At 42.5% G+C, this 60,948-nt stretch overlaps 1 protein-coding gene and 1 pseudogene across 1 annotated transcript; one reads left to right on the plus strand and one right to left on the minus strand.

The window, feature by feature from the left end:
* Nucleotides 1-26,231: 26,231 nt before the first annotated feature.
* On the minus strand, nt 26,232-29,161 carry LOC147422437 (uncharacterized; annotated as a pseudogene).
* A 4,843-nt stretch (nt 29,162-34,004) lies between these two features.
* On the plus strand, nt 34,005-37,118 carry LOC147422438 (uncharacterized). The gene is made up of 3 exons (XM_086502749.1): nt 34,005-34,217; nt 35,813-35,947; nt 36,060-37,118. The coding sequence occupies exons 1-3, from the start codon at nt 34,077-34,079 to the stop codon at nt 36,183-36,185; spliced, it is 402 nt and encodes a 133-aa protein (XP_086358875.1). The 5' UTR covers nt 34,005-34,076; the 3' UTR covers nt 36,186-37,118.
* Nucleotides 37,119-60,948: the final 23,830 nt, after the last annotated feature.

The following is a 60,948-nucleotide window of genomic DNA, read 5'->3' on the forward strand; positions in this document are numbered from 1 at the left end:
TAGTAGTTTTGATTGGCAGCCTTGAGAGAATCAAATGGTGACAAAGGCCATGCGAGTTAAAGTGGGCAATGAAGGCTCTCAATGAAGTGTCGCGGCTCGACCATTAGGGATGGGAGCAGAAAATGGTAGGGGTTTAAAGGAAAGAGGGTAGAAAAGGGTGGCTTTATGAAATTTTGTGATTGCTTTTTAACTCCCAAGGGTGGTCCTTGAATGTGCCACGTGGCAGTGTAGATAACACCATATGCAAAGCTTCAAGGCCAAATGGCGGGGTATTTCCTAGGGCGTGAGCCCCTTACTGGTACACAAATGGGGAGAGAGGGGAGCTCCTTCACCCCGTGGCTATGGCGCGTGGATGTGGTGGCACCTGTGGCGCTGCGAGATGGTGCATTGGGCGCGCGCGGTGGAGTTTTGGCCAGTAGAGGCAGCATGCAAGAGTGGCCAGTGGCCGATGGCGCGAGTGGGCAACTCGGGTTGAGAGATGACATGGCAGTCCGGTAGTGGTCCCGTTCCCTCAAGGGGAAAAAGTTTTGAAGGGAAGGAAACCAACCCCCCCCCCCCCCCCCCCCCCCCAACACACACACACTAGCGAGGTTGCTAGTGCTTGGGGCCTGGGGGTAGGGGATGATTTGCATGGAGAGAAAGAGAGAAAGGAGAAGGAATGTGAGGAGGCGGATGGTCGAAGGGGCTCCAAAGGAAGCTGAACAAAGCGAGTGCAAGGGAGCAAGCATATGAGAGAGAGAAAGGGAGGGAGCCCAAAGGGCGGCCAAGAGAGCTAGTCAAAGGCAAGTAGAAGGGGTCAGAGAGAGAGAGAGAGAGAGAGAGAGAGAGAGAGAGAGAGAGAGAGAGAGAGAGAGAGAGAGAGAGAGAGAGAGAGAGAGAGAGAGAGGGAGGGAGAGAGAGAGAGAGAGAGAGAGAGAGAGATAATTCAAAGAATCCAAGTTTAAGGGGGCAGCTAAGAGTCGACCAAAGTGGGTAGATGGGGCAAATTCAAAGTAAAAGGCGAAGTCGCGGCTATACTCATTGGCAGCAAAGATCTTCCCATGTACTTTAAGTAGCAAGGGACTTTTAGGTCTTCCCTCTATGATCTCAAAAGGTGCCTTTTTCATAGTAGTATGGATAGTATTATTGTACGCATACTCTACAAGGGGTAAGTACTTCTCCCATTGTGAGCGTTAATCTACTTCTATAAGATAAGTCTTTAGGAGATAGAGAATTGTAAGATTGGCTATGTCACTTTGGCCATTCGTTTGTGGGTGATAGGCCAAAGAGAAATTCAATCTTGTACCTAAATTTTCAAAGAGACCTTTCTAGAAAAATTACTAGTCATTTTAGGATCTCTATCTGACACGATGAATGTTGGCAATCCATGGTGTTTGAAAATCTGAGGTATGAAGAGGGTTGCCAGTTGGTGTGCTTTAATACTCTTTTTGATAGGAATAAAGTGTGCTTGCTTGCTAAACCTGTTGACTATTGTCCATATTCACATATTCCCATGGATAGACTTGGGTAATCCAAAGATAAAATCCATGGATATACTCTCCCATGACAAATTAGGGATTGGCAATGGCTCGAGTAATCCAAGTTGTTTCCTTCTATCATACTTTGTCTTTTGGCATATCACACATTTAAATTTTATGGTAGGCCAATAAAAGTATGTTAACTCCTCAAAGAGTAGGTTGAATCCCTCAATGCCATGCATAGGGAGGAGCATGGGATTCATACATGACTTTCTCACAAAGGGAGTGAGTAACACATAACATGTTGCCATAGAGAAGACAACCAGCTGTAAGGTGAATGGTTCCTCTTTCTTCTCGAAGGCAAGGGTTGACATTATTTCTTTAAAATAAGGGTCAATAGCATACTCATCTATCATGGAAGATAGACCATTGTTAGTTGCTATAGACAGTGCATTTACCCTTGGTCATCGTGATAGTGCATTAGTCACTTGATTATGTTTACCAGCAATGTGAGGAATATGAAAATTAAATTGCGAAAGAAAATTTGTCCACCTCATTTGCTTGTTGGAAAGCTTCGTTTGTGTCATGAAGTACTTAAGACTTTGGTGGTTCATTTGCAAAATAAATTGATTTCCCAATAGATAGTGCTTCCATGTGTCTAGGGCATGTAGAATAACTAAAAGCTCTTTTTCATATATGCCCAAGACCCGTTCATTGGCATTGAGCCTTCGGCTCTCATATGCTATGGCATGGCCTTCTTGAAGAAAAATGGCTCCAAGGCAGTCACCACAAGCATCACTTTGGACCTCAAATGGCTTTGAGAGATCCAAAATTTATAAGCATTGGTTGGGAGGCAAGCTTCTCTTTGAGCTTGTCAAAAGCATTTTTCGCTTTAGCAGCCCATGAGTACTTAACGTTCTTCTTTGTTAAGTCATGTAATGGTCCTGCTATTTGAGAGAATTTTGCTATGAAGCATCTATAGTATGCACACATACCAATAAAGCTTTGTAGCTCATGTAGATTCCTTGGATTAGGCTAGGTTTATATTACCTCCAAATTTGATGGATCCATATGGATACCATCTTGAGAGATAATATGACCTAGGTATTGAATCTCTTGAAGGAAAAAACTCTCTCTTATTTTGATTGATAAAAAGCTTGTTCTCCCTCAAAGCTTGAAAAACTACCTAGAGATGTTGCTTGTGCTCCTCCAAGAACTTGGAATAGATGATGGTATCATCGACCAGTGAACTTGCGGTGGGGTCACAAAAATTTCTTCATTGGACGGTTGAGCGTGGCTAGAGCTTGAATGCCTAACTTGGTGGCCAACTCCGTTGATATGAAATTGTGAGTAGAGCTAGGGTCAAACGGGATAAATGCATCATGCTCCCTTACCTTTCCCTAAGCATATAAGAGAGTTGATCCTTTGCAATAAGTATCCTCTTTAGGATCTTCGATCATAGAAGCTCTAGGAATCTCATTGCAGGTATTTCTTCTGGGGCAAGAACGGTAGCCATGTCCTTGCTTCCCACGCTTGAAGCATTTGTGGTCTATGAAAAGTTTCTAGCTCTTCATGAGAGAGTTTATTTTTACCTTTGTAAACTCCCTTCTCCTTGGACCGATTGTTGTTGTTGTTGTTGTTGGAATTTCTTTGGAAAGAGTTTTTGGCATTGCTCTTTCCCTTTGCATCATTTTGATCTTTGTTTTCCATGGGCTTGGCATTCCTTTTAGCCCCTTGTTGGAAATTGATGCGTGAAGCAACCATAGTGTGGTGGATTACTTTGATGATAGTAGCAAGCCTTTGCGCGTTGACATACTCGGCCATTTCTTCAGGTAATCCCAAAAAAAATTGTTGCTTTTGCTCAGTGAAGTCTATTTTTTATAGTAGCCTTGAGATATAAATCCCAAAACTTGTTAACATATTTATGGATAGACTCGTTGGAGAGCAGCTTCAAACTCCGCCATTTGGTAAGCACTTTGTTCTTTGCATGGCTTGCAAGGAATTTCTTCATGATGGAAACTCGTAGAGTTTTCCATGTCTTTGGGGATTCCCTGTTGCCATGAAGGCTAGCCCACCATTGATGAGCAAAATTTTGGAAGTGCATAGCTACATGGTGTAGCTTGGAGGACTCTGTGAAGCCCTCATCTCCAAAGGTCTCATTAAATTGTTGTATAAAGGACAAGACTTTGTGGTAGCACCAAAGGTGCCATCATAGGTGAGAAAAGAGATACTCTTTCCTCCCCCTTTGAACTTCTTTAGCTTTTGGGACCTTTTCCAAGCAGGGTAGGAATTGTGATGTCCTTTCTTCTTGTATTCTCTAGGAGAATAACCGCTGCTTTCATAAAAAAAAGGAGGAAGGTGAAGAAGAAGGAGAACAGGGTGACCTCTTTCTTGCCTTTTTCTTCCTTTGTTTCCTCTCTTCCCTTTCGAAGTGACGAGAAGAAGGACTATAGGATGATCTTTTCCTCTTGGGAGGAGTTGGGGATTGTCGAGACCACCATCTTCATAAAGCTACATCTTCATAGTGAGGGCGAACTTTTTGAAATGGGGCCTCTAAACCCAAACCAATGGGCCTACCCTCACAAAATGTTCGTAAAGAGGTACGCACACTACTTGGGGCACCACCTTCTTTTGGGAGTGGAGAAGGAAACCAATCAAAATAAAACTTGCACTCACCCACTCAAGCAACACACTTTGAAAACCCCCTTACTCTATATACACTTTGGACACTTGAACACCATCAACGATTATGCAACCCAATGCCGTGCATCAAAATGAAATATGCAATTTGTGGAATAGCATTCACCTTCTCCCCATAAGAATACCCATAATACATCCAAACTCTTCCTCTCTCAAGCACTCATCAAAAAATCATGCGCACAAGACTTGCCTCTCAAACACACAAGAGAATCACTTACATAAAACTAACACGCTTTGCATAGAGAGCTCATCTCCATCTATGCAATGCCGTGACACAAATAAAATCACCATGAGAGGTAGCCACATGCATATGTAATGAAGCAAAAGAGAGTTGGAGTGAGAAATTTCTTTAGACCAATTGAATAAGTGTGGAGAAACAAACCAATGGTAAATTGAGAATAGAACACTTACTTGATTCCTCGCACACCTTTTAAGGGGAGGACAGACGCTGGCTAACCATCACGAATTGCGACACTTGAAAGTTTTGAAGATGATTTCATGATCATTAACATAACCATGAGAGAGATCATGATGTATTTACAAGTTATTGAGGTGCTACAAATGATTTATTGGGTTGATGGAGTAAGAGATTGTAGAATGGAAAGAGTGGAGAATAGAGTTGCACTTCCTCCAAAGAGGAGGGTTAGGAGGGAGGATGTGAAAGAGGGAGAGTTGGGGTTTTCTCTACTATTGATCAAGAAAACAACATGAAGTTGAAAATATAGGTGTGTGTCCTTGAGTCTCTCCAAGGGGGGCTATTTATAGTTGTGTAGGAGTGGGATTATGCTACACTTAATTAGAGTAAGTGATTAGCCCTAATTAAGTGTCCTTTGACCACTCATTGAATATTGGACATAAAAGGGACTATTTATTCACCAAAAATATCATTTTAGACCGTGAAGGCTCCATAGGGGTGCATAATGTAGGTGGGCCCCACCATGAGGCCCTACGGGTGGCTCCTGCAGGGTATCTCAACTTGTCTGTCTTGGCATTTAGAAAGCATCTTTAGGTTGGTCCCATCACATGCAAGTGACCTTGAACACTCATTGCTCTTCTAGAAGATGAGTAGGGGAAAAATAAGATCTCACCCTCTTGATTTACTTGATTTACAGTTCCCTTTTGCTGCGAATCTGACAGATTTACACTATTTTGACCATAACTTTTTACCTGTAGCTCGGAATGACATGCTTCAAAAGGCAAAATTGACCTTCTCAACATGTTTGATATGAATTTGGACTATTATTCACGCCCATGCACCAAGGAATTCGGTTTGGAAGGTCCACACTAGGCTAGGGAACCTTTTGCTTCCAAGTCTTCTTGTATGGGCCCTTTGCTTGTATGCATCCAAGGGGAATCATGCTTTTTCAAAAGGCTATGATGCTTAAACAAATAGAGGAGGGCCCAATATTATTTCTTGTGAAAAGAATATACAATTGGAGTCTTTTTTGAAAGGAGAGAAACTATATGTATATTCTTAAGAGATATTGGGCCACCTATGTAGGGGGCATAGAAGACTTGTAGAGATGTACCGTAATCTTTGGTAAAGACAAGTGGAGAGCTGATTTCCATGGTAATTTATCTATATGGGATGGAAGATGGATATATTATTTTTCTACGACTAATTCACAAGAGGTAAGAAAGTTTGGGAGTAGATAGTTGGTTATTGTATGCTTACTTTTATTTACAAAGCAAAAAAGAAAAGGGTGGTAATATAAATATATGACTAAGGTGACATTTTTGGGAAGAGTACAATGTATGTGTCGCCACAAAGGTTAAATGAAGAGGGGGAATTTACTCTAGATAACTTAATAGCGTAGAAAAATATATACACATATGAGGAGGAGGACGTTGAGTAGGCTGAAAATGTTGCAAAAAGATGGTTACCATTTTATGCCACTCATATTAGCCCTCCCCCAAGCCTAGAGATATTCATATCTTTAGGAGGACGGTGTTGCTTCTTTTTCTTTCTTTCTTTCTTTCTCTTTTTTTTTGTCATTTTTCCTTTTCTACTTTTTTTTTTTTTCAATAGGAGGAGTGTCATGCACTCTTTTACTCCATTAGACCTGCTTTTCATTACCTCAATCCCATAAATCGGAGATGGGAGGGTTGCCTTGGGTATGTTCAGATTCCAAGGCTGGTTCTTCTTTGCACATCAAAGCTTTAAAAATAGGTGAAGCATTTGCCAATCCGAAGGGAGCCATGCCAATTTGGAGCTTAGACGACGTAGGCAGATGACTACCTATCATCGGATTGATACGTTGAAAGTAGGGCTTTAATCTCCATCCATTGACTCTGGTCTTGTGGAGTTTTCCTGATAAATCTACTAATCTGTAACTACCATTCCCAAACTTTGTTTTTATCATGAAAGGTCCCTCCCATCTTTGCAAAAACTTTTTTTCAAGTCGAGTATCAAGTCAGTTATCATAGCGAAGAACCAACATACCTTCCTTCAATCCTTTCCCCTTGAGCTTCTTGTTGATTTTGTCCCTTTGGCTTGTCGCTTTGGTGATGTAGTGATCAATGGACTCTTCTCTATCTAGCTCAAGTCGTTGGAGATCTAAGATCCTTTCATGTAGAACCTCTTTTGGTTTTTTTGCCACTCTTGCAAGAACGCGCAAGCTTGAGAGCTCTACCTCAATGGGGAGAAGTGCCTCCTATCCATAAACTAGATGAAAAGGGGTGAATTGGGTAGATACCTTGAAAGATGTCCTATACGCCCAAAGAGCAGCCGTCAAATGGCGATCCCAATCATTAGGCCGGTCCACAACCTGCTTAGAAATGATCTTACATATCATTCCATTCACTTTTTCCACCAATCCATTGCATTGAGGGTAGTAGGGTGTGGAATGCAGGTGTTTCACTTTTAACCTCCCCAAGAGATCATTCAGAAGGTCAGCCCTAAAACCCGGGCCTCGATCTGATAAGATTTCTAGGGGTGTTCCAAACCTACTACAAATATGATCAAAAATAAACTTTGATACCTCGATCTTCAGCTGTGATTCGGGTTGTGCTTGTTGCTTCCGCCCATCATGTCATGTAGTCAACACCCATGATGATGAAAACCTTCCCTGTAGAAGTACGAGGTAGGAGACCTATTGCATCCACACCCCACTTTTCAAAAGGGCCATAAGATATTATTGGGACTCGAGGCTCATATGTTAGTCGTCTATCCCCAGCAATTTGGCATGGCTTACATGCCTTACACCAATATTGGACATCACGATGTAAGCTCGGCCAAATAAACCCTGCTTGTAAAATCTTCCTACTTGTAATATCTTGAGAAAAGTGACCACCACAGACATCATCATGACATGAAAGAAGAATTTTCTCTATCTCCTGCACACCTTGTACTCTCCTCAAGACCAAATCTTTCCCTTTGTGATATAAATCATCCCCGATCAACTGGTAAGGTGTGGCCTTCTTAACTAGTCTATGTCTTTGCACCTTGTCTAAGTGTTTGGGACACTCACCTGCTTGTAGAAAGAAGATAATGTCTTTTAGCTCCTCTTGACCTTGATATTTGGGTTCATATAGTTTCACACCTCCTACCGCCATTTGAAGCTTTTCAATTGCGAGTAAGTCTGCTTCCTTGTTATGAGTTCTCACAATGTGTTGTACCTGTGTTGCTTTAAAACCCTTCATCAAAGCTCTTACACTACTAAGCCACTCAAACAATGTACGATTCTTGCACCTCCAAGTCCCTTGGATTTGTCTGACCACTAGCAAAGAATCACCTTTTATAATAAGTCTTTGTATGCCTAATTCTTTGCATTCTTCTAACCCAAGGGTTAGAGCAGCATACTCACCCTCATTGTTAGAGTGAACACTGGGTAGAGTGATACCTTTTCTAACCATTACCTCCTTTTGTGGGTTCAAAATGATGATTCCCCCTGTTGCTTTGTCTTGTTGGCGTTGATAAGCTCCGTCAAAGTATAAAGTATGGGCATTATCAATCTCCTTCACTTTGAACTGTTTTGAGCCTTCCTCTCTTTGTAGTCGTGATCCTTCCCTTTCTCTCACTTTGTAGGTGAGAATGTCTGCAAGTCCTGCTCTTGTGCTATCTTCTACAAGGAAAGTGTATTCAAATTCTTGGAGTTCAAGCACCCACTTTGCTATTCTAGATGAGAGGCTCATGTGTTGTACTACATATGGTAGATTGTGCTCTAAGGTGAGAAAACAAATGGCACAGGGAGAAGATACGATCGAAACTTCCTTACCGCAAACAAAATTGCAAAGACCACTTTCTCCATTTCAGTGTATCCCTTCTCGGCCGGAGTCATCACCTTGCTTGCAAAATAGATCGGCCTCATGTATGATGTTTTAGGATCTTTTTGCATCAAAACAACACCAATTGCTTCGAAACCTACACTTGGAGTGACATAGTAGGTCTCCTTTGGATCTTGTGGCATTAGGATTGGGAGAGAGCTAAGAATGCCCTTCACTTCCTCAAAACATTTTGCATGTTCCCTCCCCCATTCAAATGTAGATTGGCTTTGCCAACCTATGCAAAGGGGCGATGGCTTCTGCTAGGAGATGGATGAAGCGAGACATGTACCTCACTTTGTGGTTGAAGGTCATTAGCTCCTTAGTTGTTGTTGGTGGAGATAATGACAAAAGGGCCTCTACTTTAGAGGGATCCACTTGAATTCCTTGTGAAGAAACCACATGGCCTAGCAAAACCACCTGAGATTCACCGATATGACACTTCTCTGGGTTGAGTTGTCCCCCAAATTGATGGAGCCTCTTAAGCCCCTCTTCAACCTTTTGGCAATGAAGTGATCTACAACTATAAATACAGAAATCATCCATAAAGACTCTTATGGATTTTCCAAAGAATGGCTGAAATACAAATATTGTGAATCTCATGAAGGTTGTAGGAGCATTGGTGAGCCCAAAAGGCATTACTCTGAATGCAAAACATCCCCAAGGTGTGATGAAGGTGGTTTTTGGTTGGTCCTCTTCTGCTATTCTAATTTGAAAATATCGTGAATACCCATCACACACAATGTAGCATTCGTGACCTGCTACTTCATTCAAAATTTCATCTTGGAAAGGGAGAGGGAAGTGGTCCCTCTTTGTCGGAGCGTTAAGGGGTTTGTAATCCACGCAGACCCTCCACTTACCATTCTTCTTGGGAGTGACTACAATAGGTGATACCCATTCGGAGTTGGATACTGGATAGATGAAGCCAGCCTTCAAGAGTCGATTCACTTCTTGTAGGAGAGCCTTTTGTTGCACAGATCCTAGTCACCTTAACTTTTGAGCCACGGGTTTGGTCCCTGGTTTCAATTCAATTCGATGCTCTATTACATCTACACCTCTTATTTGTGAGTAGTCAGTGATAAACAAATTGGGATACCTCCTTAACATATTGATGTAGGACCTCTTCTCCTCACAAGTAAGATCTTTTGCAAGCATCTTCTCAAATCCTTCTTCAAGGTGGTGGCATCTTTCATCCCCTCGTGTGTGATTGTCTATTGGCTTTTCTTCTACTGGAACATCTTGAGTGTTGGCGTTGAATACAATTCCCATTACCTCCAAAGAAGACTCCTCTTCACTGGTTGATGCACTGGTTGATGCTTCCTCATCACTTGAGTAAGGACTCTCCTCCTCGCTCTCTTCATCTGCCGTGGTTTCATAGTTGATATCTAGTTGCTTTCCTTCTCGCCAATCATACACCACCGGTTGACCCTTCTTAAGAATCAAACGACCACTTCCCCATTTTTGATCTGCATTCACAGCAATGAGCCAAGGCCTCCCTAGGATGATGGGATAGCCCTCCCCCTTAGCTAGCATGACATACATATCCACTCGTGCATCTATGTTACATACAGAGACTTTTACATTTTCAATGATTCCCAAACACTTCACACTTGAGTTGTTGGCTAGCCTAGCTTGACAATTAGAGGACTTTGTAATTTCAAGCCCTAACCTGTTCATTGATTTTTCCGTGATCACACACATTTGAGCTCCACCATCAACATATACATTAGACACCTTTTTACCCCTTATGTAAGCATCAACAATGGGTTCCACATCTTTTTGTAGCTTTGAGGCCACAACCTTAATGGAAAGATTTGCTTTCTTTTTTGGAATTCTTGTACTTACCAACTTTGGCCATTGCCTTCTTACTTTGGCTGATAGGTGTAGAAGTTGAGGCCATGAAATGTTTGGCTTTTGGGTTTGTAAATCCTCGAGGATGTTGTAGGGCTCTAGCTCCTTTCCCAATGGGAAGTCGTTGATACCAATTTCCCTTCGCCTTGATCTTTTCTTCCTGCTACTTTCAGCTTCTTCCATCTTTGACTTCTTCTTCTTGTCCCTTTTGGCTGAATTTGTTCCTTCACTTCTCATGTCTTCATCCTTATCATGTGCTCTTGTGCATTTTTCTGCCGGCATAACATCAAAGTTTAGAGTATGCTCATCTATTACCTCTTCTAGCTTGATGATGTTGACTTCTCTTTCTTCCTCCTCATGTGGGACGGGAGGTATATTTGCTGGTGGTGGTGGTCGACGAAGGATTTGTGGGCCTTGAGCTTGTTCTTGCTGCACAGTGAGAGGAGGCGGTCTGGGGGGATATATATCTCCCGGAAGTCGCCTTGGATGTGGACAATTGTACATGCCATGGCCCATTTCATTGCAATTCCAACATCGCAACTCTTGAGCTTGTCTTCGTTGATTGCGATTCCCTTCTCTTGGTTGTCGTTTTTGAGGTAGGCCTTGTACTAGATTCAGAGTGAGGTTCTCAAGCTGTTGAGTTAGCCTTTGTAAAACCTCTTGTTGAGAGTTATCTCCTATTTGTGAAGATTGTACAAGAGGGGCCCTAATTGGTGCTTCCATGGTTTGTGAAGACTCCCTCTCACTCACTTCATTCAAACCCCTTGCTCTATGTGCTTGGAAGTGTAGTTTTCTAAACTTGATGATGGCTACCTCAGGTGCTTCTTCGAAGGTGGATGGGAATTTTAGCTCTACTTTAGCCTTTAAAAGTGGATACAAGCCAACCATGAATCTCTCTTTTCTTAGAAATTTAGGTGCACCACCATGATTTTCTAATGTAGCCTCCCACCTACCCCATAGATTGACAAAGGTTGCTTCATAAGAGGGATAGTCTTCAAGTGATACCTGCTTATGTCCAATAAGACATTTCCATAGTCCTTCAGAAGTATCACCTTGCCCGAACTTGGAGAGGAAGCTTGCTCGCAGTCTCTCCCAATTGGACTTGATTTGGGGTTGCAAGGTCTCATACCATGCTTTAGCTTCTGCTTTTAGAACCAACGAAAAGGCTCGTAGCTTTACTTCCTCTTCATCTCTCCCGGATATGAGATGTGCCATCTCCAAGTTGTCAAGAAACTCTTGCGCATCTTCCCCACTTCTTGCATAGAACGTGGGAAAAGAACTTGACATTTTGTTTAGACTTTTTGAAATTTCTTTTTTTTAAAGAAACTTTTCTCTTACGGGCCGTACAAGATTGTTGACACTATAAATCTGATTACATTAAAATGAAGATGTACACATCCATTGTTAATTCGTACTTTATCATAGGTAGAATAAATGGATTAATTGAAGCATTTATTTCATTGAGGCGAGTGGATCCAAATATCCTCCTTATGATAGATTGAAACCTAAACTTAGTTGCAATGATTATATGAATGGATTGCCGAGCAATAGGCCTAAAAGGTTCATTGTTTTGATCGTGATTCATGTGCTACTCCTCGTTGCTGGTTTGAAGACCTCGTTCCTTCATATGGCCCTTGAGCACCCCTTCACCACTCCTTGTTCCTGCCTTTAAAACAAAATGAAAACGTGAACATCAAAAGAAGTTTCATAATTGATGATTGGAAGTATAATTGGATTGGGTGATGCCAGTATTTCTCTAAGTCTTTCTGCACCAAACATAAAAACAATGCGTTGCTGGAAAAAGACTTTTCTATCTATGTGAACATTTACTCTAATGTGTTGTGCAAAATGAAATGGATAGATGGGAACTCCATTGTTCATCACTAAAAAATTTGAAGGTAACTTGGAAATATGTTCCTCAGTAGGGGCACCACTTTATGAGGGCGAACTTTTTGAAATGGGGCCTCTAAACCCAAACCAATGGGCCTACCCTCACAAAATGTTCGTAAAGAGGTACGCACACTACTTGGGGCACCACCTTCTTTTGGGAGTGGAGAAGGAAACCAATCAAAATAAAACTTGCACTCACCCACTCAAGCAACACACTTTGAAAACCCCCTTACTCTATATACACTTTGGACACTTGAACACCATCAACGATTATGCAACCCAATGCCGTGCATCAAAATGAAATATGCAATTTGTGGAATAGCATTCACCTTCTCCCCATAAGAATACCCATAATACATCCAAACTCTTCCTCTCTCAAGCACTCATCAAAAAATCATGCGCACAAGACTTGCCTCTCAAACACACAAGAGAATCACTTACATAAAACTAACACGCTTTGCATAGAGAGCTCATCTCCATCTATGCAATGCCGTGACACAAATAAAATCACCATGAGAGGTAGCCACATGCATATGTAATGAAGCAAAAGAGAGTTGGAGTGAGAAATTTCTTTAGACCAATTGAATAAGTGTGGAGAAACAAACCAATGGTAAATTGAGAATAGAACACTTACTTGATTTTTCGCACACCTTTTAAGGGGAGGACAGACGCTGGCTAACCATCACGAATTGCGACACTTGAAAGTTTTGAAGATGATTTCATGATCATTAACATAACCATGAGAGAGATCATGATGTATTTACAAGTTATTGAGGTGCTACAAATGATTTATTGGGTTGATGGAGTAAGCGATTGTAGAATGGAAAGAGTGGAGAATAGAGTTGCACTTCCTCCAAAGAGGAGGGTTAGGAGGGAGGATGTGAAAGAGGGAGAGTTGGGGTTTTCTCTACTATTGATCAAGAAAACAACATGAAGTTGAAAATATAGGTGTGTGTCCTTGAGTCTCTCCAAGGGGGGCTATTTATAGTTGTGTAGGAGTGGGATTATGCTACACTTAATTAGAGTAAGTGATTAGCCCTAATTAAGTGTCCTTTGACCACTCATTGAATATTGGACATAAAAGGGACTATTTATTCACCAAAAATATCATTTTAGACCGTGAAGGCTCCATAGGGGTGCATAATGTAGGTGGGCCCCACCATGAGGCCCTACGGGTGGCTCCTGCAGGGTATCTCAACTTGTCTGTCTTGGCATTTAGAAAGCATCTTTAGGTTGGTCCCATCACATGCAAGTGACCTTGAACACTCATTGCTCTTCTAGAATATGAGTAGGGGAAAAATAAGATCTCACCCTCTTGATTTACTTGATTTACAGTTCCCTTTTGCTGCGAATCTGACAGATTTACACTATTTTGACCATAACTTTTTACCTGTAGCTCGGAATGACATGCTTCAAAAGGCAAAATTGACCTCCTCAACATGTTTGATATGAATTTGGACTATTCTTCACGCCCATGCACCAAGGAATTCGGTTTGGAAGGTCCACACTAGGCTAGGGAACCTTTTGCTTCCAAGTCTTCTTGTATGGGCCCTTTGCTTGTATGCATCCAAGGGGAATCATGCTTTTTCAAAAGGCTATGATGCTTAAACAAATAGAGGAGAGCCCAATATTATTTTCTTGTGAAAAGAATATACAATTGGAGTCTTTTTTGAAAGGAGAGAAACTATATGTATATTCTTAAGAGATATTGGGCCACCTATGTAGGGGGCATAGAAGACTTGTAGAGATGGACCATAATCTTTGGTAAAGACAAGTGGAGAGCTGATTTCCATGGTAATTTATCTATATGGGATGGAAGATGGATATATTATTTTTCTACTACTAATTCACAAGAGGTAAGAAAGTTTGGGGGTAGATAGTTGGTTATTATATGCTTACTTTTATTTACAAAGCAAAAAAGAAAAGGGTGGTAATATAAATATATGACTAAGGTGACATTTTTGGGAAGAGTACAATGTATGTGTAGCCACAAAGGTTAAATGAAGAGGGGGAATTTACTCTAGATAACTTAATAGCGTAGAAAAATATATACACATATGAGGAAGAGGACGTTGAGTAGGCTGAAAATGTTGCAAAAAGATGGTTACCATTTTATGCCACTCAATAGGAGTTCAGAGATTCACTTATTTCTCGTTCATTGGATTCCTCCTCTTATCTTATTCGAGAGAGTCTTCTTTTGGGAGTCTCAAAAAGAGGCTTCCTAAGCTCTCTTCTTGGAGAGGAAGGGAAATCCCATAAGCACGGAGTTGTTGCGAAACTTAGCCTTGCAAAGTAGGGTTGCCCATAGCTTATTGCAACCTAGTAACAAGATAGTTGACAAACATTGGGGCATCATCAGTAGCAGCTTCATGTGCAAAATCAAAGTTGTCAATATTCATTCTACTCTCTTGATTATTGTCAGCCATGCTAATTAAACTTATGTATGTGCTTTGGTATGTCAAAAACCTTAGTTTCTACTCTTCTTTACATTTGAAGATTGGTTCTCAAGTAGCCACACTCGTGGTTTAGAGATTGTTGATTGCAAAGAATAGTGGAGAGGGTCTAACATTGCTCGGTTCGTTATGGTTCCTGTTGAGCTTGCTAGTAGCTCAATAATGGTTAAGCCAAAGGCAAGCCCCGAGAGACTCCATTATTAAGACTATAGTTCCCAATGGTGTACCTCGAACTAAGCCCTTTTTAACCAAAATACTAGATCCATGTTCCACTTACCCTATTGCAATGAACTTAATCCAACTTTTCTTGGACAACTTAAGGGCCTCTCTTCTTAAGCAAGAAAAGAGAAACCAATAGCTCTGATACCAATGTAATGAAAATGGTGACTAGCCCAAGCACAAAATGGACCTCAATAGCCTCTACGCCAGGCCCGTGCACGCAGAACTCGTCACAAGAAGTGAACAGGGGGCACCACCTAGCTTCGAGCGGCTAGGACACGAACAACAGCGATTCGAATGACAACAACATGGCGCACCCCACACACACACACACACACACACAGAGAGATGGAGGAGATGAAGACCCTTCAGAATGTGCGGGTAAACTTGATTCAAGATGGTATTTACAAGACCCCTCGTCTTGAAGAGAGAGAGAGAGAGAGAGAGAGAGAGAGAGAGCCTATAGTGCATTCTCTAGGGAGATCTCATATGGACGGAGATCCTACTCCTGTGCATAGTAACCATTGGAGTCACCATGTGTGCATGACTTCTCTTTCAAGTGCTCCCCCCCTGATAGTGACCTCTTAGGACTCTTTTATAGGTGCAAGCTCCTTAGCTTAGTACAAAAAACTGATTAGGTTTAGGGCCCTAAGCTGGAGAAACAAAGCAAATAGCCAGGTCTCGGATGGTTGACTGGTGATTTGTTTTGGGAGAAATAAGAAACGATATTCTCCTAGGTGGGCCTTTGTGACCATCACCTAGAGAGAGGTGGAAAATACAAAAGGTTTTTTTTTACAAAGTTTTGGCTTGGAAAACAGAAAATGAATTACCCTACGGATGTTTACTGTGGAAATGCATCGTGGATGAGATGCCGACAAATTGCAGGCTTCACTGGTGCGTTGGTGTAGTGCGCTCGTCAACTTCGGTGTCGGCTGGGGCATGCCTTCGGCATCATTCTTTGAATTGTTGTTGCCATCATGTGTTTTGGGTCCTTCGTCGTTTGTCAATGTGTCAATATCCATTACTTTGCTTTTTTTGCTTCCTATGTGTGCCGTGTGTGCGCGCTATTGGTGCGTATGTGACTGTGTGCGTGTGCTTATGCATGTAGTGTATGTATGTGTGTGTACATATATGTGCTTGTGTGTGTGTGTGTGTGTATGGAAAGAGAGAGAGAGAGAGAGAGAGAGAGAGAGAGAGAGAGAGAGAGAGAGAGAGAGAGAGGACTGCATTTACTGAACGAGAGAGAGATGGTGAGAGAGCGAGAGATTGGAGAGCCTATGTGAGGGTGAGTGTGTGTGTGTATGTGGGTTTGTGTGTGTGTGTGTGTGTGGGGGGGGGGGGGGAGAGAGAGAGAGAGAGAGAGAGAGAGAGAGAGAGAGAGAGAGATGAACGAGAGAGAGCCTATTTGAGAGGGGTGTGTGTGTGTGTATGAGGGTTTGTGAGTGTGTGTGTGTGTGTGTGTGTGTGTGTGTGGAAAGAGAGAGAGAGAGAGAGAGAGAGAGAGAGAGAGAGAGAGAGAGAGAGGTGAGAGAGGTGTGTGTGTGTGTGTATGTACCAAGAGAGAGGGAGAGAGAGCTGAGCATGGCCATAATGGAGAGAGAGAGAGAGAGAGAGAGAGAGAGAGAGATTATGGCCACCTGGCTGATGACGCACGAGAGAGAGAGGGGGGGTTGTTTTTCTTCATAATCGAGGAGATAGAGAGAGGGAGGGTGGTGCCAAGTTGGGGAAGAGAGAGAGAGAGGGTGAGCCAAGGGTCTTTGTGAGCGCAAGGACAAAGGGGGGGAGGGGGGATGTGGCGGCACCCTGCAGCAACAAATTTTTTTTTTTTTTTTTATTTCTTAAGCTCCCCCTCTTTGGGGTTAGTTCCCATGGCCAAGGCTTTTGAAAGCCGGCCACCATTAGCCCTCCCCTTCTAGCTAGAGGCATTCATGCCTCTAGCTCTGCTTCTGATTCTCTAGCAGCAAATTTTGGAGGGTTCTCCCTCCTCTGGAATATATATCATGAACTCTGGATCAAACCTTAAAAGTTACCTTTTGAGGCTCCATCCGTTGACTCTGGTCTTGTGAATTCGACCATCTGCCTCCATCAATTTGTAGCTACCATTGGCGTATCGCCTTTTGAAAAACGAATGGCCCTTCCCATCTGGGCTGAAGCTTCTTATCTTTCCTAGTGTCAAATTTATTGTCATATCTCAATACTAACATGCCTTTATTCATACCCTTTTCCTTAAGCCCTTGATTGAATGTGAGTCGGCATCGTTCTGCTTGCATCGTATAGTAGTTGATCGCATCTTCCCTGTCTAGCTGGAGCCTTTCTAGATTCAAGATGTGGTTGCGGAGATGGGCAATTGGGCACTATATTTGACTAGCCATGATTTGCAAGCTGGCTATCTGCACCTTGATGGGTAGAATGGCCTCTTTCCATATACCAGACAGAAAGGGGTGAAACCTAGTGATGTTTGAAACGTCGTTCGGTAGGCCCAAAGAGCGTCCATGAGATGCTTATCCCAATCACTTGTGTGGTTATTCACCTTCTTTGTGATGATCATACAGATCATTCCGTTTACCTTTTCCACTAGATTGTTGCACTGCGGATAGTATGGAGTGGAGTGTCGGCGTGTGATGCCTAGCTTTTTCATCAGTTCTCCCACTAAGTCGCCTCTGAAACCTAGCCCTCTATCAGATATTATCTCCAGAGGTGTGCCAAAGTAGCAAAATATGTGTCAAATATGAAGTTCGCCACTTCTTGGGCTGTAATGCGTGTGGTGGATGTTGCTTCAGCCCATCGGGTCATGTAGTCTACACCAACTAGAATGTAAAGTTTACCAGACTGGGCCCTTGGTAAAGGACCAATTGCATATATCCCCCACTTCTCAAATGGGCCATATGAGATGATAGGAGTCTGTGGCTCATAGGTTAGTGTCCAATTTCCTACTAGTAATATCTGGAGCAAAGTGGCTGCTACAAATACCATCATGGCAGCTTGAGATTACCTCTGTGATTTCGCTGGAGGTTGGCACTTGCCTGAGGATCTGGTCTTTGCCCTTGCAGTACAAGGTGTTGTTTATAAGACGATATCTTGTTGCCTTTCGGACAAGCCATTGTTTTTGGCCCTTTGTATACCCTTCAAGACATTCTCCTATATCTAAGAAGCTGATGATATCCGACATAACATTGCTACCTTGTAAGAGGGGCAGCTTCAGTTTGATTGCTCCTATGGGAACATCTTGTATTCTTTCCTTGGCTAGAGTATCTACTTCTTGATTTTCTATCCTAGGGACATGAAATAGCTGCACCGCTTCAAAATTTCTTAAAAGATCCTTAACTTGGTGTAATTGGCCAAGCAAAACCTGATTTTTACAAACCCAAGTGCCATTTATCTGCTTTATCAAGAGCATGGCATCGCCAAACACATTTAAGCGTTGAACCCCTTGTAAAACACATTGTTCTAATCCAGAAATTAGGGCCACGTACTCTGCTTCGTTGTTGGAGTGCGAGTGTAGTAGCTTCCCAATAGAGAAAACCTTTTCCTTTTGCTCATTGAAAATGACGATGCCAGCTGCAGCCTGGTCCACTGTCCTTTTGTAAGCTCCATCAAAGAAAAGAGAGTGAGCTCCTTCTAGCTTAGGAACTTCTACCATTGGTGTCATTCCTTTGCCTCCTTTGTTGACCTTTAACTTCTTCTCATAGTGACAATGAGTAAGAATACTTGGTAGAGTAGCTCTGGTGGAGTTCTCCACTTGCATAGTGTAATCAAACTCTTGTAATATAATGATCCACTTGGAGATTCTAGATGAAACATCCATGTGTTGCATTACATACGGAAAAACTTCTTCCATTGTTAGAATTACAAAGGGTCTAACCAATTGATAAGAGCGGCACCATGTGCTCTACCGTGGTGAATCCTTTTTTTGATGCGGTCATGACACGACTAGAGAAGTAAATAGGACGCATGAAAGAGGTTTAGGGATCATTTTGCATTAGTATGGCCCCAAGTGTATCACTTCCTACACTGGGGTTAACATAAAATGGTTCGTCCCATCTAGGGGGTGCAATGGTGGGATGTGAAGCCACGATCTATTTCACTTCGCTAAACTGTTGCTATTTTTCTTTGCTCCATAGAAACACATGTCTATGGGTGACTTGTTGTAAAGGGAGAACCACTTGAGAGAGCAAGTGAATGAACCTACTCAAGTACCTTACCTTCTGAAGGAAAGTGACCAATTGCTTAGTTGTTGTGGGTGATGACAAAGATACTAAAGCTTGAACCTTGCTTGGGTCAGCTTCAATTCTTTGGCTGAAATGACATGGCCAAGAAGAGTGACCTTGCTTTCACCAATGTGACACTTATCTACATTAAGCTGGCTACCCAAGGTTTGCAGCCTAGCTAGGCCATCATAGACCTTGCTCAAATCTCGGGGGGTTCACTATGTGTTAAAGTACCATATCACGTGCGTTCAAGACACGTTTGTAAAACCCCTTATCTGTGAATTTTGTTAAGAATATAATGTACCCTTTTCTTTTAAAATTTGTAAGTTTTTTTCACATTTAAAAAATAATGCCCTTCTGTATATATATTTCTGTAAGTTTCAAGAACTTTAAATACCCTTCTGTTGAACTCATGTGATAGGTTACATTTTTATTAGGTGACCTTCCCGGGGCTCAAATGGAGGGAGTGAGAGATATAGATGCAGAAATCATCTATGAAAACCCGTATAAACTTACCAAAGTATGGTGGAATACAAAAGTTACGTAGCGTTGGAATGTGGACGGAGCGTTGGTGAGGCCAAAAGGCATCACTCTGTAAGCAAAACAACCCCATGGTGTTATGAAGGTTGTCTTTTTTTGGTCTACTTCTGCAATTCTAATCTGGAAGTGGCTTGAGTAGCCACCACATACCGTGTAGCGCTCATGACCTGCTACCTCGTTGAGAATCTCGTCTTGGAATGGGAGGGGAAAATGATCCCCCTTTGTTGTTGCATTGAGAGGTTTGTAGTCTACACAAACTCTCCACTTTCCGTTCTTCTTTGGCATGACCACCCCTGGAGAGACCCACTATGAGTCTTCAAGGGGGTAAATGAAACCTGCATGTAAGAGATGTATTCTTCTCTCTCTTCACTAGCTAACTCACTGGAGAGCATGCAATGTAGCTTACTTGTATCCACCAAGGGTTGCGTACCCTCTTGGTTCTCTGGTCGTGCTTCAGATTGTGTCATAATTTTTGGATCTCTAAGGATGACTCCCATCACTTCGATGCTACTGTCGCTCTCTTCTGTTGTTGTTGTCTCTTCTCCCGAGGTGGTCAAAGAGTCACTACTGAATTCATCTTGCAATGCCTCCAAGATCATGTTGTGTTGCTTCCCAGTCTTCATGTCATAGAATATGGGTTTCCCTTATCATCCTTCATCTGGATCATTCCGGTACTCCAGTCCTGCTTAGCCTCCATAGCCATGAGCCATGGTCTTTTGAGAATGATAGGGTAGCCCTCCCCTTTGTGTGGCATGACAAAAATGTCTACCTCCACTTCTGTGTTGAATGCCTTCACCTTGACTGAATTCACAATGCCTACGCACTTCACTTTGACGTTATTTGTCATTTTAGCTCGGCAAAGTGCCGGCCTACTTACCTCTAGGCCTAGATGGTGCATCATTTTTTCACTCATGACACATATTATTGTGCCATCATCTATGTAGATGTTTGAAATGCATTGCCCCTTGATGTGGGCATCCATGATAGGTAGGATGTCGTCTAAATTCCTCCCAGTGATAGCCCCAGCTATCCTTGGTCTTGACTTTCTAGTACTTAACATCTTCGTCCATTGTCTCCTCATCCTAGGTGCAAGATGGAGTAATTCAGGCCAGGTTATTTTTGGACCCTGCATCAAAACATCTTGAACTAGGTCATATGGTTTAGCATACTCGCCCATCGAAAAATCCACGATGTCGATCTTTCGTCGAGTCTTAGATGCATGCTTGCTAGACTCTCCTTTTCCTTTCATCTTTTCCTCCCTTTGAGAGGCCTCTTCGTGCCTGGAACGCTTCACTCCCATGGCATCCACTTATTCTACTTTTCCTTTTCCATTGTCCTTCTCTTTGACACGCTCTTCTACCTTCGCCTTTCCCTTAGCTTCAAGACTGATGACACTCACTGCTTGGTTTCCAGCAGCTGGTGGAGGTAGCGGTGGAATGAGAGGTTGCATTGGTGGTGGTAGTTGTATGGGCAGTTGAAGGATTTGGACTGGTGGAATCGGCTCTGGTTGCCTAGGAGTTGGTGGCCTCACCCTTGGTGGAGAAATCTGATTCTGCCTTACGTCTCTATTGAAGTTATGCCTTATTGGATGAGGTAGTAGTACATGCCATGGCCGTCCTCTCTACAGTTGTAACAATGATAGTCCTAATTCTGTCTTCGTTGCCCTCTTCCTTGCTCTGGATTTCTGGCAGGTGCATGCACTTGATACACCATATGTACTGAGAGATTTTCTAACTGGTTGGTGATCTGTTGAGAAGGTCTTGTTGATCTTCATCCGGTTCCTGTGATTGATTCCTCTAGATGGCTGCTGTAGGTGCGGCTAGGTGTGGTCGGGCCCTACCTGGTTCGTCTTCCTCGGTATTTTTGGCTTGTAGATGCAATTTCTTATCTTTCAGACGGGCTACTTCAACTACTACCTCATACGTAGCAAGAAACCTTCCCTTCACCTTCTCTTCAAGAATTGGCCATAAACCAGCCACAAACTGATCTCTCTTTAGGAAATCGGGTGCCCGTACGCCCTCCCTCAGCGATGTGACCTATCGTTCCCATAGATCCACGAACTTCGATTTGTATGCTGCATATTCAACCATACTTCCTTGCTTCAACCCCATCAGCAATTGCCACAATTTTTTCGATGTGGTGCCTTCTCCAAAGCGCCTTAGAAATGCTGCTCTTAGCAGGTCCCACCTCTCCGTGGTGGCTTGCACCAAGGCGTTGTACTATGATCTTACTTCCACTTTCATTAACAATGGAAAAATGCGCAGACGTGAAGCATTGGCATCCCTTCCAGAGACACACATGCTATGTCAAGATTATCTAAGAGATCCGAAGCATCTTTTCCCACCTTACCTGTGAAGCTTGGGAAGGAAACATTTGCCATTGCAAAACACGATTTTCAAACTCTTTTTTTTTCTTTTCTTGAAAAAAAAAAAACATAAGTAGCTTAGCGGCTTATAGCGGGTTCTTACAAGGTTGGCTGGATAGATCAAAACAGGATAAAAATTGAAACATTAAAGTAGTGATGGTAATCCAACACGGGGAGGATAATGGGATTTGCGGAGCTAAAGATCTCTCCTAGCACCGCATCACCAAAAAAAAACATAATCTTCTGCTGATAGAAGATCTTTATATCTACATATATATGTATGTGCATGTGTTGCAAAAATTTAAACGCAAAAGCCGTTGGTCCGTTATCCATTATGCCTAGAGTATAGAGTACTCGGTGTTGACAAGTCGGCACATCTACCACAGGAGGTCATCGCCATTCATAGGCTGCACCTTACCTTCATTATTCAGCACATACGGAGTGATGGCGACGTGTTTGACCACTCCTAGCCTTTTAGCTAGCAACAATTACAAGTAGTTACCGTAATCGGCTTGCTGCATGAATTCCACACCTTGTAATTGTAGCTCATCTCCGGCCCACTGGGTTTCACCCGTGGTAGACAGTTTCTGCAGGATGAGTTGTACAGGGAGCGGAGGAAGGCCCTCTACCCGCCTTCCAAAACAGCAAAGACAATAGCCAAACCACTCCTCTCTAGGGCATGTGAACCTCCTTATCTCCTCCGCTTCGGGGTTGTCTAAGTGAGCTGCCAGCACTCGCATGCGTGCCGCAAATTGATAGGGGAAAGTAAACAGGGGGCACCACCTGGTTGCTTGATTAGCCATGAAAAGTAATGCGAACCCAACTCGACCCGTCACTGCTAAAAACTAATCTCAGGGTCTCGAGATTAGATTTACCTCCCGAGTTTAGTTTGGTAGGTGGTGCCGTCACATTTATGATGACATTAACTCCCACTTTTGTAACTTTATGGGAAAGATCTTTTCTTTTGGAGAATAATATCCTTAAATTTCTATCACATCATTCAAATCATTAAGAGCGCCACCATCCGTAATTCCTCTTGCCAAAACTAAACTCGGAAAAAAAACTAAACTCAGGATCCGGAGATCCCGAGATCCTGAGATCCCAAGTTTAGTTTTTAAAGATCGACGGGCCAGATTGCACGCACCCTTCTTTTTAAACGATCGTCGTTGATCCCATGCTTTATATGACCCCATGGCACTTACAGGGGAGGCCCTTTTGAGTGTCGGCACAAGCATTGTATTTGATTCTCCCTTTTGTTTCTTTTTTTAAAGGGAAAATTCTAACATAAAAACGTAAGAAAGCGCGCGAAATGACTCCAAGTATAGAGAGACAAAAAACCGGTGGGAAGGTTAAGGGATGCTTAAGGTAAAAAAAGATGGGACACCAAACGCGTTTCTCTCATAATGAGCTCATCAGTGGTGTTGGTTTAGCTACAAATGGAGGGGGTGAGCGAGGTTTTATAGAGGGGCAATTTGAGGTGGGATGTTTTGTGGGGGGGAAAGGGAAGTTAATGGCAATGTACTCAAGTACATAGGGAAAGTGTTAGGGTAGAAAGGGTGGTACTTGCTTTAATGGTGAGAGGTAGACAAGTTGTACCACAAAAAGGAGTTTAATTTCTCTATAGAGAATGGTGAGGGTGTGATTTGATGCCAAAAAATTAAAGGGGGGGGGGGGGGGGGGGGGTGATTTGGCACCAAAAATTGTAGGGGGGAGAATTTGTTCTCATTTAAGCGAGCAAGCAAACGATGTATTTGGTAAGCGAGGCTTTGCAAGAAGGGAGGAAGACAGGGGTTTATTGGATACGAGTTAATAAGGGTATGCCAAAACTTTGCGGAGTATAGAGAGCTATACTAGGGAGGGGAAAGAAATTTGTGAGGATTTGATGGAGAAAGGCAAAATTAGGTGGGAAGAAGTTAAGAGATAGAGTGGAAGATAGGTACCAACCACTACTTCTCCTATGAGAAAGACCATCATAGAGAGCCCCTACATCAAAGGTTAGGGTGTTCTCCGGGGTGGTGTAAGGTATGAACAAGGAGTTTATGGATGCTGGGCCCCGAGGTCCAACAAATGGTGGGTCTTGGTAGGTGTGAGAGTGTGGGGTTGCACTGGCAAGCCCGAGCAATGGGGTTACTGATACAGTGAGAGGGTGATAGCCTTCGTGTGGAAGGTGTAAAAGGTAGCTTGAAGGTTATGGGGGGTGTTTTCTTAAGTCGGAGTGATGGTTCCAAGAGGGAGGTACGGTTCTGATAGGTGACTTTGTTGAACACATTATGCAAAAACCCTTGTGGGTAGCCTTTTGTCCTAAGGTGTTTGTAGAAGAGACTGCGGATAATGAGGAAGCCATCCAAGGAGCTTTCTCTAATGATATATCTTTTGAGTTCATTGATGATGAAGGACACTTTTTGATGTGTAGGGTGCCAAGAGATCCAAGGGATGTAGTTATAAGCGTTTAAGGGTTTTTGGTGGCAATGGGAGTCCAACAGGCTTGAGGAGGCAAACTTGGTACCTTTATAAAATTCTATGTCGAGGATAGTGGCATGGTAGGGAGAGATGTGTCTTGAGATTCTAATGTATTCTTGAAGCGGTTTCCCATAATCATTCAAAAGAGAGGTGAGGGAAGTCAAAGAGCCAACCCATAACCCAAAAGCATCGTCTACATAGCGCTTGAAGTAAAGAAGGTTGGGATTGTGTAAAAGAGAGAAAGAGGCTTCTAAATGGCAAAGAAAAAGGCATGCCTACACTACGGCAAATTGGAACCCATAGCCGTACCCTTAACTTGCTTCCAAAACTTTCCTTTAAAGGTAATGTAATGGTTTGGATAAGATGAGAGCCACAAGAGAGAGGATAAAGCGAGTTTTAGGAGGGTCAAAATGGGTAGCTATGCAGGCTTTGAGGGCTAAGAGTCCTTGGTTGATAGGGATACTGGGATATAGGGCCTCAACATCAAAAGTCAAAAGGAGGGTATTGGGTGGGAGGGGGAGATTGTTAAGGTCTTGGATGAGGGTGAGAGAGTTTTTAAGATTTTGCTTATACGTGAGGAGGATAGGGAAAAGTACAAAGTGAAGCCATATGGAGGCTGTTTCAAAAATATAGCCTTTGTAGGAGCAAATAGGCCATGTGACAAGGGAGGGTTTGTGGAGTTTTGGGATGAAGTAGATGGGGCAAGGTTTAGGCTGCTTGTCAAGGGGTGAGAGGATGAAGTTACGCTCTAATGCCGGTAATGCCAAAAATTGGATGGGAAGGGAGGAGAGGAGGGAGGCAATGAAGGGAAAGGGGATGGTAGAGCAAGGGTCATAAGTGGAGGTATCATTGAGGTGGGTGAGGAAATTACTTTCATACCAATCCAAGGGTAAGATGGCCAAGCCTAAGTTCTTGTCCGCGGGTTTTATCACAAGGGTCCAATTTGAGGCTACATAAGGCTTGTGCGACAAAACGGGGAGGCTTTGAAGGTGGGAAGAAATTAGAGTAGAGCATGTGGCTAAGGTTATGAAAGTTATTGAGTAAGATTAGATTAAGAGCGGGGTTTTCCAAGGGGGGTTTCCAAAAAGGATTTGGTATCTTGAAAGGGGAAGGTAGAGGGGTTGGATGATTCTTGAAAAAAAGTTTTAGGTTGAGAATTCTTGCCATGATGCTATGTGCATTAAGAAGTGAAGAGGGTGAAGGATTAGGAGGGGGGGGGGGGGGGGGGGGGATGTATTTTAAACCTAAAGCTAGGCACCGCTTTTCCGGCAGAGAGAGTATCTTAGGCGTAAGGTTGTGCACTTTAAAATTAGAAACCCCATTATCAAATGAGAAGTCTTTAAGATTGCCAAAAAGGAGAAGTTTGTAGCCATGAGGGTTTGTGAGGGGTAACCAAAACTTTCTTCTTACTCGTCCTTTGAAGGTTGGGAGCTCGAGGTATTCTTTGTCAAAAGGCCTTGTAGAGGCAGTGTTGGAGGTCCAAAGGTTAGGGAGGAGGGGGGCCTTGGAGAAGGAAAGATGAACCCATGTAGTGGGGTGTTGTAGCCCTAGTCCCTCCTCCCTTTCACTTTTCCCGAGTGCTTTGAATTGTAGTGGGAGGTGTGATTTTGAACTGAGGCTTTCTTGAGGGAGGAGGAGGGAACCGACGGTAGAGCGGGGCGGGAAATGGTAGGGTGTTGGGGGCTACGGGGTTTAAGGGGGTAGGCAGGATTGATAGGTGTGTTGAGGTTGTGGATGTAGTTGGGTTTTTTCTTGTAAGGAGGAGAGTCTTTGTGGGGAGATTCTAAAGGTCGTTTAATGGCTGAGGATTGAGATGGTTTAGAAGCTATGGATTGATGTTTTGATGGGGAGGGGTGGGGGTGGGTATAGGGTCTAGGGATTGGAAGGGTTTTTTGGGAGGGGGGTAGAAGGTTCTATGTGGAGATAAGAAAGCTTTTTTGGGAGGGGAATAAGGCTTGCTTGGTAAAGAGGGGGAGGGAAAGCGTGGTTTAGTGTGACTTGAACTTAAGTGATCCATCACCACTTGCTCCACAAGCTCTTTTATAGTTTGCTCTTTAGGGAGAGAAAGGACTTCCTCTTCCAAAATATTGATGGATCTTTTACGTGCATGTACGGCATCTTCCTCCTTGGTAGCATTAAGATGGGCATTCAAAATGTAAGTTTGGATTTCGAAGAGGAAGAGGTTGAGAGAGTAGGTTTTCCATTCTGTAAGCTTGAGACTCAAATCTTGTTTTGACAATAGGGGGATGGAAATCAAGAGCAATCTATTGTTGAGATCATTGAAGCACTCTTCAACAAGAGAGTGGTACCCATCCAAATAAGATTGGAGGTTATTTATGAGTATAGTTTGTGCTTGGAAGAGCTTGCGTGGAATTAAGTTGAAATTGTATGGTGAGTGAGGCGAGCTTGGCATTGAGAAGAGCTTGGGCTTGGGAATCATCTATGGTAAGCTTTGGAGGTTTAATACAAAGGCTTTTGGGAGCTTTTTGATTACGAATTAACTCATTGAGTTGTGCAAGGAAGCCTTTAGCTCTTCCTAACTTGCCATGTAGTTTCTTGAATTCTAAGATGGAATTGGAGAGAATTACCTCGAAATCCACAGGTTTCTTGAGTTGTGGTGGTGTTGCCGAAATGGTGGGGAGGTAGGATGAAGTAGCATCCTTCTTGCGGTTGTCCATTGGTTTTCGACAACCCAGGGAATGGCAGGGGTGGTGGACGAAGTCGCATTCAAAAGGTTGTGGTCCAAGCCATTTTTGGCCAAGACTGAAGAGAAGTCAAAGGAATCTTCGGGGAGCTTTTCCAACTCCTCCGTGATGTGCTCGTAATGATCCAAAGCATGAGGATTTCCGGGTAGCAGGGCCATGTTACTGGTGGGAGAGTGCGTTGGAGGCACAAGTGTTGATGAGGATTCTGCCAAGAGGATGGTGGTGGCCGAGACGAAGCCAGGGAGAGGTGGTGCCGCTACGACGATTGAAGTCGTAAAGAGCAAAAGTGCGAAGGGGCTGCCTTGGTAAAAATCAACAATCTAACTGATTCACCATCAAAGTTCATGAAGTAGGGCTTACTTGCTGGAGTAGGGTGCCTGAGAGACGCGGAGAAGAAAGATGTGCCCCAACGGGAGCAAGGTTTTAGAGTAATGATAGGTGAAGAGCTGTTGGTGGTGCTACATTACTCGACCAGGGGCGCCCGTTTACAATGTAGTGGAGTCTTCAGTTGATCATGCAATTGCAACATTGCATTTGGTGGTGTTGTTAAGCCAACAGCAGAGGAGTTCCAACGTCCAAGTTGCTAAAATAGTTGGTGTTAGACGTTTGGTGATGAAGTTGCAACCAGTAACATCACCCATTGAAGCGAATGGATGGAAACAGAAATTGCGCGAGGTTTTTAAGTGGTGGATCCAAGAGGAGAAGGTGGCTTGAAGTAGCTAATCAAAGCTGAAAACTCCAAAGGTATTGCAAGGTGTGCAGTGCAGGCAGGCCCGTCGGGTATGGCTGGAATTTTTTTTACTGCAGAGTGCTGGTGGTATCCAGAGGCATATTGGGTGAAAAGGAAGAAGTGCTAATGAATTTGATGGGAAGAAATGTGCTAATGAAACTGATGAAAAAAAAGGGGGTAGATACGAGCAGAAAACGACAAGGTGCAAGCAGAGCGATAGGCTATGGAGAGTGGGATCGCCATATCCGCTGCCTGTCAGACGGGGAACACCATAGAGGGTAGTTGAGGGGCACTACTCATTAAGAGGGAAATTGAGGGGTAATTCTTTGCAGGCAGTTGAGGGGCGAGCTAGGCAAGAGAGCAAGGGGCTGAGTAGCGCGAGGAGGAAGCATGAACATTAGTGTTGAAGGAGGGTGGAAAAGGAGTTGATCAGATGGCGCGAGGCAGAAGGAGGTTGAGCAAGTCGTTAAAGACGACTGAGGGTAAGAAACGGGCCATGGCGGGGGGCTCTGATGCAAAGAACAGAGAGGCCAGAAAAGAGTAAAGGTAAGGGTGTACTAAGAAATTGACGAGAAAGCTTTTAGTTATTAGAGGTGCCTCCAAAGCATGGTTTTTTTTTAGTTTTTTAAGGAGCCTTCAAAACGAAGGGTCATAGTGAAGACTTGAAATGGGTGTCAAAGTGTTTGACCGTAAGTAATAAAGGACGCCAGGAGCAAGGAGGGAAAGAAAGCAGGTAATTTTTGAAAAAGAGTTTTATGTTGAAAAATATTCTTGTATGGCATCTTAGAGGGGGAGGGAGAGGGAGAGCGGGAGATATATATGCGGAGTGTGCATCGCTTATGCATTCAGGAAAAAATTCTAACATAAAAACCTAACGACTCCAAGTATAGAGAGACAAAAAAGCGTGCGAAACGACTCCAAGTATAGAGAGACAAAAAACCGGTGGGAAGGTTAAGGGATGCTTAAGCTAAAAAAAGGTGGGACACCAAACGTGTTTTGCTCATAATGAGCTCATCAGTGGTGTTGGTTTAGCTACAAATGGAGGGGGTGAGCGAGGTTTTATAGAGGGGAAATTTGAGGTGGGATGTTTTTTGGGGGGAAAAGGGAAGTTAATGGCAATGTACTCAAGTACATAGGGAAAGAGTTAGGGAAAGAAGTTACCCACATGGAGATGTATTCTTCTCTCTCTTCACTAGCTAACTCACTGGAGAGCATGCAATGTAGCTTACTTATATCCACCAAGGGTTGCGTACCCTCTTGGTTCTCTGGTCGTGCTTCAGATTGTGTCATAATTTTTGGATCTCTAAGGATGACTCCCATCACTTCGATGCTACTGTCGCTCTCTTCTGTTGTTGTTGTCTCTTCTCCCGAGGTGGTCAAAGAGTCACTAGTGAATTCATCTTGCGATGCCTCCAAGATCATGTTGTGTTGCTTCCCAGTCTTCATGTCATAGAATATGGGCTTCCCTTATCATCCTTCATCTGGATCATTCCGGTACTCCAGTCGTGCTTAGCCTCCATAGCCATGAGCCATGGTCTTTTGAGAATGATAGGGTAGCCCTCCCCTTTGTGTGGCATGAAAAAAATGTCTATCTCCACTTCTGTGTTGAATGCCTTCGCCTTGACTGAATTCACAATGCCTACGCACTTCACTTTGACGTTATTTGTCATTTTAGCTCGGCAAAGTGCCGGCCTACTTACCTCTAGGCCTAGATGGTGCATCATTTTTTCACTCATGACACATATTTTTGTGCCACCATCTATGTAGATGTTTGAAATGCATTGCCCCTTGATGTGGGCATCCATGATAGGTAGGATGTCGTCTAGATTCCTCCCAGTGATAGCCCCAGCTATCCTTGGTCTTGACTTTCTAGTACTTACCATCTTCGTCCATTGTCTCCTCATCCTAGGTGCAAGATGGAGTAATTCGGGCCAAGTTATTTTTGGACCCTGCATCAAAACATCTTGAACTAGGTCATATGGTTTAGCATACTCGCCCATCGAAAAATCCACGATGTCGATCTTTCGTCGAGTCTTAGATGCATGCTTGCTAGACTCTCCTTTTCCTTTCATCTTTTCCTCCCTTTGAGAGGCCTCTTCGTGCCTGGAACGCTTCACTCCCATGGCATCCACTTATTCTACTTTTCCTTTTCCATTGTCCTTCTCTTTGACACGCTCTTCTACCTTCGCCTTTCCCTTAGCTTCAAGACTGATGACACTCACTGCTTGGTTTCCAGCAGCTGGTGGAGGTAGCGGTGGAATGAGAGGTTGCATTGGTGGTGGTAGTTGTATGGGCGGTCGAAGGATTTGGACTGGTGGAATCGGCTCTGGTTGCCTAGGAGTTGGTGGCCTCACCCTTGGTGGAGAAATCTGATTCTGCCTTACGTCTCTATTGAAGTTATGCCTTATTGGATGAGGTAGTAGTACATGCCATGGCCGTCCTCTCTACAGTTGTAACAATGATAGTCCTAATTCTGTCTTCGTTGCCCTCTTCCTTGCTCTGGATTTCTGGCAGGTGCATGCACTTGCTACACCAGATGTACTGAGAGATTTTCTAACTGGTTGGTGATCTGTTGAGAAGGTCTTGTTGATCTTCATCCGGTTCCTGTGATTGATTCCTCTAGATGGCTGCTGTAGGTGCGGCTAGGTGTGGTCGGGCCCTACCTGGTTCGTCTTCCTCGGTATTTTTGACTTGTAGATGCAATTTCTTATCTTTCAGACGGGCTACTTCAACTACTACCTCATACGTAGCAAGAAACCTTCCCTTCACCTTCTCTTCAAGAATTGGCCATAAACCAGCCACAAACTGATCTCTCTTTAGGAAATCGGGTGCCCGTACGCCCTCCCTCAGCGATGTGACCTATCGTTCCCATAGATCCACGAACTTCGATTTGTATGCTGCATATTCAACCATACTTCCTTGCTTCAACCCCATCAGCAATTGCCACAATTTTTTCGATGTGGTGCCTTCTCCAAAGCGCCTTAGAAATGCTGCTCTTGGCAGGTCCCACCTCTCCGTGGTGGCTTGCACCAAGGCGTTGTACTATGATCTTACTTCCACTTTCATTAACAATGGAAAAATGCGCAGACGTGAAGCATTGGCATCCCTTCCAGAGACACACATGCTATGTCAAGATTATCTAAGAGATCCGAAGCATCTTTTCCCACCTTACCCGTGAAGCTTGGGAAGGAAACATTTGCCATTGCAAAACACGATTTTCAAACTTTTTTTTTTCTTTTCTTGAAAAAAAAAAACATAAGTAGCTTAGCGGCTTATAGCGGGTTCTTACAAGGTTGGCTGGATAGATCAAAACAGGATGAAAATTGAAACATTAAAGTAGTGATGGTAATCCAACACGGGGAGGATAATGGGATTTGCGGAGCTAAAGATCTCTCCTAGCACCGCATCACCAAAAAAAAACATAATCTTCTGCTGATAGAAGATCTTTCTAGCAGGTCCCACCTCTCCTTGGTGCAAGCCACCAAGGCGTTGTACTATGATCTTGCTTCCGCTTTCATTAACACTGGAAAAATGCGCAGACGTGAAGCATTGGCATCCCTTCCAGAGACACACATGCTATGTCAAGATTATCTAAGAGATCCGAAGCATCTTTCCCCACCTTACCCGTGAAGCTTGGGAAGGAAACATTTGCCATTGCAAAACACGATTTTCAAACTCTTCTTTTTTCTTTTCTTTAAAAAAAAAAAAAAACATAAGTAGCTTAGCGGCTTATAGTGGGTTCTTAAAAGGTTGGCTGGATAGATCAAAACAAGATGAAAATTGAAACATTAAAGTAGTGATGGTAATCTAACAAGGGGAGGATAATGGGATTTGCGGAGCTAAAGATCTCTCCTAGCACCGTATCCCCAAACAAAAACATAATCTTCTGCTGATAGAAGATCTTTCTATCTACATATATATGTATGTGCATGTGTTGCAAAAATTTAAACGCAAAAGCGGTTGGTCCGTTATCCATTATGCCTAGAGTATAGAGTACTCGGTGTTGACAAGTCGGCACATCCACAGGAGGTCATCGCCATTCATAGGCTCCACCTTACCTTCATTATTCAGCACATACGGAGTGATGGCGACGTGTTTGACCACTCCTAGCCTTTTAGCTAGCAACAATTACAAGTAGTTACCGTAATTGGCTTGCTGCATGAATTCCACACCATGTAATTGTAGCTCATCTCCGGCCCACTGGGTTTCACCCGTGGTAGACAGTTTCTTCAGGATGAGTTGTACGGGGAGTGGAGGAAGGCCCTCTACCCGCCTTCCAAAACAGCAAGGACAATAGCCAAACTACTCCTCTCTAGGGCATGTGAACCTCCTTATCACCTCCGCTTCGGGGTTGTCCAAGTGAGCTGCCAACACTCGCATGCGTGCCGCAAATTGATAGGCGATCCTCCATCGCTTTGCATTCAATGAATTTCTTTCTGGCAACCTAGGCACAATTCTGCTTTCCAGAGCCGAACTCAAAGCACTCGCATGGCCAGGTGTTTCTCCTTCCTTGGGGCTCATGTGATTTAGAATTGGCCTAGCCCTCCTTTTCCCTTGGCACGAGTAGCCCCTTTGGGCCACTTAGGAGCAGAGGCTACACTTCTATTTTCAGATTCCTTGGGGAAGAGAGGCTTTACTAATCTCTTTCCTTCCTTAATGTGGATGATTTCTTTGTGGTGGACGTCGATATAGAGGATTTCCGCTTCTCCTTTACTTCCGTTGACGGCACTCACTGATAGAGTGTGGTGGGTGACGGCAATGAGAGCAGCCTGCAGCCCTCCCTTGGGTGGCTCTTGATTCACGGTTAGAATGAGAGATGCGAGATGGAGAACTTACTTCCTAGATGTTGACGGCGGTGTATTCCGGCAGCAGCACTTCGATGAAGGCTCTTAGTGATTCTTCAATTTCTTCCTCCTCCATTCTCCAATTGGAGAATTCCCTTAGTCACTCGTCCATGGTCGACGACATGCATCGTTTTTAGCATTGTAAACTGAAGGATTTCCAGAAGCCCTCCTCAATGGGGGCACCAAATGACTAGCGCAAGCGCAAAACGCACCTCAACGGCCTCTACACCAGTTCCATGCACACAAAACACGTCACGGGAAGTAAACAGGGGGCACCACCTGGTTGCTTGATTAGCCATGAAAAGTAATGCGAACCCGACTCAACCCGTCACTGCTAAAAACTAATCTCGGGGTCCCGAGATTAGATTTACCTCCCGAGTTTAGTTTGGTAGGTGGTGCCGTCACATTTATGATGACATTAACTCCCACTTTTGTAACTTTATGGGAAAGATCTTTTCTTTTGGAGAATAATATCCTTAAATTTCTGTCACATCATTCAAATCATTAAGAGCGCCGCCATCCGTAATTCCTCTTGCCAAAACTAAACTCGAAAAAAAAACTAAACTCGGGATCCCGAGATCCCGAGTTTAGTTCTTAAAGATCAACGGGCCAGATTGCACGCGTCCTTCTTTTTAAATGAGCGCCGTTGATGCCATGCTTTATATGACCCCACGGCACTTAAAGGGGAGGCCCTTTTGAGTGTCGGCGCAAGCATTGTATTTGATTCTCCCTTTTGTTTCTTTTTTTAAAGGGAAAATTACCATAATACCCCTCTAATTTGTGGAAATTCCCAAAATACCCCTCAAATTTCAAAAATTCCCAAAATACCCTTTGTATCTATTTTGGTTGGATTGTTCAATATTTTTTAATCTTTATTCCTTTTTTATAGCGGAGATCAGTTTTTGCATGCTTAACATGTAATTTGCCACAAATTACCTTGCAAAAAAAGGCAATTATGTCTAAATATAATGAAGCAATTCATCTCCAAAGCCTACATAATCGACTCAAATTCTAGATTTAGCGTCTTATATTGATAAGCAATGAAAAAGCTACAAATTTTTTAATCTTCGAAGAAATTTAATTTCACAACCAAGGGTATTTTGGGAATTTTGGAAAATTTGAAGGGCATTTTGGGAATTTCAAACAAAATATTAAGGGTGTTTTGGGAATTTTTGAAATTTGAGGGGTATTTTGGGGGGTATTTCGGCAATTTTCCCTTTTTTAAAATAGTAGGGACACGACCTCAATTGGCATATTGCATTGATTCGCCTTTTACCCGATTTTTTGAAGATTGAACAGACATGCTCTCTTCGTCACCAAGCTTGTTATACCTAAACGTTTTAACTTAGAAGTTAGAACTAGTGTTATGGTATTTGGCGACGGGGAGGTCTATGGCAGACGAGAGCACAGCGAGATCTACCCTCGAGAGCGGCTTCTCTGCTTCTTCATCTTTGACGGCGTCGAACGTGGGGTTCCGCTTGTTACAGAAAGCTGGCTGGAGAGAAGGGTCCGGCTTGGGCGTAGCAGAGCAGGTGCGTTTCATCCTGATGAAAGTTTCTGATGATTGTGACGCAGAAAGCTTGATTTCAATTGCTGTGCGCTTAATGAGTCTTCATGCATCGCTTGTTTTCCCTACGGTTGGAGCGTCGAGAGCATTGCCTTTTGTGAAAGCACTTCTGATGCTAAAGTCTTGTGTGCATAAGAATTTATTTCAATGCACCGTTCCATCCTTACCCTTTACATTACTATGAGGGTTGGACAGCCTAGAAGATCATCGTTTGAAGAAAGTACAAACGTCCATTTTGAGGCTTTACAAATGAAAAGCATAAGATCATAGGGAGCTGCGGTAACATTGTTTGATGAAGCCTGAGGGTTTTAGATGAGCTGATTTCATTTTGTAGTGTGTGTATGGACCCTGGAATGTGTGAGGGACTGTGATTATTGGCAAGGGTGGCTGAGCTTCATTTGATTAGAAGCTGTTGGCTTGCATGCTGCATTGTGGATGAATATTCACCCCCTGCACCAATAGCACAATGCCGAAAAGCAGGAGGCGCCCAAAACGAGTCCTTCCTCTGCTTTTTTGTTCACTTTTTGCTTGCAATTCGTTGCTCTGTTATATGTGTGTGTGTGTGTGTGTGATTTTTTTTTATTTGTTTTTTTTTTGGGGGGGGGGGGGGGGGTTGGTTTGCGTGGGACTTGGGTGTGGGTGAAGTTTGTCTTTAGAGCATGTTTTCTTTGGTTTCCTTTGTTTTTTCTGTTTTCTTTCATGTGTCCCTCGTCTTCCCTTACTTGTTCTTGTGTTGTTTGCCTTGGTTTGTTCATTTGTGAGCTTGCGCCTCTGCTTTGCTCTCTCTACCGGGATTCTACAACTGGTTTTTCACATGGTTTTTGTCATTAGAGCCTCCTTCACTATTGTCTTGGAGTTCCCTCTCCAGCTTTGATTTTTAGGAACCAGATCTCTATATTGGCTGACAGCTTCTCTAGTGCAACGCTTTGCTAGTCATCTCCTCCTACAGTCTGTTGGTGATGTCAGTTATTTCTTCTCCATCAGCTTTGTCATAGAGTGCTCTCTCTCCCTTTTGTTTGTCTATAGCCTTTTTCTATTAGAGGATACCAATTGGTGGGCATATGCCCGACGTCGAGCTCTTGCCATTCCAAATGTTCCTTGTCCTCTTCACTGTTGGTGGCTTTTGGTGGTTCAGGTTTTTGATGTACAGTTGCATAGTGTGCTTTTGATAGAAGTGCCTATCTTTCAGAGGCTGCTCTCAGCCTCTCTGCATTTAGCTTGCCAGGGCACATTTTACTCTCTTTAGGAGGTTTATTCCCTTGGGTTTTTTGTCCTTTCAGTTTGCCCATGTGGCTAGTTGTATATAGTACCAGTTTGTTGCCTTCAGGCTGGCTACCTTCAGGCTGTGCTTTGTAACGAGTGATGTACTTGCCCTCACAATCGGCACCATTTGGGGTTCTTTGGGATTTTTCAGTAACACACACACACACACACACACACACACACAGGCTATCCATCATGTGTCATGTCACCAAGTCGTCACAGCGTGCGAGTGAGTTGTCCTTTATTTGGTTGGTGTAGCCTACATGTGTTTAAAACAGTGTTGGTTTCTTATCGCAGGGAAGATTGGAACCGGTGGATGTACTTATCAAGAACGACAAGCGTGGGATAGGATCAAAGGTGATCAGTCAAAAAATGGCCACTGGACTAAGGGGATCACCTGAAATGCTCAAGGTGAAAGGAACAGAAAGCAATGTAAGTATCTGAACTTCTTCAACGTGCTTCTAGGTTGGTTTTGGGGTGCTTGGGGTTTTGCTTGTTTTCTCCCAATGTCGCCTACTGACCAAGGTCTCATTGTTGTTAACAGGGCAAACGGGTCATTTCCAAGAAGGCATTGAGAAAATTAAAGAAAGAGTCGGAAGCTGAGAGAAAATTGCAGGAACAGCTACTCCAACGTGACTTGTTCATGGCGTTTTGGCCTGAAAATGTCTGATGTATCAGTGTGAAGGTGGTGCTGGAGAGCGTGCATTTTTCTCGTCGGCCAGGAAAGCTGCAACTTGTACACAATCTTCATTACAAGGAATTTGCCAGGCTTGTCTACATTTATGCCCATGGTGGTGTGAAAAGGGAGACCCAAGAAGGAATGCAATGGCTGGCAGGTGGCTTGAAGCAAGGATTCACAATCTTTGGTATCCGCAGGCCTGGGTAAGTTTCACAAACATTCACACGCCAGGAGTTAGCAGGGATGAAGGCAATTACCAACAGGCTGGTGGAAGGCTACAAGGTGTTTGATACAGGGGATAAGGTGAGTCGCCACGTATGGGCGAAGGGGATGATCTGGCTAATATCTATCAGTTGCAGCTGGAGGTTGCCTTATGATGATGTTTCGAATGAGTGTACACAATTTGGAACACTCTTACATCCAAGCGGTTTTTCAGAAGGGGGGAGTGACAATAATCACTCCTTTCAAATGTTGGTGTGCGTGTGTGCACACACGGTTGGCATGAGAAAATACATTCCCATCATACTTGGGCCTAAAGTAACATGTGTGTTTCATGGTTTGTCCATTTACCTTCGATGGCACACCATTTAGGTTGTCTATATACGGTGTGAGCGTTGCTTCGTTTCCAACAATTTTGTCAGAAGAGGGGGAATTGTGAGCACTTACGTTGTTGGAGATGCCATACGACTACCGAATGTACCATGCAGAATTCTTGAAGGTGAACATAGATTTTCTCTTGGATCACCTAGATATGTGTTGTTGCCATATTGGCACGCATATAGATTTCACCTTGTGAAGTCTTCATCTGTGTTGGGTAATGTGTTCAATCTTTTGTGCTCCATATGTTCTTTGAATCCCCTCACTATTTTTTCTGGTGTATTGTATTAATCCTTTCTATATGATTCTTATGTTTAGTGTGTTCAACTGTTTTCTTAGCTAATTTGAATGGCATCTTAAGCCACCACGATGGAAATTTATTACACATCAATATATGCTCAAGTGTGCGTTGTGAGCGTGCACAGGAAGCAAATGTTTTTTATTGAGGTCTAAACCACTTTTTAAGTCTCAGTATTTTAGTCTAGGTGAATTTGGGCCAAATGTAGGCATGTGTACATGTTTTCAAAAGCCTAGAAGTTTGCGATAAACTTGTTGCTTAAGTTTATGAGACCTTTCTCATTGCTTAAAGAAGGGCTTGGCTGAAACAATTAGGATATATAAATCACACCTTTCTAGAATGGTATACGATTTGGTGGGTTGTTGCTTCTAAATCATCCTTCTGTCCGTTCTGGTTCTTAGACGTCATGGCTATACGTATGCCCGGCTATACGTATGCCCCTTTAGGCCTATCTAGTATCACATGACATGGAGACCTTGACACCGGCCAGACGACCGCGACAGAGAAGGTTCTTTGCCACCTTGCACCTGGGCGCAACTAAAACCATACTTTCTGTGCCATTTGCCAAAATACCTCAGGGCATGCTTGTATGTAGAGCAACTAATATGTGTAAACTAACAAGAACCTTGCCTCATAAAGCCTCTACTTCATTGCCCTATCATAGAGAGAGAGAGAGAGAACATGTTTGATTGCTAGGCTTGTAACCATTTATTTTGGAGCCAACTACTTGGTATCTCCTTGCAAAAAAGGCAAAGGTACTATTGACCTCAACCATGATGTTTTGCAATTCCTTGTGGCCAATGAGCAACCACAATAGGGGTGCCAAAATTTGATTGGCTTCTTTACATTCCCGAGACAATCAATTTCAAGCTACTCAGTCCAAAAGAAGTTGAAAAACTGTGTCCATTATTTTTACTCTTTCGTATATCTGATTGATCAAAGAAATTGCAGCATTAAAGCTAGGTAGCCTAAAATACAAGGTTTTGCCGTGGTTTGGTTTCCTTGATCGATACATGCCAAATAGCAATCAAATGGTAATGTATATTTTACTCTAATGTCTTGTAGGATCCAAGATATTTTGCATTGAAGGATGAATTGGGATGACAAGGTCCACAATGGTGTGTAGAGAAAGGGGATGCTAAAGAAATAATGCAAAGAAGAGGGCCTCAAATCTTACATGAAATCCTATGTGCTCTTATTAGGGGAGCATGCTATCATCTTCTAGATGACAATCATTCTAGAGATGCCATTTTAGATGTTGACCACTCTAGGGGCCGATGCTCCTTCATGCTGGCACAATTGGATACAAACAATGCCAAGAATAGCATAAGAAAGACTAAAGCTAAGTGACATGAGTAGCTTAAAGTGAGCCATCTAGAGAAAAAGACAAAGTAGCCATAGATATGACAACTATTTGATTACCAAATCTTATGATTTGTATCGAAGCACCTATTCTTTGGTGTGAAAATGCCCTTTGGAACGATGACTCTATTTTGGACCTTTTCCTTTCGAAATAGCTTAAATCTTGTTAAAGTGATGTGCAATAAATTAAAGGTGAGTTACAAAAAACTTTTGAGTTGCAACCTTTTTTTAATAAAAGCTCAATGATTATTAGAAAGTCATTATAGTATCAAACATTGATTTCCCTAAAACAAGGCCATAATATCAAGCTCTTCCATGTCAAGACACTTTGAACCGACATCTCTCTCTTTTATAGATCCTCATGTAACCAAATTGAGACAAGTAGTGCTTTGTAGAAACTGTGGTTGTTTGCACCAACTCTAACACATGCAGTAGATTAAGAGGATTGCAGCACTTGAAGTGGAATAAGTCATAAGAAAACCAACTTCTTTAATAGCTCTATTGTTTTCTACTATTGTGATAGATAGCCCCCTTGTGATTATTAGTCATGGAGGTCCAATTTCTCAGTGCCACATGCTTTTGTGCCTTAATGAGCAACACAATTTCTTGATAGCTTCTATGTGTCACGAACAATTGAAAATCCCAAGCATGCTGTTGTAATCCATCCTTTGGTAGCATGCCTCTTTGCATTTGTGCCTAGGCAACAACAACATGCACACCCTCTTGAAGTCTCCAATAAGCTTGTGGTTTGCAACTTAGCAATCTATTCGATACATTGATTCTTGAAAAAATGTTGCTCCATGTACTGGCATATGCATCTTCCCACAATAAGTGTTAGCTATTAGCACTAATTATGATGCTTGTGGTCATGAAATGATTAAATGTTGGTAGTTTTGATGGATTATTTTGACATTACTACTAATAGATCTTACCATATATAGACTTTTTGGTTTTCACAATTCTTGATAGCTCTGCGAATCACTTATTGCAAATCCACTTTTCTAGGTTGTACAATTTTATAGTAAATTATATCAATAAAGTGCATCTTGCTACAGTTGCTTGATAGCTTGGATATTTAGCAATCCAAGAGTCCCACAATCTATCTACGATAGTCTTTTGGAGAGAAAGACACTACTATCAACTTACTCAACACAATGAAGGCTTTCAAGACCCTCATTGCACAAAATATTTGGAGGGCTTTATTGGAAAATGATGCCAAAACAGTGTATAAGGAAAAGTGGCACTCTTGCATGTATTTAACCCTATTGTTTGCATCTAATAACATCTGCTTTACAAAGGACATCATTTCAATGTCCTTCAAAAGCAGGTTCAACATTTTTGTAGTGTATGTGGCACCCATTGGAGTTTTTGACATTTTTCTACTCGACCAAAACTGTTGGGGATTTCCTATTCATAAAATCTTGTCATGTACATGGACATCTTCTCTCTCATGGATGTATCTATCACCTTCAAGGACATGGTGCCCTTGGGACCTATCATTGAGTTGGTCTACCAGCTGAGTGCAATGGTGTAGCCATAGAATCATGTCGTTGATCAAGTTGGTCCACCTATTCGATGTATTGATCAAGACCTATTCTCTTCAACGCCGCTTCTGTGTTGTTTCTCACGTTATCAAATACTCCAGTTGTACCCTATTGTAGTAATACATTATGAATGTTGGAATTAGGGTTGCAGAGAAACACACACAGCTTGGAGAAGACGAAGGAAGCTTAAGGCACACAATAGAGAGTGTGTTACTTAGTGTGCACGCAAAGTGTGCACCAGCCATTTTGGCATACCTCTAGCCAGCTCATTTTCAGCCCTTTCCTCATCAAGTACATCATGTACATCTGCATCAGTAATAGGCTGATCTAGAACATTTTCAGAAACCCCCATAGGCTGTACATTTGCCTCATTGGAACTTACATTCGTATTTCCACCACTGAAAAGAGGCAACAAAGTGTCATAAATGTCCTGTGAGCTTACATTACTGTCTCTAGTACATGACATCAAGGGCTGAACAGAATCTTCCACAAACACTACATCCCGAGAAACCAGAATACGTTTTGTTTGCGGATGATACAACCTGTAACCTTTTCTTTCAGCACTATAACCAACAAAAATACATTTGACAGCCTTATCATCCAATTTTCTGCGCTGCACTTGTGGCACCAAAGCATGTGCCAAACAGCCAAAAACACGCATGTGCTCAATAGAAGGCTTTCTATCATGCCATGCTTCATATGGAGTAATAGACTGCAAAGCTTTCGTAGGACACCTGTTAAGTACATAAGTGGCACACATGATGGCCTCAAGCCAAAAAGAATGCGGCAAAGCTTGACTTTTGACCATACATCGTGCCATTTCCGTAAGTGACCTGTTTTTCCTCTCAGCAACACCATTTTGCTGAGGTGTATAAGGCACTGTACATTGGTGTTTTATCCCACGACTAGCCAGAAATGCATTAAATTCATGAGACATATACTCCCCCCCTCGATCGGAATGGAGGGTGCCCATAGTACATTTCGAGACATTTTTAGCCATAGCCAGAAATTGTTTGAAGCACATAAAAACTTCGGACTTCGCTTTAAGCGGAAATACCCATGCATGCCTAGAGTAATCATCAATGAAAGTCACGAAGTACAGGTAATTGCCCAAGGACGGAGTTTGCATGGGCCCACAAACATCACTATGCACAAGCTGCAACCTGCATGTGGCCCGAACTGAACCATCCTTTGGAAACTTAGAACGCTGCATCTTACCCAAAATACAGCCTTCACAAACATGTTTGACAGGTGCTTCAAGAGGTGGCAAAGAAGCAACCATATCAGATTCCTGCAAACGCAGCAAGCTGGCAAAATTCAGATGACCAAAACGTGCATGGCAAAGTTTTGCATCTGAAATAGCCCTTGAATCTGCAACATCATTTGCAAAATTTTGTCCACACTTGTCATACAAAGTGAGCTTATACAGCCCACGGCACAAAAGGCCAGATGCAACAATTTCATCACCAAAACTGAGATCATGAATTGTACATCTGTCATCCACAAATTTGACTACAAGTCCAAGTCTAGCAAGTGCGGATACAGACAAGAGATTCTTCTTGATCCCAGGTACATAAAGTGCATCAACAAGTGTGAAAGAACTGCCATTAGCAGCAATAAGCACAATCTTTCCAACTCCCTGAACTGGATAAGAGGCATTGTTGGCACAAGTAACTGAATTCCCATGAGGGACAGACTCGAGAGAGGTAAACAATTCACGATGTGAGGTAATGTGCTTTGTAGCACCACTGTCGAAATACCACACATGTGAATGTGCAGCAACTGACAAGCATGCATCATGGACAGCAGGATTGTAAGTGCACTCTGCGCTAAAAGCCCATTCTGCATCAACATCAGCAACACAGTCTCCTTTCACAGAAGAGTCAATGATGGCTGCATTTGTAGTGGAACCAGCATTTGCAGTGGAACCACCCTCTTTCTTCTTAGCCTCTTTGGCCTTCAACTTAGGACACGACTTGATCAAGTGATCATTGGCTTTACAATAATGGCAACGCATCTTCTTTTTGCCCTTATCACTAGAATTACCAGACGAAGTATTGCCAGTAGAAGCATTAGGAACATAATTTTTGCCACTCGCAGCAGAACCATAAGAAGTGGCTGCATTGCTATTACCACCCTTTCTTTGAGAAGCAATAAAAGCCTGTTCAACTCCACGCTGCCTAGTCCTGTTTTTTTTGGAAAGTGACTCTTGCAACAACAATGTGCATAATGCATCAAACTTGACAACTTCAGGATTTCCTTGGGTCATTAGTCTCCAAGTACTAGCAAAAGTCTGGTAGGAATCTGGTAAGGCATCAAGAACAGTCTGCACAAGGGAACTGTCTGAAATGACTTCACCTGCAGAAATAAGCTGCTCATTGATATCCTTGACACTAGAAAGGAAAGTGTCCATATCATCTTCCTCATGCATAATCTTCGACTCCAGCTCTTTACGTAGCAAAGCAATTTTAGCCTCATCGCGGCTTGCATAAATACCTGCTAAAATATCCCAAGCCTGTTTTGCAGATTTTGTTGAACGGATGTGAGGAACAATGGTGCGCTTCACAGACAACGCAATCAATGCATGAGCCTGCGCATCCTTAACATCCCAACGAGCTTGTTATGCAGTAGGCAAAACAGCTCTAACAACTGCAATCCTTGCAGCAAGACCTGCAACATCCTCAACATCGCCTACATCCTCAGAACCAGGACGTACATTAGTGCCCTGCACAATGTTCCAGACACCCTTTGACGCAAGAACATGTTGCATCATATAAGCCCACATAGGGTAGTTGTCCCCATCCAACCTGTCCTCAACAGCAAACATCTTGAACACATCTGTGTTGTTGTTGTCAGCCATGGTAAATGTTGACCTGATGTGAAAACTGTCCGAAAATAGGAGAAATGGAGCGGGAACAACCTGTGCTATATAGCACAAACCGTAGAAGATTATAAGGCACATGTTATGCAGAAAACGACACTGACAGAAATTCTGCACAAAATGACGAAATAGCCTGTGCAGTACTGCCTGTAGTGGAAACGGAGGCCGAAATGAGCCCAAATCAAAATTCTGAGCAGACCCAGTTCTTCGAGCTTCCCCAAAATTTTTGTCGACCTGCGAACGCTCGCCAAAGCTCATTGAAATCGGAGAAAGTGAGCAGGCGTGTGCTGGAGCAGCTGGCGACTAAGCCCGGGATGACGTGACCTGCTCTGATACCAATTGTTGGAATTAGGGTTGCAGAGAAACACACACAGCTTGGAGAAGATGAAGGAAGCTCAAGGCACACAATAGAGAGTGTGTTACTTAGTGTGCAATGGAAAGATGGATAGCCCTAGAGTGATGGGCGTATATACAATGCACGGGGGAAAAAACCTCCTAAAGAGGGAAAAAATGCCCTGGCGGTCCTAGTGTGTTCACACACATCACTACCACATGTATATGGTAACAATGAATTCCCTTCTTTGTTGTGCTCATCCAATACTCCATTTGTACCCTATCATAGTAATACATTATGAATTCCCTTTTTTGTTGTGCTCACCAAACCATCCTTTGAAAATGGGCCTACGAGTTTTTCTCGTAGAAATACAAATCTTGTTGAGAGGACACCTCTGTCTCCATGATTGTATCACCCACTGAAATGATCAAAAGATGGGGCTGACCTTGCATACCCTTTTGAGGTTTCTTCTCTACAAATATACTCATGGCATTCAACTTGGCAACTTTGTTAGGCCAAGGGCCATTCTGAATGCAGCTCGGGGATGCTTGTAAAGGGCTATGACTGGGTGGAGAGTTGACATTCAGGCTCCCAATGGTCTCTTATTGGTATCAAAGCATTGCTATTCTGGGAAGGCGTGGTCTTATTTTTAGCTAGGACATGCAAGCCGTGGAGGGGAAGGTGAGAGGAATCGTGTGCAAAGGGGCTTAGCACATCGGAATTGGACGAGCACCACGTGCATAGCATCCCTTAGGGCGTGGAGTAGAAGGAGATCAACTTGCACGAAAGCGGAAGATCTTGCTGATGTGGGGAAGCTTTTACGTCTCTGCAACAACTCGAACCGCGCTTGGTGGAGGGTGATCTCTCTTTCTCTCTCTCTCTCTCTCTCTCTCTCTCTCTCTCTCTCTCTCTCTCTCTCTCTCTCTCTCTCTCTCTCTCTCTCTCTCCCCTTCATTTCAGCGCTTTGCAGCTCACCACCATGGAGGAGTCTTGAGCCTTCTTTGACACTGAGCGCCCAATCGGCCAAGTGGCTTAGGGAAATTCAAAGAAAAAATATTAAGGGGGCGAGTGATTTTTCTTCACACATGATGGCTTCTCCTCATAACGGGGGCCTTACAAATGTGTGTTTTTAATACTGAAAATTACAAGGGGTAAATCAAGCTCCATATTAACAGAAACCGCCATGAAGTCGGGCATTGACATGCAACATACATTTGATTTTGGAAATCCTGCACAAGTATCCTGAAAAGTACCACCTTCCAATGCCCTGCAGTCGGCTACTCTCATGCAGAATATCCCAAGGGCACCATGTCCAAATGATAGCTACAAGTTGCTTGACATCCAAGAGTTTAGAGCACTGAAAACATGCATGACTGTTTAAGAGTCTAATTTTGCAAAGTTGAAAGAGAATGTCACTAAAGTGTCCGATCTGGTTGTGTAATCCATGCAATAGTCGGCCAAGGGCCCAATAAATGAGCAGACTTGGTTTGTGCATCCCTCGGCCAAGAGCACACCTTGTTAATAGGAGCAAGGCCCTAATCTGGAGGGGTGGTACCTTCTCTCCCAAAAGAGGTGGATGACTTGTTGAAAAATACCAAGAAACCACTTTTTAGGGGAGAGGAGGTGAGACACAAAAAAGATACGGTGAATATATTCCTGAGTAAATGGGATGGGATTCATGATCTTAGACGCACTCCAAATGCAATCAAGGCATTACAAACAAGGCTTACAAATAATGGATGTCTCTGAAGGAGAAGGGCATCATACCACAATCATGGGCAGCCTTCCAGGATGTGTTCAGAAAAGAATTTTTGCCCACCAATGAAAAGGATAGAAATTGGTCTGCATAGGACAAGTGCTCTATGCGCCCGTATAAGACACTATTGGTGTATATCTCACACTATCGTGATGTCATTCTCAAAATGGAAGTTCTTGATGAATTCCACTAAGTGCATGGGTTTATCCATGGGTTGAAATTAGAGTTTAAGAAGCACGTCAAAACTGAGGATCCCAAGAAGCACGTCAAAACCCAGGATCTCAAGACGCTTGAGGAGGCTATAGTGAAAGCACATATACATGACGATCTCGATGAGAAATCATTGCATAACTCTCACGTGTTTGGCAATGTACATAATAGAAATGCATACGCAAATCATGGACACAATAAAAGAAAGTTTAGAGTAGCTGCATCTGAGGAAGCGATGATGAACGGCCATGATGTCAAGGTGTGGGATACTCAAGTGAAAGATGTACCACTAGAGATTCAAGGATATTGCACATCCTCGAACTTTCAAGTCATGAATATGAAGCGGGAAGATGTGGTCCTTAGTCGAGAGTGGCTACATAGTCTAGAATCATCACTGAAGCATAGCTATGAGCACAACGGTTTGATGTTCGAATCTAATGGCATGCACGTGCTGCTATTGGGAGAGAAGGATGTGCCTTCCTCGCCACTCATTTGTACATCCAAGATTATGAAGCTCTCTTTTCAGGATGAACAAAAGAACTCTTTTTGTGTTACTCCATGTCATTTTCTTTCAAATATTGATAATGTTTTTAATGAAAGTTCCGCAACACCACATACTTCTCTCTCTTCTCTTCCACCTATGGCTACTACTCTCTCTCTTGAACAAGAAAATGTTGCTAATAAGTTAAAATATTTATTAATGGAATACAAAGATGTATTTCCAGATAACTTTCCACCAGGGTCACCATCGACATGGGCTGTGCAACATGTCATAGACATGGTGACAGGTAGTAAACCCGTAAGTAAACCACTGTACAGAATGAGCCATTATGAGGCTGCTGAGGTGGAACGTCATCTTGCTGACTATCTCAGTAGATGGTTTATCCAACCCCGTTTCACCATGGACCTCTATCATCTTATTGGTGAAGAAAAAAGACGGTAGTATACGCATGTGCGTAGACTAGCGTGGTTTGAATGCGGTTATTGTTAAGAACAAGTATCCCGTCGAGAGTGGATGAGTTATTTGATAAGCTCATCCATGCTCGTTTCTTTGCAAAGATAGACTTGCGATCAAGATATTATCAAGTACACACTAGGCTTGTTGATATACCCCAAACTGAATTCCGAATAAGGTTTGGACACTATGAGCTTTTGGTTATGCCATTTGGGTTAACCAATGCGTCCGCAATTTTCATGACGCTTATGGACCGTGTCTTAAAACTATATTTGGGCAAGTTTTTAATCATTTTTCTTGATGACATTCTAGTGTATAGTGGTTTTGAGGAAGAGCATTTACATCATTTGAAGAAAATTTTTGAATTGCTAAGAAAAAATATATTATATCTCAAAGAATCAAAATGTGATTTTCTCAAGGAGGAAATTTATTACTTAGTACATGTTATTTCAGTTGGATGGACTATACATGGATCAATCCAAAGTGTATTCCATTAAAGGTGGCCTTCTTCGAGAAACCTGGAGGAGTTACAAATTTTCTTCGGATTTGCACGTTTTTATAGAAGGTTCATTAAAGACCGTGCTCATATTGTGGTTCCAATGATGGACCAAGTGAAAGTCAAGGGGAAAACCTTTCAAGGGAGCCAATCTCAACAATAAAGTTTTGATGCTCTCAAGGAGACGCTAGCTACAACTCCTATTCTAGCTATTGTGGATCCTTTGAAGCCATTTGTTTCAAAAAGGCATGCCAATAATTGTGTTATTGGTGGACTCCTACAGGAGAAGAGGCCAATTTCATTTGAAAGCAAGAAGCTTGAATTTGTCCAGCAAAATTATTCTGCTTATGGAAGGCAACTCTATGCAATAGTGTCGGCTTTGAAGACATTCTTTGTATGGAGCTCAATTTGAGATTTTGTTTGACCATAAAAGCATAAAATGGTTTACACAACAAACTAATTTGAAGGTTCAAAAGGCCAAGTGGGCTGAGATTCTTTAGGAGTATGATACAAAGCTTTGATATTGTAAGGGACAATATAATGTGGTAGCTGATGCTCTTAGTCGCATGCATGAGATGAACTCTCTTCTCTTTACCAAACTTCAAAATGATTTTTTGGAATCTCCGGAAAGGAAAATGTGAGCATGACAAGGCATACTTCAAAGAATTTGCAAATGAAGGATCCTTCTCATTCCAATGTTGGTAGTGTGTCTTTAACCTCCATACTCAGTTCTCCTCTTTCGAGTGATGAGCTGAAGAGATGGAAGAAATTTTCCATAAATGATGGGTACCTACTCCAAAAAGGGGAAAGTGTGTGTACCGATAGATGCGGACATTCGGCATCAAATTCTCTATGAGTGTCATGACAGTCCAAGTGCAGGGCACCCATACATAAAGAAAACTTATGCTCTCGTAAGACAACAATTTACATGGCTATGTTCAAAACTATGTCTTGCATCGCCAAAAATGTCAAGTAAATAAAGCAAAGAGCTTGAAGGCAGGAGGTCTCATTAGGAAAGAAATTTCATTTTTGGGCCTTTTAGTTCTAGTGAGAGAACGCTCCTTAGCCAATAGGAAGAAGGCTAACGTTACATAGACAAAGCTTTTTTCCTCATTTTTGAAACGTTACTCACAATTTGAATGCGAATGGATCGTACTTGATAGCGACTGATAGGTACTATTTAAGACTATGAAGGAGGCCCATGAGAGGTCTCTCGGGCCTTTATTTGCTTGGTTCTGACCTCTTAAGGCCCTAGGCTTAAAAAGCTATATCTTGGACGTCAGATTTGAGCGTTTTAAAGTGCTATCCTAAGATTTTTGGATGTTTTGTATGTATTCATGGTATTCCTTTCGTATTTTAATAACATATCTTATGTGTTTTGTCTCATCGCAGATCACATCACTCATTATGATTCATGGACGTGGAGCTTTGTGCACACTTAAGTTGGGCTCTCGAAAAGCATTTTGTACAAGCATGCATTTAAGTGATCGAGCAAAATTTTACGTATATACTATGAGAAATAAAATTCCAAAAATTACTTTTGTTTTTCTAGGATTACCTCTCTCTAGCTGAATTGGTGTTTCTTACAGGGCCAAAATTGAGTCCAAATTTCCTCTGATGCTTGCATTCGTTGGAGATTCCTGATATTAAATGGGACAATCTCAAGTTTTCTTACGACAGTGCTACGACTGGTTTTAATCCGTTCATGCTCATATACGGTTTTCAACTTAGGTCACTAGCTACGGTGGGGTTGGCAATTGACTCGGGGGAGTCACTATGTATAAATTCTGTACATCATGTGCATTCAAAGACTATTTTTAAAACTCCTATCCAGTTGCATGAACATGAGCATATACTCGACTACCATGATCTACATATGTGTCATCAAGTCCATCAACAAGCATTAGTCAAGTGGAAAGACAAACCCAAGGAAGATGCCACTTGAGAAAACATTAGAGTTCTTAAGAATAAGTTTTCCACTTTTGTTTTTGAGGAAGAAAACGCTTCTCCAAGGGGAGGTTAATGTTAGGCCAAGGGCCAGAGGCCACGGTGTCGTGCAGCTTCGCTTCCATGACAAGAAAATGGGCAAAGGGATTCCAATCAGGTTTATTTGAATTCTACATGATTATTCAGCAGTAATAAGGGCTTGCTAACAAGTCAATTTTAAGTTAAAAGTGTGTCAGATGCGGCTCTAAGGGCCAAAAGATGTCTTGGTAATGCTAACAGTGAGTATGCTTCAAGTGGTCATAGCTGGGATTTTATTGATCAAAGTTGAAGTACTTGAAGTGCTCTACAGGCTTGTCTTTACGGCTCGTCAATCGGAGCTACAGATAGGAAGTTATGGCAGTTTGAATTTTAAGTCGATTACAGATCTGTACCTTGGGCAACTGCAACTGAGGGGATAGAAATGAAATGAATGCATGGACCTCAAGTGCTCACTTTAAGGAGCGCGTCTGTCTTTTCAAAAAAATGATCGAAGTTCCTGTTGCCAAGTTATTGGCCGTTAAAGATTCACCGGGGGCCAGTTTCGTACCAGTCCGGTTCGCCCAGTCGGTGTGCCATCCGGGAATTTTACAGCATCAGCAGGGTTTGTAGGCATTTTATGCGGTTTGAGAAGTCTAAAGGGATTTACGGCTTGGCAGACAGAGTCCGGTGTCAATTGTCGGCACTGCTAAGCTGGATAATTTTGACATTATTCGAGATGTCGGAGTGAACAATAAAATTTACGAAGATATTGTTAGTCAAGGACTGTTGGAGAAAGATGTTGTGCGAGACAATGCGCGGGTGAATTATATGCCAAATATGGTGGCGCTACAAATGCACAAAAAGTTCTTACTGAGCTCTTTGTCCAAAATTTCATATCTTGGAGAGCATTGGAGGTGGAAAATGCTCAACATGGCAGTGGAAAGTTGATTAGATTTTGTGCTTCGCAATGCTTTAGTCAATATGTATGCCAAATGGAGTGCCCTTTAAGGGTCGGCCGCCCACTAATGGCCGCCCAAGATAAAGTAAAAACTTTGGCTGCCCATTTTTAAAGGAGGACACACATTGTGTGTGAAAAAAGGAAATAGAGCAAAGGCATGGCGGGCAGAGACAGCGAGCAGCTGCACAGGGGGAGTTGATTTCGCTTGCGCTGGGCTGTGTAGTGGTCGGATGAAAGCGCACCTGAAACGAAAAACTCTCAGGATGCCATGGCGACCACATTCGGAACGGACCCTGCCAAATTTTGTGATGTCCACAGTTCCGCCTGCCACGTCAACAAGGGGCGCTACCCATTAGCGACATCGCTAATGGGTTGGCCATATTTAGCAAGGGCGCTTATTCATGCAAGCCCAAGATTGGCTATTATAAAAAAGAGGAGGCGGCTCTCTTCACGGGGCTCTTTTCCATTCTTCTTCTTCTTCTCTCCGGAGAAAAGGTGATATGCCTTGATAAGATCGACCCACTTAAGCGCGCCTTACTACTATGCTAAGCCCATCTTAATCCTAAACTCCATAGATGCTTCTAAGAAAGAACCCCATATGATCTGCTTCATTTTCCTTCTGCTGCTTCAAGGTTGAGAGAGAGTTGATTTTCCTTTCGTTATAGCTATGGGAGCTTTGGCTTCAAATGGTCTTAGGAGTTTCGATTTGGGTTAAGGTTGTCGGCTTAGGGATTATGGCTTAGATGAATGAGAAGAAGAGGGAGGATCAAGGAGATTTGGGTTAAGGTTGTCGGCTTAGGGATTATGGCTTAGATGAATGAGAAGAAGAGGGAGGATCAAGGAGATTTGGATTAAGCCCGTTTATAAAGCTTGGTTTAGAGCTTAAGGGAATTCAAATGTATCAAGAAGGTTTAGCTTTAGCTTAAGCGGATTATGGAAGCTTGATAAAGAAAGCTCAGGTTTATGATGGCTAAGGAGATTTGAGGATTATGATGGCTTGGTTTAGAGCTTAGGATTATGTTGGCTTGCTTTAGAGAGCTTGGGCTTATGATGGTTAATGAGATTCGAGGATTATGATGGCTTGGTTTAGAGAGCTTGGGCTTATGATGGCTTATGAGATCCGGGGAGTTTTGGCTTAGAGAGCTTATGATTATAATGGCTAATGAGTGTCGAGGAGAGAGCCCAAAAGAGACACTTCCCTTTTTTATAATATCCCACTTTGGGTTGCATGGGAAATTTAGGAGAAACATTTTTGTGAAGTTTTGCATATGTCGGCATTGGGAATACTCGATGCCTTCCTTTCTTGTATAACAAAACGATGCAAGACCTTATGCATGTACAATTTTTGAGACAATCCAAGAATGTCTTTCGATATGTCACGTCTGATACACGTATCAAAAAAGTAATTAGCTTCTCCCAAACCCTCATAGCAAAAGTCTGACAACAGCATTTACTTTAAATTGGTGATCTTGTGAGAGTTCTTCCCATCGTATAAGCATGATGTTGCAATATAACACAAGAAGAATGAGTGATCCGTCACTAAGCTTCTTTGCGTACAAGCTGTGATCCTCTTAGCTCCTCTATATCCATGAGACTACATAAACGTATCTAATTTTTGATACCATTTTTTGAATCCTTGCTTGAAACCATAAAGTGCTTTTTTGAGTTTACATATAATCTCCTCTACTTGGATTAACAAACCCCTCAGGTTGGTGCACATACACGTCTTCTTGGAGATTATAGTGAATAAAATCTATCTTCACATGTGTTTGGACCAACTCCAAGTCCTCAATATCTAATAATCAAACCACCATAGGAAAACTATTCCTCTTGACCATAAGTGAAGAAAATATTTCATCAAAATGGACACGTTCTCGTTGCTTAAAACCCTTAGAATTTGATCTTGCCTTAGGTTTCCGATCTCTCGATATAAACTTCGACTTGTAAACAAACACATTCACAAAGTAAAGTTTTTTTTTTTTTTGGCTCAAGCCATTTGATCAATTCCCAAGTCTCATGTTTTACATTAGAATCATATTTTAATTGCATAGCTTGCTCCCACTACAATGTATCATCCAAGTTAGGCAAAAAGCTTAAGGGCTCGAGGACTGATGACAGTGATAAAATGCCTTGAGAGGCATGATAGACTTCTGTGCAAAAAGAGGGATTCAATGGCAGTTTATTATGTTATACACACTTGTCTAGAATGGACTTTCTGAGCGTACAAATTGTACAATTTAGGATTGTGTTACAACTATGCTTTTTTATGGAAAACCTTACAAAAGGCTTTTAGTATGAAGTTACTTTGATTATCAATAGATTGTTTGAACTACAAGATTCCAAAGGAGTTGTGGGCTAGGCAAGAAATGACACTATGATCATTTATGTGTCTTTGGTTATGAGGTGTATGGTCATGTACCAAAAAAGCTTACAAAGAAGCTTAATCCAAAGCTACATAAATGCATCTTTTTTGGCTATGGCACAGATGGAGGATGAGCTATTGTTTTTGGCACCTGGAATCTTATAAAATTAATCGCAATTCACACATGATGATCAATGAGTCGAAGATGCATGAATTATCCAAATGACTATTAATATTATTGAAAGGAAATCTCTTAAAAAATAACCATTTTTATTAGCTTCTTAAAAAAGATATTTGTGGAAACAATACAATGAATTATGAAACACCTTCAAATATAACAGTTTGAACTTTGGAGGAATCAAAGTATGTCATGAGAATTCTTTTTTGAAAAAATGAGTTAATAAATCTATATTGTAAATTTTGTATATGCATGGTATCTTATAGTTCTTTCCTTGTTAAATAGTAGATCATCGTCTAGAGAACAAAAATAGTTGTCTATACTAAAGAATTTTCAATTGTTAAAAATTTATTTTTTAAAGCTAAAATGCCAGTCAAAACAATTGATCCTGCCTGTAAAGGTATTAGAACGCCCACGTCCGACACAAGGTGAGGCTAATGCTTGTAGCTTGCATTGCAAGACTTTTTGCCAGGATGCATACCAAACTTGGGAGACTGATAGTTTGATACAATAGAGGACTATCCAACACTAGCTAGTGGGAGCTAGTGTCATGAATTACAACACCAAATTGAAGGTTTCCTTGAGATGAAAATCCTTCTATCATGAACTACAATAGTATGAAATGAAGGTGTGTGTCTTGGAGAAGGTACTTAATGACCAATCATTTCTTTCTCAACTCGTGACGAACGTCGCCTTTGACTTTTCTACTTGGCGGTGGCTAGATGGGACAATCTGAGAGGCAAAGAGAAACAAAGTGTTGATTATTGAAAGAGGAGATGTCAAGGGGTTGCAATTGGCATGTAGATATTTTTACAACTTTCTTTTGTAGGTCCACATGATCACATTACTTTAGTAACTTTAAGTTTGTTTCAATTTTGTGGCTACAATATCACAAATATGGAGCTTTTGTGGCTACAATATCACAAATATGGAGCTTTGTGGTCACATAGGAGCCACTTTATAGTGCGACGGATAGACAAAAAAAGGGTCACCTTCAACACTGGCGTTAGGAAAAGCTTCATCCAAGAAGGTAGGAGTAGTGCCAGGGATGAGAACACATAGACTAGACAACTTGAGTACTTTGGCTACATCCGAAACATTTTGAAGATTAGCTTTAGGAAGTTTGATATTGTTATCTTTGATGTCAAGTGGCTCAAAGTTATTACCAGTGGCCCTAATGCAGCTGCGCACAAAGATAAGAGTGGATTGATTCAAGTGAACTCTAGGCGGGTGTGGACAGATGCGTGGGATACATTTATACTTTCGCAGCATTGTGAACAATTTGTATTCACAATAGATCCACTATGGAGAGAAAAAGATGAAAAAGATCTATGATCTAAACCGCATTGGCTCTATGTTGTTCAAGTTTCTCCACGGAGCAAGCAAGTGTGTGAAGGATTGGAAGTTGAGGTTGAAGAGCTTCATGAACAAAGTGCACGGCCGATGGATGATGTAAGTTTGGATTTTGAGTTGGAGGTGAATGGTGAGTAGATGACTAAACCTAGAAATGAGCTTTCAAATACGCAAGTTGATGCGGAGAGCGATGAAGAAGTGGAGTTTGATGACAAAGATGTAGACGTACAAATTGAGATAGAAATCTTTGGTGCATCAGCTCTCATAGAAGATGAGAGATTGACTACTGATCTTTGCTAGGAAATCTTTTGTTAAACTCTTTTAATAAGTCTACAACATTGGATACATTTAATGAGTTGTGTTGCAGCTTCATTCTTTTGTTATTTGCATTGCTTACGCTTTTCTTTTGTAAACTAATGTATTGTATCTGTGTTATTTGTGTATCTGTAGCCATGGCCGATGATGACGATACATACTCTCCTGGTTTTAGTTTTCTTGTCACTTGTCCCGGCATGTCACGCAAGCAGATGGGCTCCTTTTTGTCACAGTTCACACCAGAGCAGGTTGCTTACGCACAAAACCTCTAGAGCTACTATGGCTATCCCTACACCTAGGACTAGTGTGCCCCCTACACAAATTGGCCCTACACCTCAGTCCAGTGTGCCCCCTATACCGATGGCTTGCCCATCTTCAAGACGAGGTAGACGTTGTTCTCGAGGTGGTGGTTGTTGTGGTAGCGGCTCTACCGATGTGTCCACACCACCGACAGACCATCCACCACTCTCTTTAGTGGATAGTTCAAGGATTGGCACACCACGTACACCTTGAGGATCACATGAGCATGATCCTAGCAAGGTGTACAAGAGCAGGGATGGGACTGTTAAGGCTAATAGGGTCAAAAAGGCCATGCGACAAGGGATTTGGAAGCTCTGTACAGTTCAGTTTGGCCACTCTGTGATGGAGACTTGGGATAATCAAGATGATGAAAGAAAGAATTACATCATCGAGGCCATTCATAGAGAGCAGAGGCCAGCAGAGGGGTACGATCCAGTCTCAAATGATTGGATCTTGTGCGTGGCGATTGTCACAATGTCACACCTTCGATCAGAGACAAGAGACAGGTACACGAAGGGTAGTCCAAAGCCAGCATGGTTGGATGCAGAGGAGTGGGCGAGGATTGGACAAGAGACATAGGACAATCCTCAACAATTTCAGCAGAGAGATGTACCAAGAGCATGTTTGGAGTCTACTGGAGCGTCACATCTTGGGAGTGGGGGCAACGACACACTTCGGCATGAGTTTGTAAGTATTATTTGTATGTTTCAAATTGTCAAAAATGTATATGTTATTTGAATATTTATCTTATGAGTAATTGTTTATTTTGTAGGAAGTTACCGTGAAGCGCCCTCCGACACGCCGAGAGGAGAAGTATGGATGTTAGCGGGTCGCCGCGAAGGACGTTTGCAGCATAGCTCTTTTGTACTAACATAATGTCAATATGAAAGGAAGCGACTCAGGGTGGGGCACAAAGAGTGAACTCAAGGACTACTCGTTCTTACGACAAAAGCAAATCAACCACTTCCTAGTCAGACAATCAATATGCGTCCATTCTCAACACTCAACGTAATCACACCTTTTCGGTATCCAAACGAATCCGGAATGTCACAAAACTTAAGGAGAGGTATCACAACACTTAAGGGCTTAATCCTACCAAGTTCTGTCACCATCTGGGAAGGTATATAAATCACGATCCATCACAAAAAATGTGCAGAAAACTGAAACAGAAGTTCTTGGAAAGATCCACCTTAAGCATAGAAACACTTATCCATGGTCAAAACATAAAAAAACAACCATTTTAACTCCCAAATCAATGCATTTAACTCACAAAGGGTACGTCGTGAACCACAACAGAATTGGAAATGATTACACTTAGATTGTAGAGCAAGAGACAAGGAACGCAATGTGCTATTCTGAATAGAATTCTGATTGCCTGTTCAGGAGAAAAGATGATTACAAGTTGTAGTCACAAGAAGCCTCCACAATGCACGTTTTCTTCTTCTAGCTAATGATATTCTCCCCTTCAAAGCTAAGGGTTTTGACTTTAAAAGTTAGGGGGCTTTCCCATGGCCATCCGGCCTCTTACAAGGAGTAGACTCAGAGAAAATAAAAAAGGGTATGGTCTAATCTCATCATGATTACAACTCATCTTAGGTTGAATCACAGGGTTTTTTCTGAAAAAATAGAGTGTCCACCGGGTTTGGTGTGCATACGCGTGTATGAACCCGTATCCACCAAACATTCCCCCCTTCCTATTCATTGCATGCCCTCGTGCAAGCTGCATATGAGGGAGTTCCTTTAGTGCCTTCTTTCGAGCGTTGCAGTGAGATTTCTGAACTTCTGAGCTCTGGCTTCGATCTCGACTTTGGTTGCCAGCTCTTTGAAGGGATTATTGCTGATTGTACTTTGGTAGGCGATATGGCGAACTGGCAGATCTTTCGTCATTGGATTGAATATGGAAGAGTCCACTTCGAAGAAACCTATCATGAAAGCTTCCTCAAAGGCCTTCATGTAATGAGATGGCACAAACATAACTCTTGCATATAATCCCATGATAACATTTCTGCTGGGGATTTTGGTCTCCATATTCCAGCAAATACCCCACGTCCCCTCGACAAACACCTGCCATGGATGCTTGCTGCTTCAATGTCTCTGAAAGTTGTAATGCACGTGATGAGCATTTTGGAAATCTTTACCAGAATCTGACAAGAGATGTCTGGGATTTCTTTCATCATATTGATTACTCCTTTCAGAGTTTGCACCATGTAATGCTCTGATGGGGTGTTGTTATTGAGCGGCTTGGTAATTACCAGGTAGTTCAACACTGCCGGTCTTTTGCTTTGCCAAATGTAAAAACTGTCCCAGGATCACCGTCTGTTGATGGGATAGTAAGTGGGGTCGATCCTGAGATGCTCGGGGGCGTTGGTCGCTGATCGAACCATTTTTTTTCTCCAGAGAGGTTGATTGTCGAGGATGGTTTCAATATGAAGGGCTGTAATACGAACCTCTCTGTAGTCTCCTCTGCTGTTTGGTTCAATTTTTGGGAGCATCTTTTACTGCCATAATCAAACTTCTTGCCGCATCAACGGTAGTGTGATCATTTCGTGCCCATGATTTTTTGCAACCTCATATGGAGTGATCATGAGGAGGGCAGCCGATTCCAACACTTTTAATTCATATTGCATATATGCCTTGTGTGAAGGGTCTTTGACTTCCGAGATCCAGCGCTGAGTTTTATCTTTTTTTGACTCCGAGATGGATGTCGTGGTTGGATTTGCAGATTCTTGCGTGCCTTTTCCAGTGCTCGTAGTGGGCATTTCTGTGTGATGAGTTTCGAACGCAGATTGTTCGAATCCTTCACCCTTCTCAAATTCTCCTGGGTCCTGCTGATGCTTTGTTTGATTTGCCTTCAAAGCCTCTACTTCCTTCCTTGCCTCAGCCAGTTGCTTTTTTAATTCTTCAATTTCTTCATCCTTAGCCTGTTGTAGGGCCCTATGACCTGCTGCCATGATGTGTCTGTCATATTTTTCTTGTTTTAGGGCCTCCTTTAACTCTTTGATTTCCTGGCTCAAGGAAGTAGAGCCTGTAGTCATAGTCGAAGAGGAGGGTGTCTCCTCTATGGCCAGGACCTGAGTGAGAGACCTGCTAACCGCTGCATATGAGCCTTGTAGCTTCTCATTCTATTCCTTTTCTCTGATTAGCTCCTCCTCTAGGCGTTCCTGTTCGATCTGTAATGTGTAGTTCACCTCATTGAATTGTTGCACTTCTTTATAATAGTAAGTTGCATTTTTTCGCTCTCTCTGCAACTCGGATTGAGTCTAGACTTGTGCGTTCTTTAGTGCCTCCATTTGTTGCTTCAATTGCCAGGATTCTGCTGCTGCTCTTGATACCTCCTTTTTGTTATCTTCTAATTCCAGCTCCTTGAGGTTGTAAAGAGATCTTTGACATTGGAATTGCAGTTTGATCTGCTCTAGGTGACCGTCAATGTCAAATGAGCTAACTATCTTCGCTCCTTCTTTTATGGCCGCTTGTGTGCATTGCGTTCTTGGCCCATGTTGGTCTTTTCGGCTATGATCTGATTGCTCAGCCACATCATCTTGCTTTTCCTTCTGTTTCAAACCCTCTATTACATCAAAGGTTGTGGCAGGTTTTGCCTGTGATTTTGTTTGTTGATCCATCGGATGTTCCGTCTGCTTTTCGTCGACCCTTTGCTCCGACTGTCCTGCACTTTCTCCTTTCTCTTGTTCTGACCTCTCTGAAATTGTCTTAGCATCTTTGGGAGAACCGAAGTCTTGCTCTTGTTGTTCCTGTGTCTCGTGTTGTCCCTCTCCTTGCGAGAGACATTTCTCCTTTTTACTCTTTTCAGATTCGTCAAATGATTCTATATCATCGACGCGTTGCTTCTTTGATTCTTCTTGCTACCGCTGCTCCATCTTTTGTTTGAGCTCATTGTGAATTTGTTGCCGCATGGTGCTGGCAATTTCCCGTTTCTCTTCAGCTTCCTTCCTCTTTTGTTGCTTGATCCTTTCCAAGGTCTCTGTTTGCCTGCGTATCAGTGGAGCATTCTCAACTTCATCATCTTCTTTCTCGTCATCTGCTTCTGTTTCTTGGGTTTGCTGCTGTTCTTTCTTTTGTTGGCGTAGCTTTTACCTCAATGCCTGAGCTTCTTCCATTGTCCTCCTGGCATGAGTGATGGGAATAGCTTCTGCCAATGTAGCCTTTTTCTTTAACCGAGTATATCCCAGCGTGTAGGGGCTATCCTTCTCTTCCTCCAAAGACTGGTACTCAGAAGGAGTATCTCGTGGGTGAGATCCCTCTTCCTGGTTACTCCGAGCATCCGACTCTATTTTCTCACTGTAAGAATCCCTTAGGGGTGCACTTTTCCTAGTTTGTTTGACTCCAGGATTCGGCCTTGTAGAAGGTCCTGCCACTGGTCTCACAGCTCTTTTGGACCTGTGGATTAGTTCTATCTGCGCTTGGGCAGGTGGTAGATCGTCGATCATGCCCAATGCTTGATAGGCTATTCGTATGAGCATGGGTCCTCCATTCATGTAAGCCTTACTTCTTTGACCGCCCTTTAGGTTTGCTTCCACAATCGTGTCAAGAAGGTAGTTACCAAAGTCGCAACTGACCACCCTGCCTTCAGCCAAACCCATCGCCATCACCACTGCCATATGCAACAAGGGTTCATTATATCTAGGCGGCTTCTGCACTTTGAAATGCTGTGATATAAGACGCAATGACAGTTCCGTTTCTGAGTATATCAGGTCTTGGTATGTCAGCTTGTGGCCGTGTTTCTTCAAAAAGGCTTTATCATTGTCGATTGCCTTCGTTTTCTGCAGAGGTTGTGCGTCCCTTGCGGCAGATGGAGGGCTTCATTGATGATTTCAGCTGTGATTTTTACCTTAACATCTGCCCCATCTTTGTCTGTCAGAGGCTTCCCCATTGTACTGAATTGTACTTATAGGCTCGTGAGCTCGTCTGAAATCTGTTCCCCAAGGAGGCAGTCTTAAGAAATTGTCGAGCTGTAGGCATCTGACCCCTGCTTGCACTTTTGGTTTCTGGTGCAAAGTCCACATTTCCTGGGGAAAGATGGTGGCCTTTACAATTTCTCGTCTGTGGCTTGGAATCTTCCAATGAAAATGTTTGCCGGAATTGCTTCAAGTACTTGCTCGGTGAGGTGAGCTTTCTCACATTAGGAAAAATATGAACCCTCTAGGGGCCCTTTGGGATTAAGGTTAATTAGAGGCCAGCCAATAGGAAGAGGGTGGTGGACACACTCTATACCCTCAAAAAAGTAGGGGGACAAGGTAGCCTTACACCTGTTAATGGCCTCTTACCTAGTGAGAAGGTAAGGGAGGTAGCTAGGGGAAAGGGGGGGGGGGGACCACTTTGACCTCTTTTCCCCCACTTTTTGGCCTGGATTTAAAAATACACTAAAAATTTCAAATTTCAAGTTTTCCCTCCTTAAAAGGTCCCCTAACCTATTTCATGGTCAAAAAAGTATTTTTGACCTCCAAAAGTAAAAAACGTGCACTAAAAAATTTAAAAAAATTAAAATTTTTCAAAAAAATTCAAAACATCATTTTCCACCCTCCAAAGTCTTTCCAAACCTATTCTATAGCTAAAAAGTGATTTTCTCTCTCTACAAACCCTTTTCCAAGCTCTCCATGGCTGGAACAACCACATGCACCCCCTATAGTCCAGCATTATCTCTCTACAAGCTTTCTCCCATCTCCATTGTAGCACCAAGCAAGCTTCTCCCCCATCTCAGCTTCCCCTTGTCCACCACATAGTTCCACACCAAGCTAGCTCCTCTCCCTTCTCTCACCTCCATTACAACATGAAACAAGATTCTACTCCTTCTACTTTCATTCACTGGCACTACATGGAAACCTCTACTCCCGAAGGTGGAAAAAGCATCAACTCACATGACTTGCATACCACAAGAACAGGAGGTGTGAATAGTGCATGGGCATTGCAAGAATTCATCTCCAACATAAAGATAGAATGGTGAGAAAACTACCCTTGTAGCTTACATTCAAAGCTTAAGATCATCTCCATCTTTAAGTTTATCATGCTGGAGGGAATTAAGCTCTTTATGGCTTTCAATGTTTAGGCTTCACACCTCATAACATTGGGTGGTGCTATTTTGTTGATGGCTTTGGTGCGCCATCTATAGTTTTGTAGCATGTGATTGAGTCTCACAATGTAAGTAAGTTGTGTTATCTATGGAGAGTCATCAAAGATTTTTCTTATAATTTATTCTTTGTATAGTTGTCATTAGATTATCATAATGATATCATTTTGTACTTTATAACTTTGTGCTCACATAATCTGTTGTTTACTTACAGAGTCAACTTGTTTTGAGAGGACATGAGCAAGCAACCATGTGCAGAGATGGAAATCACCCTATTTTTGTTCCGTGAGGAACCTTTCACTACCATGTTCAAATTTTTTGATAAGAATAGTAGGATTTTTGTAGAATCTTGAACCAATAGGTACTCTCTAGGAGCTCTTAGAAAAGCCATCCCTATAGTACTACTATCTTCCCTAGTGTCATAGACACACAAATACTTGTGTATATGAATCTCTAGATGAGAAAGACAAATACTTGTAAGAGAAGCCTAACAGCAACAACATTGTCTCCGTTTGTAATTATTTTTATGAGGTTGGATTCCTCTATAAATGCAATATAAATATTTCTTTTTGTTAAATGGTGTCACACTGAGTGAGAGTATTTAATTTAGATTAATGGAGTTTCATACAGATTTGAGAAATATTGTTGATTTTTATGGATGTTCTGATTTGCCTGCAAGATGTTGAAGCCTCAAGTCTTAATCATTCCACCATGAAGAAATTCATGCAATATTTTGATTTGAAAGTTTAATCACTAACGGTTATTCTTATTAAAGTGGATCATAACCTTTGTCAAGATGTCCTCGTTT

Source organism: Adiantum capillus-veneris, chromosome 27, assembly GCF_014529385.1.
Source record: "Adiantum capillus-veneris isolate H3 chromosome 27, ASM1452938v2, whole genome shotgun sequence".
Taxonomy (NCBI): Eukaryota; Viridiplantae; Streptophyta; class Polypodiopsida; order Polypodiales; family Pteridaceae; genus Adiantum; species Adiantum capillus-veneris.

What these genes read in the sequence shown, in the direction of transcription:
- LOC147422438 (XM_086502749.1), top strand. Translation starts at nt 34,077, where the DNA reads ATGGCAGACGAGAGCACAGCGAGATCTACCCTCGAGAGCGGCTTCTCT. An exon ending in GCTTGGGCGTAGCAGAGCAG is followed by an intron (nt 34,218 to 35,812) that starts GTGCGTTTCATC and finishes TTCTTATCGCAG; the next exon opens with GGAAGATTGGAACCGGTGGA. An exon ending in TGAAAGGAACAGAAAGCAAT is followed by an intron (nt 35,948 to 36,059) that starts GTAAGTATCTGA and finishes TGTTGTTAACAG; the next exon opens with GGCAAACGGGTCATTTCCAA.